Source organism: Anomaloglossus baeobatrachus, chromosome 12, assembly GCF_048569485.1.
Source record: "Anomaloglossus baeobatrachus isolate aAnoBae1 chromosome 12, aAnoBae1.hap1, whole genome shotgun sequence".
NCBI classification, from domain to species: domain Eukaryota; kingdom Metazoa; phylum Chordata; class Amphibia; order Anura; family Aromobatidae; genus Anomaloglossus; species Anomaloglossus baeobatrachus.
Genome location: NC_134364.1, coordinates 144964960 through 145037048, shown reverse-complemented (window position 1 = coordinate 145037048; position 72089 = coordinate 144964960). Strand labels below are relative to the sequence as shown.

The 72089-nt window shown below is 48.4% G+C and overlaps 1 protein-coding gene across 1 annotated transcript in view; it reads left to right on the top strand.

Annotated features, from left to right (window-relative positions):
• The window catches only part of ARHGAP30 (Rho GTPase activating protein 30), a 185571-nt gene extending 183919 nt beyond the window's left edge, over positions 1 to 1652 (top strand). The window contains exon 12 of the mRNA XM_075329994.1: positions 1 to 1652. This exon is cut by the window's left edge and continues 2021 nt beyond it. The gene's annotated coding sequence lies outside the window, so the exon portion shown is untranslated.
• Positions 1653 to 72089: the final 70437 nt, after the last annotated feature.

Here is a 72089-nt window from a genome sequence, read left to right as displayed (position 1 = left end):
AGCATTATAGCGGTATAATGTCACCACATCAGGCATCACTACGTGCGCTCACACCACGTGGAGGAAATGCTCCACCTCCAATATACCATAGTGTATACACAAACTAATGAGAGCTGTACTCCTACATCATATACGTATTATAACGGTATTATGTCACCACATCAGGCATCACTATGTGAGCTCACACCACGTGGAGATAATGCTCCACCTCCAATATACCATAGTGTATACACAAACTAATGAGAGCTGTACTCCTACATCATATAAGTATTATAACGGTATTATGTCACCACATCAGGCATCACTATGTGAGCTCACACCACGTGGAGGAAATGCTCCACCTCCAATATACCATAGTGTATACACAAACTAATGAGAGCTGTACTCCTACATCATATAAGTATTATAACGGTATTATGTCACCACATCAGGCATCACTATGTGAGCTCACACCACGTGGAGGAAATGCTCCACCTCTGATATACTATAGTACACACAAACTAATGAGAACTGTACCCCTACATCATATAAGCATTATAACGGTATTATGTCACCACATCAGGCATCACTACGTGCGCTCACACCACGTGGAGATAATGCTCCACCTCCAATATACCATAGTGTATACACAAACTAATGAGAGCTGTACTCCTACATCATATAAGTATTATAACGGCATAATGTCACCACATCGGGCATCACTATGTGAGCTCACACCACGTGGAGGAAATGCTCCACCTCCAATATACCATAATGTATACACAAACTAATGAGAACTGTACTCCTACATCATATAAGTATTATAACGGCATAATGTCACCACATCAGGCATCACTATGTGAGCTCACACCACGTGGAGATAATGCTCCACCTCCAATATACCATAGTGTATACACAAACTAATGAGAACTGTACTCCTACATCATATAAGTATTATAACGGCATAATGTCACCACATCAGGCATCACTATGTGAGCTCACACCACGTGGAGATAATGCTCCACCTCCAATATACCATAATGTATACACAAACTAATGAGAGCTGTACTCCTACATCATATAAGTATTATAACGGCATAATGTCACCACATCAGGCATCACTATGTGAGCTCACACCACGTGGAGGAAATGTTCCACCTCTTATATACCATAGTACACACAAACTAATGAGAACTGTACTCCTACATCATAGGCCGGTTTCAGACGTCCGTGTTTTATCAGACACCAGTCACACGCATGGTTATGGTCACACGTGTGTCACATGTGTTTGCATACACGTACCGGGTAAAACACGTGCCTCTGCAATTAAAAGATGTTCTATATTTACCTGTATCCAGCGATGCTGCCTCCCACTCCTGACCCCCGCTCATTATTTTCATTGATTATTCACTACCCGAAAATATGGAAGCCGGACGAAGCATCGCGGGGACAGCGCCGGACAGCACAGCCGAGGACAGCACCGCCGGGAACCTCGCCGGAGACAGGTGAGTATAGAGCAGTTTGTGCAGTGACATCCAGTGGGAAATCCGATGACCACCTGGACGTCCCTGCACACACTGCTGGCAGGATACTCACCAGTCACTAGCGATGTCCCTAGCGATGCTGTCCTCAGCAGTGCGGTCTCCAGCGCTGTCACCGCGATGCCCCTGCTCCCAGCTGCTCACTGCAGTGAAGAATCAATGAAAATAATGAGTGGGGGTCAGGAGCGGGAGACAGCAGAGCCGGAGACAGCATCGCTGGTTACAGATAAATATAGAAAATCTTTTTATTTAAAAACCCGTGTTTTCTCTGGTCCGTGTCACACTGATGTCACACGGATCACCTCAGTGACACCCGTGCTGCCAGAGAAAAAAACGGACATGTCTCCGTATGAGCGTGCAATGCCATGAGAGATCACACGGTCCGTGTGAAAACACGGCCGTGTGAGTACACAATAGGGGAACATGGGTACGTGTGGCATCCGTGTTAAAAGCGAATGTCACACGTACCTAAAACACAGACGTTTGAAACCAGCCATATATTGTATTATAACGGTATAATGTCACCACATCGGGCACCACTATGTGAGCTCACAACTCGTGGAGGAAATGCTCCACCTCTGATATACCATAGTGTATACAAACTAATGAGAACTGTACCCCTACTTCATGTAAGTATTATAATGGTATAATGTCACCACATCAGGCAGCACTATGTGGGCTCACACCTCGTGGACGAAATGTTCCACCTCCGATATAACATAGTGTATACAAACTAATGAAAACTGTACCCCTACATCATATAAGTATTATAATGGTATAATATTACCAAAGTTGGAAATTTTGGGGAAATCACAAATGGGATTTCTCAGGGTCACAGAGACTGAGTTCAAATCGATTTGCGCAGATATAAATGAATCAAACAATGAGACGTGTTCACTGCTTGAGCTGAAGTTAGGTTCTGATCCGTGTATGTGATTATACAATACAACATTCGACTTTTGACCTTTGAGCAAGAACAAGGAGTCAAGATCCCACATCCCACATGGTGTGAACCAACTGATTATGAATTCTCTCAGTATGTTATGAACACCTCTTTGCTCATTGTTCATTTTGGCTTCATTATCTTTAACACACTGCGGAATACACATCTAAAGGGTGCTTTTCATGCTGCGACATCGCTAACGACATATCGTCGGGGTCACGGTGTTTGTGACGCACATCCGGCGTTGTTAGCAACATCGCAGCGTGTGACAGCTAGGAGCAATGATCAACGATTGCAAAAACGTCAAAAATCGTTGATCGTTGACAGGTCGCTCCTTTTCATAATATCGTTGCTGCTGCAGGTACGATGTTGTTCGTCGTTCCTGCGGCACCACACATCGCTGTGTGTGACACCGCAGGAACGACGAACATCTCCTTACCTGCATCCACCGGCGATGAGGAAGGAAGGAGGTGGGCGGGATCTTCCGGCCACTCATCTCCGCCCTTCCGCTTCTATTGGACGGCTGCCGTGTGACTTAGAAAGGAGGCGGTTCGCCAGCCAGAGCGACGTCGCAGGGAAGGTAATTCCGTGTGACGGGTGTAAGCGGTGTTGTGCGCCACGGGCAGTGATTTGCCCGTGTCGCACAACCGACGGGGGCGGGTACGCTCGCTAGTGATCTCTCTAGTGAGATCGCAGCGTGTAAAGTGCCCTTTAGAATCATATTATGAAGCTTCTATGCGATTGTCATATAGACACACAGATAATTATGCAACAACATCTATACTTTGATTATTTACACACACAGATAATATTATTACATCTGGACAAACGGCCTATATCCCAGGCCTATCCTCACAGTCCCCCCTTAATAAGATATCTGTCTGTGAATGTTGTCAACCTTAAATTTTAAAATTTTCCTAAGGAATATTTATATGCTATTCTACAGTATATAGGTATGTGCTAGTGACACTTCTGGGCCCCTCCTAACCTCTTTACCTCAGTTCCCACAGTGCAGTTCATGAGTACCATAGTACCCCCTTACATCAGTCTTCTCTGTATGGGCTTGGGGCGTGGATTTTTGACAGTTACCATGGAAGCAACCTGTGTCTGTACTGCAGATATATACGAGACTGAGGGGAAGGTTGCCATAACTATAGTCTCGTTTGTCCCTTTATTACAAATCTGCTTGCTGCAAAGCAAAATACAGTAAAATAGCAATAACAAAAATATCACATGACAAACAGAAACAGTTACTCCATGGATTGGTTACCTTGGGATTTTCCTTCAACTCTTGAGAAAGGAAGTTTAATTCTTTCAGAGCCAGTGTGACTTTACCATTTAGACAAATTTCATTGGAACTTATTTGTGACCCACCCCCCCTTGGGACTCCAATTACATCTATATATATACTAGATGGTGGCCCGATTCTAACGCATCGGGTATTCTAGAATTTATTGTGTAGTTAATATATGATTTTTGACTAATAATGGAAGGGAGACACAATATATTTTTTGTCAAAGATACATTTTATTGTTTAAAAATTGTGAATGTTTAACATGAAGATGTAACTGTATGTAACTAAATATTGCTGGGAACTAATTGCATTAACAGTATACTGTGTGATTTAGCAATATCATTGAAAAATATGTGACCTTAGTTTGTGGAAGATTCTCTTCTTCTGGCTGTTGTGTCTGAGATTCTGCTTCCGGGGTTAGTAAGGCGTTCTTGTGTTGTAGTGTGGCTTCTTCTTGAGGTTGTGTGTGATGTTCGTGCTCGTGTAGTTGTCTGGTCTTCCTTTGTAGCATTGTGTTTCTTGTGACGTTGTTATTGGCTTCTTCCTGCTGCTGGTTTGTTGTGTTGCTGGGTTGCGTTTTTTCTTTTAGCAGCCCTTGTAAGGCCGGAAGGTTAAATGTTGTTTGTCGTAATCTGTGAAAGATACCCACATAGACAGTGGTAGCGAATGATCAAGTAGAGTCAAGTAAAGAAGTCTGGTCAGGTCAATGTCACGGAGTATGTGGCCCCATCCTGTGATTGCCGCCATCCTGGTATGTGCCCCTATCGTGGTATAGGCAGAATTCTTGTGTATGCAGCATCTTGGTCTGTGTCCCATCCTTGTATGGCCCTCATCCTCGTATGTGGGCTGATGCTTTGATGTGGCCCCATGCTGGTATGTGCCTCCATCGTGGTGCAGCCACCATCCTGACATGTGCCCCCATCCTGGTCTGTGTGCGCAATCTGGTGTAGGCAGCCTCCCGGTATAGGCACCATCCAGAATGTTTCCTAAGGTGTCCCTTGTACCTGTCCGACGGCTGCTCGCTCCTGTGCAGCGTCTTCTCCGCTTTTCCACTGTGGCCGGCGGTGAGTTGCAGGCTGTGGCGTTAGGAGATGTGGGTTGGCCTGGAATGTGGGCTGATGCTGTGATGTGGCCCCATGCTGGTATGTGCCTCCATTGGGCTGTAGCCACCATCCTGACATGTGCCCCCATCCTGGTCTGTGTGCACCATCTGGTGTAGGCAGGCAGCATCCTGGTCTGTGTCCCATGTATAGTCTCCATCCTGGTATGGCCCCCATCCTGGTATGTGGGTTGATGCTGTGATGTGGCCCCATCCTGGTATGTGGCCCCATCCTGTGATTGCCGCCATCCTGGTATGTGCCCCCATCGTGGTATAAGTAGGATACTTGTGTATGCAGCATCCTGGTCTGTGGTACATCCGGGTATAGTCTCCATCCTTGTATGGCCCCCATCCTGGTATGTGGGTTGATGCTGGTATGTGGCCCCATCATGGTATAGGCAGGATCCTTTTGTATGCAGCATCCTGGTCTGTGTCCCATCCTGGTATAGTCTCCATCCTTGTATGGCCCCTATCCTGGTATGTGGGTGTCTGTGTAGGGCGGTGTTTGTGTTGCACAGTCTGTTTATATTGTATTGTGTGTGGTGCGGTGCGTATGTGGGGTGATGTGTGTGTGTTGTGGGGGGGTGTTTTGTGCAGTGTATGTGTATTTGTCTGTGTGCCGCAGTGTGTGAGTGGGGGCGTGTGATTGTGGGGCGATGTGTGTGTGCAGGGGGTGTTTGTGTGCGGCTGTGTGTGTGTGTGCACCCGTGTGTGGGTGGTTGTGTGTGTGTGGGGGGCGCGTTTGATATGAGCGGGGTTGTTGTGTTTGTGTGTGTGCGCGGTGGTTTGTGTGTGCCGGTGTGTGCGTGTTTGTGTTGGGCTGTGTGGGAGTTATGGTGTGTGTGTGTGTCTTCTTTTCCCGCTGGCCATGATTGGCTCATGAGGATGAATGCTGGCTACTTAAATGTTAACACTGCAGTGAATGTTAAGTAGCTGCTCATGAATAGTAATGAGCGGCTCATGAATAGTAATGAGCGGCTCCTTAACATTCACAGCAGTGTTAGGGCGCTTTCTCACTTGTGTTTAGCGCAATCCATCGCTATGGAGAATAGCACAGTCCGTTAACGCACTGCGCTATTCTCCATAGACTTGTATTGACGACGCACTGTAACGCAAGTGTCTGCGTTGCATCCGCTGGACGACGCTGAGACGTTATTTTGACGCAGCGTCAGGCGGAGGAAACGCAACATGTAGCGGTTTTTCGGTCGTTTAAATAATGCACCTTGACGGATTCCGCCAGAATCCGTCAAGGTGTCTAATGATTGTCTATGGGGGCGGATTCCGCTGCAATGCACTAAGCGGCGGAATCTGCTTACGGATTCCATCACGTTCTACTGCGCATGCTCAGCATGTCCAGCAGAACGATCTAAATCGTTTAAAATCACTCCTGGTCTCTCTCCCCCCTCTCACCCTTTCTCTCATACTCACCGATCACCGCCACGGCGCTGCACGGCTGTCACACTCCTCTGGCAGCTTCTCCTGCTTTTGAAAATGAAAATGCCAGCCACTCATTATTCCATTTAGTATTCACTGCTTCCCCCGCCCACCGGTGCCTATGATTGGTTTCAGTCAGACACGCCCCCATGCTGAGTGACAGCTGTCTCACTGCAACCAATCACAGCCGCCAGTGGGTGGGTCTATATCGTGCAGTACAATAAATAAATAAATAAATAATTGAAACAAAACGGCATGTGGTGCCCCCTAATTTTGATACCAGCCAAGATAAAGCCACACGGCTGAAGGCTGCTATTCTCAGGATGGGGAGCCCCACATTATGGGGAGCCCCCCAGCCTAAAAATATAAACCAGCAGCCGCCCGGAATTGCCGCATCCATTAGATGCGACAGTCCCTGGGCTCTACCCGGCTCATCCCGAATTGCCCTGGTGCGGTGGCAATCGAGGTAATAAGGAGTTAATGGCAGCCCATAGCTGCCACTAAGTTCTAGGTTAATCATGGCAGGCATCTATGAGACACATTCCATGATTAACCTGTAAGTGAAAGTAAATAAACACATACACCCGAAAAAATCCTTTATTTGGAATAAAAGACAAAAAAACACCCTCTTTCACCACTTTATTAAAATCCCCAAATACCCCTCCAGGTCCGGCGTAATCCACGAGGTCTTGCGACGCATCCAGCTCTGCTACATGAAGCTGACAGGAGCAGCAGTAAAACACCACTGCTCGTTGTGAGCTCCATGCAGCAACTGAAGGGAGTCGCATTGTCAGCGGGGACGTCACTGAGGTAATGCCTGTGTGTGTGCAGTGATGATGGGTGAGGTAGTGCCTGCATGTGTGCGCTGATGATGGGTGCAGTAGTGCCGGGGTGTGTGCGGTGATGAGGGGTGCAGTAGTGCCGGGGTGTGTGCGGTGGTGATGGGTGCAGTAATGCTGGGGTGTGTGCGGTGATGATGGGGGCGGTAGTACCTGCGTGTGTGCGGCGATGATGGGTGCAGTAGTGCCGGGGTGTGTGCGGTGATGATAGGGGCGGTAGTGCTGGGGTGTGTGGTGATGATGGGTGCAGTAGTGCCGGGGTGTGTGCGGTGATGATGGAGGCTGTAGTGGCGGGGTGTGTGCGGTGATGATGGGGGCTGTAGTGCTGAGGTGTGGGCGGTGATGATGGGTGCAGTAGTGCCGGGGTGTGTGAAGTGATGATGAGTGCAGTGCCGAGGTGTGTGTGATGATGATGAGTGCGGTAGTGCCAGGGTGTGTGTAGTGATCATGGGTGCGGTAGTACCGAGGTGTGTGTGATGATGATGGGTGCGGTAGTGTCGGGGTGTGTGCGGTGATGATGAGTGCGGTAGTGCCGGTGTGTGCGATGATGATGAGTACGGTAGTGCAGGTGTGTGCGGTGATGATGGGAGGTTGTGCCTGGGTGTGTGTGGTGATGATGAGTGCGGTAGTGCCGAGGTGTGTGCGGTGATCATGGGTGCGGTAGTGCTGAGGTGTGTGTGATGATGATGGGTGCGGTAGTGCCGGGGTGTGTGCGGTGATGATGAGTGCAGTAGTGCCGGGGTGTGTGTGGTGATGATGGGTGCGGTAGTGCCGGGGTGTATGCGGTAATGATGAGTGCGGTAGTGCCGAGGTATGCACGGTGATGATGAGTGCGGTAGTGTCTGCATGTGCGGTGATGATGGGGGCGGTAGTGCCGGGGTGTGTGTGGTGATGATAGGTGCGGTAGTGCCGGGGTGTGTGGTGATGATGAGTACGGTAGTGCCTGCGTGTGCGGTGATGACGGGGGCGGTAGTGTCGGGGTGTGTGCAGTGATGATGGGTTCTCTCTGTTACAGGGGGACCAACAGATTAGGACCAGGGGGTATATATACCAATCGCCAGTCGGGGCCCACTGTACTCCAGATGGTAATGGAGCTGCTGGCACCCTGTGGGTTAGGCAGAGACTATAGAGCTGGATGGCTAGGAGATAACCCAGGGAACCGGTCACGTGTGTAGTGACACGTCAAACCGGACGACAACCCAGTTAGCATTTCGGTGGAATTGGCGCAACCCCGACCACGTGTGCAGGGAACACGTCAGGCCGGATGATTACCAGGTAGCATTGATCGAGTAGGCCGCTGCAACAGCGCCCTGTCGGACACGTGTGTCAGACACAACAGGCCGAGCGGTCCTTCGATTAGCGTTTCTGATCACTACGCGAATGGCCACGTGTGTGTATAGGACACGTCAAGCCCAGGGATCACACCAGTAGCGTTGACTGGGAAGCCAAGGAGGATAATAGGTTCACACACCCAATCCTGGAACACCCTGTTAACTCCACAGGGGTCCTGGGTACGCTGTCCATGCGCGGAGGAGGCACAACCGGACAGGTGGCACAACAGGTGTGTTGTCTGTGTGCGTAGAGGGCACTCTTCGGATAGGTGACGCAGCAGGTATGCTGTCCGTGTGCGTAGGAGGCACAACCGGACAGGTGACGCAGCAACCGCAGCCCAGTTAACGCCACTGGACTCCTATAGCACAAAAGAAACGGTAGCAAGGAAGCACGGCGCCTGACCCTCCTGTGCTGAGCCACGAATCTTGGCGTGACAGGCACAATTTGCCTAGCCCTACCTACCGCTTCCAACAAAGCTTATGCCACCATGAACTCTAAATGAATATGAGTGAAGACTGTGCACCTCCATGTTGTCTCCAGCCCCTTTTATAACCTAGATCCGCCCCAAACCCAGGGTGGAACCACCAAGGTCCAATAGCAGAGTGCCATATCATCAGCAACGTCACCAGTGGCCTATCCGAAACTGCCACGTCATTGATGACCTCATGGCAGCCACGCCCCAAACACTTCACCAGTCATCGTCTGATGACCAATGGTGAGGTGCCAGATCATAGGGGCGGGCCTCTGTGAGCCAGTCCGGAGTGGCCACGTCATCAGGACACCTGACACCCTCTGTCCTATCAGGGCCTGCCACCTCACGGACATGCTCAGTGAGGTCCTTACCGGACCTAGCCTCTGATGCACTAAGTGCCTGAGCATGCTCAGTAGCCTGAACAACAGACTCAGAAATCAGACTATCTGCCTGAGCATTCTCAGTAGGCACATCCCAGAACTTAGACATAGCACGAAGTCCAAGTACCTGTGCAAACAGGCTGTTAGGGTTAATTGTGGGAGCATGCTCAGTAGCCTGAACTGAGGACTTAATCTCAGAAATTACACAATCAGGCTGAGCATGCTCACTAGGCAAAACACCAGAGTTAGACTCTGGCTGGGGAAAATTGGTGCACGCATGCGCACTAGCCGCCTCTCCACACTTAGACGTGGTGGAAGAAGCAGCCAACTGGACGACCCGAGGCACGGCCAAGAACAGCAGCCGGCGCCTGGGCGCAACAGGAACCGCAGCAGGCTGCTTGCGGCTATGGCGGCGCCGGTCCGTAACACTCTCTCGCGGCTAGAAAACTTAACGCAACGCGTTATTTCAAAGGAATCCGTTTCCTTTATTATCACACTACTTGCAAGGCATCAGTCACATGAGTCACGCAACGCATTGTGACGGATGCCGCACAACGCAAGTGTGAAAGCGCCCTTACTGTGCTGCGTCGGGTGTAGGGAGCTTCCATGGTGGTGTACCTTGTACCTGTGCGCCGGCTGCATCATGGCGTTGTCAGGGTTTTGGCAAGTGGACGTGTCCTAATTAAGCAGTCGTCACTGCTGATTGGGTGTGGGTAGAGTAAGGTGTGGGTGTGTGGGGGGTGTGATGCAGGGCCGCTGCTGATTGGGTGAGGGTGGAGTGAGGGTTGGGTGTGTGTGTGGGGGGTCATCACCCAACCCATCACCCGAAAGGGAGACCTGATGCCTCCCTCAGGGCCAGTAGGGCACACCAGGTGGGCGGAGTCATGCAAAAAGGCACGCCCACCGAGGAGACTACTGTCCTGAGGCAGGAAATACAAACAGATTAAGTTGTAGAGTGACAGTGACAGGAGGTGTGGAGGAGAGAAGCTGTCAGGGACCCGGGTTGGAGCCTGGGATCCCCGTAACGTCAGGCAGGCAGATGGTGGAGGCCGCCTGCAGGAGTACCGGTACAGCAACCGGCGGAACCATAGGGACCGGGCTAGGGTTGGAGCCTGCTGTCCCTGAACCGGGGAGTCAACTGTTTACCGGAGCACCAGAAACCGGGTACTTAGACCCCGTCCTAGCTTAGAAGCCACTGAGTGTAGGCAAATTAACTGATTGCAGTCTGGACCTCACGGGTTCATCCTCTCCCAAAGTCCCGAAAGAAGGCAAAAGCCCACCGATACCGGGTGAGAGCCACCGCCAAGGGCCAAACATCCGACGGGCCAGTGCCTGCGGGCAATCGAGGGCTCCTCCGGCAGCTAAACGCCGGGGAGCGGGTTACCACTGTCCAGGCAGGGGAGCCGAAAACCACAACAAGAGGTGCAAGGGAAAGGGGCCACCATCAGCCTCACAAGGGACACAAGCAGCCGGCTGCGGGACCCGACCATACCCGAACTTTGGTTTACCAGTGACTCTGAGTGTGAATTAATAGTGAGTACACCAGTGCCATCCGGGCCCAACACTGCACCGCAGTACGGCACCCTGCACCCCTACAACATCATCGCACGTCCCACCGGGCCCCGGGTCACACCGCCCCTTCCCACGGAGGGGCTGACATTAAGACTGCGCCTTCAACATCGATCCCGGGAGCCCCCTTCACTCCAGCCGCAGTGGTGGTGCATCCCGTCACCACGACCCATGAGTGGCGTCACGACCCGTACAACGACAACGCGGCCCCCGGCTGCGAACCTCGTCCCACAACACCACCCCACTGCCTCCCCTTAACAGAGTGACCTGGCCCCCGGTCCGGAGGCGCTCGTGCCACCGACAACCCGAGCCCAGATCTCGAGCGGCTCGGCCCGAGCAGCGGAGCGGCCGAACCCCTCTCAGGGTGGTACACATCGACTCTTCTGGCGTCACGAACAGTATTCGGACAGTCCACTTACCTGTGGAAGTGCGCCTTAGAAGTATCCGTCAGCGGCGTCCTGCCGAAAAAGTTGAAGTTCCGCCATCTTGGCGAGAAAGTTTCCCGCTCGAGTCGTCTTCGCTGAGCAGTGAAGGCGCGAAAGTGAAGTCCCGCCCCTGAAGGAGGAGTACGGAAAGAAAAACAAGGGGGAAGCGGCGAGGATAGCGGCATGAAACTAGTGTTGCAGCGTGCAGGGACGCCAGGACTCTGCTGAAACACGTTCCTGGATCCAGCAGCAAGATGTGCCAGGAGCTCCAGGCCAAGGTCCACTCCATGATGGCGGAGTGGACGTCGGACAAGAAGGGTCTGGTCGCAACCGTGCGGGCATTCGAAGTGGAGGTGGTCTCAGAGGAGCGGGTAAGCGACCCACGCCCCTATGTCCCAGAGGGATCGGTCAATACGGCTGAGGGGCCCGGCCTGCTGCCATCCACCACGCCACCTCCCTCACTGCCCCTGCCCGCAGCCACCGCCCCGACCGACCCGTTACCCCTGCCACCGGTAGCGGAGCCCGCAGCGTCTGTGGGAAAGGGCCCAGACCTGGGGCCCCCGGGCCTTACCTTTGTCACCGCCCTGGCACCCGTCTCGGCTTCCATCCCGGCCGCGACGGAGATGACGACGGCCCCGGCAGTCCGGCCAGCTGCAATGGAGGCGATCCTCGATCAGACGCCAGCGCCGCAAATCACGTTAACCGCTCCCAGACACCCAGCCTCGGATGAGGCACGGCGGGGATGTAGCTGCCAAGCGGCAGAGCAGGCCACGTCACAGCGGGGCCCCTCACTGCTGAAGGTGCCGGTCGTAGACGGCACAGAGGGACTCCGGCTGGGCCCGTCCCCCACACCGGCTGACCCGGAGCAGGCAGTCGACACTCCGTACTGGGAGCGGCAGCCACGGCAGCTGTGCCATGAGATTGCTGCTCAAAGAAGAAGGATGCTGATGTGGTAGCGGATCCCGGCTACCATGTTCACAGTCCCCATTGGGACTTATGTTAAATCCCGTTTAACCCCTGTTGCATGAGTGACTGCTCATGGACAAGGCCGTGGACTTGCCGGCCACCCAAAAACTTTTGAGCTTGTAAATATTGCCCTATCTGCCTCTTTTAACATGCCTTCCCGTTCCGTTAGCCTCCGGAGAGGCAGATTGGAGGTAGGACCAGCAGCAGAGCAGGCTGGGGTCCGGTCACTAGCAGGACCGGTGACCATCCTCCGGGGAGCCCTTTGACAACTGCCGGGTGCACCGCACCGTACCAGTTCCCGCCTGGGTGATCTAGCTGTGTTCCTGTTTCCGGACGGGGGAACAGGGGTGCTGCCCATTTCTTAGGGGCAGCATCAAGGCTAGGTTGTTTGGGTGGGAAAGGCGGAAGATCCCGGGAGCCCCCTTCACTCCAGCCGCAGCGGTGGTGCATCCAGTCACCACGACCCGTGGGTGGCGTCACGACCCGTACAACGACAACGCGACCCCCGGCTGCGAACCTCGTCCCACACCACCACCCCACTACCTCCCCTTAACAGAGCGACGTGGCCCCCGGTCCGGAGGCGCTCGTGCCACCGACAACCCAAGCCCGGACCTCGAGCGGCTCTGCCCGAGCAGCGGAGCGGCTGAGCCCCTCTCAGGGCGGTACATATACAGTATATATTAGCAAGACTAATCACAAACTGCACAACTTTATCATTTGATTCTGACAGTTCCTGGGGGCTGAACCCTGCAATGTGGGGGAATTGAGCCAAACAAAATCTCATAAGGGGACAACTTATATTTTACTATCGAAGTTGTTTTTACATGATACAAAGCAATTGGGAGAAGATCTGGCCAGCCCTCAGCTGACTCCTGCATCATTTTAGTCAGTTTTCTCTCAAGGGTGACATTCATCCTTTTCACCTTTGCATTGGATTGAGGATGATACTGGGTATGCAGAGCAACTTGTGATCCAAACTTGTGATCCAACCACAGTCAATAGTTCTTGATAGACAGTTGCTGCAAAGGCAGGTCCTTGGCCGCTTTCTATTACTTTAGGTACTCCGTATCTGCAGGGGTGTACATAGAAATCATGGTGCCCCATAGCAAAAGTCTGAATAGGGCCCCCCACCTGATAAAAAAATACAATAAAATATTAATATAATAAACAGCGCACGTCTGTGGGGACATACAAGTTACTGGAGGGACATATAAGTTACTGGGGGCCGGCATACAAGTTACTAGGAGCGTATATACACATTATGAATTATTCTTTATTCTAGCCAGGCTCTACATCTACCAGTCCAGTAAGTAGACTATTACCGGGGGCGGATCCGTCTGCAGAGCACCAGTCTAGGCAGTGCTGTGCTACAGTTTTGTGACTGTGTGCATTATGTCATTCTGAGTCTCTGCCAGGTGCAGACGCTGTGCTGAGCCGCCTGTGAGCAGTACAACCACCAATGCTGCCACCCGCCCGCCTGCCTCCAAAGCTCCTCTCTCTGGCTGTACGTCAGCCAGGGGCACAAGCAAGTTGAGCCAGAGAGAGGAGCAACAGAGCAGGAGCAGCTTCTGGGACACTGCAGTGTACACATTGCGCCAGCGCTGAGCTGCAGACGATCACAGTCTGACAGCCTGGCTGGGAATCAGGGGCTGGCTGGCAAATTTTGGCCTGGGGGGCAAGCACAAAGCAGTGGCCCCTGATAAGCGGCCTATACTTATTGGTTCTGGTTCATTAAAAAGGTGGTCCAAAACTAAATTCTACTTTACTTCTAAATCTGTTATCCAATCTATTTTCTAATATACGTTAATGAAAAATTCCCTCACTACTCTGCTTTATTGTTTTACTGCTTCCTCTCAGATGACACTTTGTTTGAAAATCCCCAATGCACCCTGGGATACTCAAACGTCATTAAGGGGCAGAGACTCTGGTCAATATGCAGCCTCTGCCCTCTTGCTGAAACAAAGCATCATCAGTGACTTAGATTTTAGGGGCCGCGCTAATCCGTGTTTTACTTTGCATGCACCAGCTGTCAATTCCAGCAGATGCTCAGTAGAATCATGTCACTGTGCACTATTCTTCTCAGTGCACAATGAAAGTGCACTCCTTCGCCAGCTCTGTTCAGAAGTGACGTCACTTGCGGGAATGGCGCTGGTCTCTGCTTGTTCGTTCTTTACCTACCATGTACACTGACAGTGCAGTCTGTTGCAAGCTTGTCACTTGTAATCAGAGCCGGCGAGGGAGTGCACTGCCATTGTGCACTGGGAAGAATTCTGCACAGTTACAAGATTCTACTGAGCATCCGTTGTAACTGACAGCCGGCATATACTCAATAGAGCAGGGACTAGTTCAGCCCCTGAAATGGACGTCACTAATGACAATTAATTTCAGGGAGGGGGCAGAGGCTGCAACAGTGACCGCAGCCTCTGCCCCCTGATCATGACTCATTTAAGCCTCCTAGCATGCACTGGGATTTTCAAACCAAAGCAGCCAAAGTAACAGTGCCTGACGCTTACTGAGCACCGCAGGTCCTGACGCTTGCTGAGCACCGCAGGGCTTGACGCTCGCTGAGCACCACAGCGCCTGCAAACAGTGGAATTGTGGCGCCCCTGACCTGGTCAGGCACCACTGAGTACTGCATCCATGCTGGGTCAGTACAAACAGGTAATCCCTGATGGCCGAGTAAGGTGTGAACACACAGGCACACTTCACCAGGACACTCACACACACATTAGAGGGGACCCCTGGGCAGACCCAGGAGGGAACGGAGCCTCCACATCTCAGTTAGTGTGGTGCTGTAGTGAAGCGGAGAGGGAGTTGTGCAGTGGCAGTCAAAGGAGAAGAAGTGGAGCAGCCGTGTCTGAAGTGTAGGGCGGAGGAGCGGAACACTGTCAGACCCTGCACGTGCAGTGGCTGTTGGCGGAGGAGAGCATTACCACACAGTTGCTCCGAAAGACACCCGAATAGAGCGAGAAGTACGGAGTCGAGTAAGGGAACTCCTGGTGATGAATGCACACACGGGGTACAGGTCCCTAGAGCCAGACATCCATTTAGTGGTCTGCTAAATCCTGTACAGTCATGGCCAAAAGTTTTGAGAATGACACCAAAATTATATTTTCACGTGATCTGTTGCCCTTTGGTTTTTAATTGTGTTTGTCTGATGTTTACATCACATACAGAAATATAATTGCAATCATATTATGAGTACCAAAAGGTTATATTGACAGTTAGAATGAGTTAATGCAGCAAGTCAATATTTGCAGTGTTGACCCTTCTTCTTCAGGACCTCTGCAATTCTCCCTGGCATGCTCTCAATCAACTTCTGGATCAAATCCTGACTGATAGCTGTCCATTCTTGCATAAGCAATGCTTGCATTTTGCCAGAATTTGTTGGTTTTTGTTTGTCCACCCATCTCTTGATGATTGCCCACAAGTTCTCAATGGGATTAAGATCTGGGGAGTTTCCAGGCAATGGACCCAAAATCTCTATGTTTTGTTCCATGAGCCATTTAGTGATCACCTTTGCAAGGTGCTCCATCATGCTGGAAAAGGCATTGTTGGGCGCCAAACTGCTCTTGGACAGTTGGGAGAAGTTGCTCTTGGAGGAAATTCTGGTACCATTCTTTATTTATGGCTGTGTTTTTAGGCAAGACTGTGAGTGAGCCGATTCCCTTGGCTGAGAAGCAACACCACACATGAATCGTTTCAGGATGCTTAACAGTTGGCATGAGACAAGACTGATGGTAGCGCTCACCTCTTCTTCTCCTAATAAGCTGTTTTCCAGATGTCCCAAACAATCGAAAAGGGGATTCATCTGAGAAAATGACTTTACCCCAATCCTCAGTAGTCCACTCCCTGTACCTTTTGCAGAATATCAGTCAGTCCCTGATGTTTTTTTCTGGAGAGAAGTGGCTTCTTTGCTCCCTCCTTGAAACCAGGCCTTGCTCAAGCAGTCTCCGCCTCACAGTGCGTGCAGAAGCCCTCACACCAGCCTGCTGCCATTGCTGAGCTAGCTCGGCACTGCTGGTAGTCCGATCCCGCAGCTGAAACAGTTTTAAGATACGGTCCTGGCGTTTGCTGGTCCTTCTTGGGCGCCCTGGAGCCTTTTTGGCAACAATGGAAGCTCTCTCCTTGAAGTTCTTGATGATGCGATAGATTGTTGACTGAGGTGCAATCTTTGTAGCTGCGATACTCTTCCCTGTTAGGCCATTTTTGTGCCGAGCAATGATGGCTGCACGTGTTTCTTTAGAGATAACTATGGTTAACTGAAGAGAAACAATAATACCAAGCACCAGCCTCCTTTTAAAGTGTCCAGTGGTGTCATTCTTACTTAATCATGACTGATTGATCGCCAGCCCTGTCCTCATCAACACCCACACCTGTGTTAATGGAACAATCACTAAAACAATGTTAGCTGCTCCTTTTAAGGTAGGAATGCAATGATGTTGAAATGTGTTTTGGGGGTTAAAGTTCATTTTCTTAGACAATATTGACTTTGCAAGTAATTGCTGTTAAGCTGATCACTCTTTATGACATTCTGGAGTATATGCAAATTGCCATTAGAAAAACTTAAGCAATAGACTTTGTAAAAATTATTATTTGTAGCATTCTCAAAACTTTTGGCCATGACTGTAGGCAGTGGGACCAGAGATTCCACACCGACCAACACAGAGCCCGAGCATCAACAGCAACGAGGGGGCCCATAAGGAGGATCGAGCCTGGAGCCATCTTGTCCTTGGTCCACGCTGTCAGCAAACGGGTCAGAAAGGGGAGAAAGGCAGCAGCGACTTCCCTGTATGCATCCCGCAGTACTTTAAATCAGGGGTGGTCCGAAACAAAGGTGCAGGGAAGGCGAGTCAGCAGTCACCCTTACATCAGCCTGAAGGATACCTGGTTCCACCTGGTCTATCACAGTGTCGCCCGGGTTGCCTCACTCTGCCGGAAACAGTGAGTAAACAGCTTGAAAGACATTTCTGGACTGTGTGTGAGTTTTTCTGCGACCTGTGGTACTACGTACCTACACACCCAAGCCCCTGGGCCAGCCTCACTCTCGGGAGGCCATAACACCAGGCTGAAAGTACCATCAACCCCAGACGCTCGTTAAACAGCAGTGGCGGTCACCCCTTGACCGCAAAACCGAGAGTGGCGTCACGACTCCTATTGAAGTTAACCTGACATACCTGTTGACAGAAGATTCCCAACACGTGAAGACCCTGCAGCGTCCCTGGAGGTGGAGAGAAGTAATGTCACAGTACACGGATAACATGCAGTGATGTCACAGTACAGGGGTAACATGCAGTGCCACAGTACAGGGGTAACATGCAGTGATGTCACAGTACAGGGGTAACATGCAGTGATGTCACAGTACAGGGGTAACATGCAGTGCTGTCACAGTACAGGGGTAACATGCAGTGCTGTCACAGTACAGGGGTAACATGCAGTGCTGTCACAGTACAGGGTGTAACATGCAGTGCTGTAACAGTACAGGGGTAACATGCAGTGATGTCACAGTACAGGGGTAACATGCAGTGATGTCACAGTACAGGGGTAACATGCAGTGCTGTCACAGTACAGGGGTAACATGCAGTGCTGTCACAGTACAGGGGTAACATGCAGTGCTGTCACAGTACAGGGGTAGCATGCAGTGCTGTCACAGTACAGGGGTAACATGCAGTGCTGTCACAGTACAGGGGTAACATGCAGTGATGTCACAGTACAGGGGTAACATGCAGTGATGTCACAGTACAGGGGTAACATGCAGTGATGTCACAGTACAGGGATAACATGCAGTGCTGTCACAGTACAGGGGTAACATGCAGTGATGTCACAGTACAGGGGTAACATGCAGTGATGTCACAGTACAGGGATAACATGCAGTGCTGTCACAGTACAGGGGTAACATGCAGTGATGTCACAATACAGGGGTAACATGCACTGCTGTCACAGTACAGGGGTAATATGCAGTGCTGTCACAGTACAGGGGTAACATGCAGTGATGTCACAGTACAGGGGCTGTGATGTCACAGTACGGAGCGGTAGTGAACACAGTGATGTCACAGTGCAGGGAGAATACACACAGGGATGTCACAGCACAGGGGTAACATCCAGTGATGTCACAGTATGGAGGTAGTGAACACAGTGATGTCACAGTGCGGGGAGAATTCACACAGGGATGTCACAGCACAGGGCAGTTTCTGTAGTGTTACAGGCAGACATTTGTACATTATAAATGCTCACCTGCTCCTGTGCTGTGAGAGATATTAGTGGCTCCCCTCTCTGCTGCACTTCCTGTGGGTCTGGCTGAGTTCAGATCCTGTCCTGTGCTTTTCTTTCTGGTTCTTCTGCTTTCCGCTTCTCTCTGTGTGCTCTGCTCTCTGTTTGCTGTGCTGATTCTGCTCCTTCTGCCTTGTTGCTCTGTTTTCTCTGCTCTCTGCTCATTATGCTCTCTGCTCCTGCTCTGTGTTTTTCATTTTTAAAGGGGTGGTTCACCCATATTTTTTATTGTCTAGTTCGATATTATTTTGAGAAACAATGTTTCTCTCAAATACCTTGTGTTGGCAATAGTGCCTGTGAGAGGCGCTATTGCAGGCCGCTGATCCCCGTCCAGTGACGTATCCGTCAAATGCTGCCCACGTCACATCCGTGCAGCTGGCTACATTCTTCCAGACTCTGAGCTGTGAGCGGTGTTTCACTGCTGTCACAGCCCATCTGCTCCCCCCTCCCTCCTCCCTCCTACCTCATAGCAAAGCGCATCTCCCGCACCCCCCTCCCTCCTAGCACAGCGCATCTCCTGCTCCCCCCTCCCTTCTCCCTCCTAGCACAGCGCGTCTCCTGCTCCCTCCTCCCTCCTCGCAGAACGCTGCAACCAAGAGACGCGCTGTGCTGTGAGGGAAGAGGGAGGAGGAGCAGGGAGCAGATGGGCTCAGAATGTAGCCGGCTGCACGGATGTGATGTGTGCAGCACTTGACGGGTACGTCACTGGACAGGGATCAGCAGCCTACAATAGCGCCTCTCACAGGCACTATTGCCAACACAAGGTATTTGAGAGAAATATTGTTTCTCAAAATAATATTGATTTAGACAATAAAAAATATGGGTGAACCACCCCTTTAAATCTCCCGCACTGTCCTGAACAAGCTCCGCCCCCTCTCCTGATTGGCTGTCCTCCTCCTGGCATCTCTCACAGAGGCCGCGCGGTGTGCAGTGTCTGCTTATCGATGTTGCAGCAGCCTGCAGCTATTTAGACAATGCGGGCCCCCAGCGGCTATAATCAGCTGCTTGGTGACCTCCCCGGGGCAGCCCGCTGGTGCTGGGAAGTATGAAAGTGAGAAAGCACACACAGCGGGCAGCCGGGGCCGGGCCCCCTTCATGTCAGGGGCCCCATGGCAGTGGCGTGGTCTGCCTCTATTGACGGTACGCCACTGCGTATCTGCATACACCTTCACTGATTAATTTCTTTACTGTTGTTTTGGCCGTCATATTGGTCACTGGAAAGGCTTCAAGCCAACTGGAGAAAACGTCCATTGCTACCAGCCAGTATTCATATTTTCCACACTTGGGCAGCTGAATGTGATCAACTTGAATCCTCTGGAACGGGTACAGGGGCTTTGCTAGATGTTTAGGTGAAACTTCTTCTGCCATTCCTGTGTTACAAGTTTGACAGAGATGGCAGCTCTTGTTGTAGGCAGCAAGCATAGTAGATATGCCTGGGGCATTAAAGAACTTGCGTATCATCTCCAGGCTCTGGTTTTTCCTTCTGTGGGTGGGACCATGTCCCCAAGCACCTATGGCGGCATACATCCTTCTAGGAAGGTAGAGTAGACTGTTGACCTTCCAGATATCACCTTCCAGCTTTGCTCCTTCATTCTTCCATGTCTGCAGTTCTTCTCTTGTGACTAGTCTTTTTTCTGCATTGAGCCGATCCATTGGTGTTCTGCCAACATTTATGCGGTCTCTGGGATCTTCCAGTTCAGCTAAAGAGAGATCTTGTAGAATCTTTTTCCTCTGTGCTCTGGTCGTGACCATAGCCATATGGTATTCAGATTCTTCCACTTTCATCAAAGCGGCTTCTTTAGCTTTCTTGTCAGCATAGGCATTTCCTCTGGCAATTTCTGTGGTCCGGGGTCCATGGGCTTGGACCTTCAAGATAGCAACTTGTCTTGGCCTGGACAGGCCAAACATCAGTCTGCGGACACACTCTTCATTTTTGACTGGAGTTCCTGCTGCAGTGATGAATCCTCTGTTTGCCCATATGACCCCAAAATTGTGAGCGATGCCGTAAGCATATCGAGAGTTTGTGTACACATCCGCTGTAGCGTCTTCGGCGTAGGTACAGGCTTCAGCCAAGGCCACAAGTTCAACTTCTTGGGCGGGCATTCGGGTTGGAAGTGCTGCAGCTTTGATCACTGACAGAGGTGGTTACAGCATAGCCTGTATGAAAGGTACCCTTTTTGTTAGAAAATCTTGAGCCGTCTGTAAAACGTATGTAGTCTGGACTTCAAGCAGGTGTTCAGAGACGTTGTCAGGCATAACAGTTTCTTTCTCCATCTGCTGGAAGCAATCATGATATGCGACTTCATTCTCTTCACTACTATTCCCCTTGAAAGTGGAAGAAGCGTAGCTGGGTTGAGGGTAGTAAATTTGTGAAGAGTCACATTGTCAGGCATCAGGAGTGAACACTGGAGACGCAGGTGACATTAATAAAAGAGGTGCTTTGGTTGAGTTAGCTTGAGTATGGCTGCTATGTCATGGGGTGCAAAGACTTTAGTTTCATGATCCAGGACAATGTCTGCAGTCTTGTCAAGAAGCAACTGTGTAGTGTGTACAGCTCTAAGGCAGGTGGGAGATGCAGTGGCCACAGGGTACAGTCTTGCTGAATAATAGCCAATGGCGCGTTGCCTTGTACCATGCTTCTGGGTAAGAACTCCAGCCTCGTGTCCAACATTCTCTGATACATAGACATTAGTGATGAGCGAGTATTAAAAAGCTCGGGTGCTCGAAGCTCGGGCCGAGCCTCCCAAGATACTCGTGTACTCGGCCCGAGCAACGAGCCCAATGTTATCCTATGGGAGACCCGAGTATTTTTGTGAAATGACCACCGGCAGCATGTAGAAACCCTAAAAATGTCACAAAAGTCTCAGAAGAGTGCTCAAATGACATGGCAACAGCATGGGGAAGACCCCTTGAAGCATTTATCACTCAAAAGTCACAGCTGTGAACAATTTTGTCCGCGTTTCACGCCATTTTTACGGACTCACCAGAAAACCTTCCAAAATGACCCCAAAATGATTTTTCATGGCAGAAATGTTAAGGGCACATACCCAATAGTGAGATAGAGCTGGTGTATGTTACTTTTTGAGATTAATACATGAAAGATTTTACGTGAAAACATTGTGTGGCACTCCGATGTCCCTGAGAAGAGACGTACATGAAGGCCTCTTGAGTCTAATGTGCCCATTTTGAGGAAGTGAGTCTTTGTAGTATTTTCCTTTGCCAGGGCAGTCCAAAATTGTGAGGTTCACCAATGCCCCTGCATAGAGACGTGCATGAGGGCCTGTAAACCTGAAGTGCCCATTGGAAGGAAGTGGGTGTATTATAGTATAGCCCTTTGGCAGGGCAGCCAAAAATTGGGAGGCTCCACGTTGTCCCTGGGTAGAGACGTGCATGAGGGCCTGTAAACCTGAAGTGCCCATTGGAAGGAAGTGGGTCTATTGTAGTATAGCCCTTAGGCAGGGCAGCCAAAAATTGGGAGGCTCCACGTTGTCCCTGGGTAGAGACGTGCATGAGGGCCTCAAAACATTAAGTGTCCATTGTCAGGAAGTGGGTGTATTATAGTATAGCCCTTAGGCAGGGCAGCCAAAAATTGGGAGGCTCCACGTTGTCCCTGGGTAGAGACGTGCATGAGGGCCTCAAAACATTAAGTGTCCATTGTCAGGAAGTGGGTCTATTGTAGTATAGCCCTTAGGCAGGGCAGCCAAAAATTGGGAGGCTCCACGTTGTCCCTGGGTAGAGACGTGCATGAGGGCCTCAAAACATTAAGTGTCCATTGTCAGGAAGTGGGTGTATTATAGTATAGCCCTTAGGCAGGGCAGCCAAAAATTGGGAGGCTCCACGTTGTCCCTGGGTAGAGACGTGCATGAGGGCCTCAAAACATTAAGTGTCCATTGTCAGGAAGTGGGTGTATTATAGTATAGCCCTTAGGCAGGGCAGCCAAAAATTGGGAGGCTCCACGTTGTCCCTGGGTAGAGACGTGCATGAGGGCCTCAAAACATTAAGTGTCCATTGTCAGGAAGTGGGTGTATTATAGTATAGCCCTTAGGCAGGGCAGCCAAAAATTGGGAGGCTCCACGTTGTCCCTGGGTAGAGACGTGCATGAGGGCCTCAAAACATTAAGTGTCCATTGTCAGGAAGTGGGTGTATTATAGTATAGCCCTTAGGCAGGGCAGCCAAAAATTGGGAGGCTCCACGTTGTCCCTGGGTAGAGACGTGCATGAGGGCCTCAAAACATTAAGTGTCCATTGTCAGGAAGTGGGTGTATTATAGTATAGCCCTTAGGCAGGGCAGCCAAAAATTGGGAGGCTCCACGTTGTCCCTGGGTAGAGACGTGCATGAGGGCCTCAAAACATTAAGTGTCCATTGTCAGGAAGTGGGTGTATTATAGTATAGCCCTTAGGCAGGGCAGCCAAAAATTGGGAGGCTCCACGTTGTCCCTGGGTAGAGACGTGCATGAGGGCCTCAAAACATTGTTCCCATTGCAAAGGAGCGGGTCTCCTGTCGTTGTAATGTCCATTCTGCAAAGAATGGGCGAAAAAATTTACCACTGGGGGTATACCTGAAACAAAGGCCTAAGTATTGCAATTTGTAACGGTCATCATCATGGTGGCGCATGAGGAGAAGGAGGAGCAGTCCAGCGATTATCCAAAGTCCAGAAGTGTGTACCCATGGGTGAGTGGAGGTACATGGCAAACTTTAAATTCCGCTCTCATTTGCTGGTGGTGTGGTGAAGTCTGGCCCAATCCAACCCTTGTTCATCTTGATCAGAGTCAGCCTGTCAGCATTTTCAGTTGACAGGCGGGTGCGTTTATCTATAATGATTCCACCTGAGGCACTAAAAACACGCACTGACAAAACGCTAGCAGCAGGGCAGGCCAGGACTTCCAAGGCGTAGAGAGCCAATTCATGCCACGTGTCCAGCTTGGATACCCAATAATTGTAAGGCACAGAGGAATGTCGGAGTACAGTTGTTCGATCTGCAAGGTACTCCTTCAGCATCTGGGCAAACTTAGGATTTCTTGTGGCACTACCCCGCACCTCAGGGGCTGTGGTACGTGAGGGGCTGAGAAAACTGTCCCACATCTTAAAGACTGTTCCCCTACCTCTGGCGGATTGGACTTGTGCCTCTCTCGGCTGTACGCCTCGGTTGTCCACTGATTCCTGACCTATGCCGCTAGCGTTTTGTGAGGGGAATGCTTTGCCTACTTCCGTGACTATGGCCTTCCGGAACTGCTGCATTTTGGTTGACCTCTCCTCCACGGGAATAAGAGACAAAAAGTTCTCCTTGTAGCGTGGGTCTAACAGTGTTACCAACCAGTAATGATTGTCGGCCAAGATGTTCTTAACGCGAGGGTCACGAGACAGGCAGCTTACCATAAAGTCAGCCATGTGCGCCAGACTCTTAACAGCCAGGACTTCAGTAGCCTGACCAACAAGATGACTGAACATGCTGTCCTCCTCCTCCTCCTCCTCCTCATCTACCCTGTCCTCTGGCCAGCCACGCTGAACCGAGGATATGACTGGTGTGCATGTCATATCCTCAATTTGGCCGGAGAGTTGCTCCATGTCTTCATCCTCCTCCTCGTCATAGTCCTCCACTGCACGTTGTGATGAGACGAGGCTGGGCTGTGTGTTATCATCACCCACACCCACTACTGTTTCTTGCTGCAACTCATCGCGCTCCGCCTGCAATGCATCATGTTTGTTTTTCAGCAGAGACCGTTTTAGAAGGCAGAGTAGCGGTATGGTGACGCTAATAATGGCGTCATCACCACTCACCATCTTGGTGGAGTCCTCAAAGTTTTGGAGGATGGTACATAGGTCTGACATCCATCTCCACTCCTCAGGTGTTATGTGTGGAGTTTGACCCATTTCCCGACGGCTTAGGTGATGCAGGTACTCAACAACTGCCCTCTTCTGCTCACATATCCTGACCAACATGTGCAGAGTTGAATTTCAACGCGTGGGGACATCACACATCAGTCTGTGAGCCGGAAGATGCAAACTGCGCTGAAAGCCGGCAAGGCCGGCTGAAGCAGTAGGTGACTTTCGAAAATCTGCAGACAGGCGGCGAACTTTTACCAGCAGATCAGACAGCTCTGGGTATGACTTTAGAAACCGCTGAACCACGAGGTTGAGCACATGGGCCACGCATGGAACATGTGTCAGCTGGCCTCGCCTCAAAGCCGCCACCAGGTTCCGGCCATTGTCACACACGACCTTTCCTGGCTTTAGGTTCAGAGGTGTGAGCCAGTGATCTGCCTGCTGTTTCAGAGCTGTCCACAGCTCTTCTGCATTGTGGGGTTTGTCACCTATGCAGATTAGCTTCAGCACAGCCTGTTGCCGCTTCGCCGAGGCAGTGCTGCAGTGCTTCCAGCTTGTGACTGGTGTGGAGGGTACAGTGGATGAGGATGCGCAGGAGGAGGAGGAGGCTGAAGAGCATGACATTCCGGAGCTGTAGAGTGTGGGTGAAACACTGACTGAGGTAGGGCCTGCAAACCTTGGTGTGGGAAGGACGTGTTCCGTCCCTCGCTCAGACTGGGTCCCAGCTTCCACAATATTAACCCAGTGTGCCGTCAACGAGATGTAGCGGCCTTGCCCACAAGCACTTGTCCACGTGTCTGTGGTTAGGTGGACCTTGGGTGAAACAGGGTTGTTCAGGGCACGTGTGATGTTTTGTGACACGTGGTTATGCAACGCGGGGGACGGCACACCGGGAGAAATAGTGGCGGCTGGGGACCGAGTAACGTGGGACAGCTGCCGCCATCAGGTCACGGAATGCTTCTGTCTCCACCAGCCTAAAAGGCAACATTTCCAGCGCAAGCAGTCGCGAAATGTTAGCATTTAGAACTGTGGCATGTGGGGTGTTGGCAGTGTATTTGCGCCTGCGTTCAAAGGTTTGCTGAATGGATAACTGAACGCTGCGCTGGGACAAGGACGTGCTTGATGATGGTGTTCTTTCTGCGTAGGCAACTGCAGGTGCAGGAGTGGAGGAGGCTTGTTCGCAGGCAGCATGGACAGGGGATTGGCTCGCATGCACAACCAGCGAAGACGTAGCAGTGACATCAGCAAGCACTGCTCCTCGACTCTGTTGTACTTCCCACAAAGTCGGGTGCTTGGCTGACATGTGCCTGATCATGCTGGTGGTGGTCAGGCTGCTAGTTTTGGTACCCCTGCTGATGCTGGCACGGCAGGTGTTGCAAATGGCCTTTTTTGAATCATCTGGATCCAACTTAAAAAACTGCCAGACTCGGGAAGACCTAACATTTGTACAGGCACCTTGTGTCGTCGTGTTGTTCCGGGGAACGGTTGCCTGACTTCTGCCTGGGGCCACCACCCTGCTTCTTACTGCCTGTTGTGATGCTACGCCTCCCTCCCCTGTGCACTGCTGTCCTCGCTCTGCATATCCTCCTGCCAGGTTGGGTCAGTTACTGGATCATCCACCACGTCGTCTTCCTCTTCCGCACCCTGCTCCTCCTCCTGACTTCCTGACAATTGTGTCTCATCATCGTCCACCCCTTGTTGAGACACGTTGCCAACTTCGTGAGAACGTGGCTGCTCAAATATTTGGCCATCTGTACAGACGATCTCCTCATGACCCACTTCAATATGAGCTGGCGAGAGGCCAGAATGTGTGAATGGAAACGTGAACAGCTCTTCCGAGTGTCCAAGTGTGGGATCATTAATGTCCGAGGAGGACGTGTACTCAGCCTGGTGGTAGGAAGGAGGATCAGGTTCAGAAATGTGCGGTGCAGTATCACGGCTACTGACACTTGACCGTGTGGAAGACAGAGTGTTTGTGGTGGTGCCAATCTGACTGGAAGCATTATCTGCTATCCAACTAACAACCTGTTGACACTGGTCTTGGTTCAAGAGCGGTGTACTGCTGCGGTCCCCAAGAATTTGGGACAGGACGTGCGAGCGACTAGATGTGGCCCTTTGTTGTGGCGAAATTAGAGCTTGCCCACGACCTCGGCCTCTGCCTGCACCACCATCACGTCCACTTCCTTGTTCCTTGCCAATGCCCTTGCGCATTTTGCAATGCTGTGCACTGCTGACGTGTATATTCACTACTTGTGCGTTATATCAAAGTTTGTGGAAATTGCACACAAGTGCACCTGTACGCTGCCACCGACAGGCACACACGTGCGGTTTTAAAAACCAAGCACGGACGCAATAAGAACCTAACAGGTTTTTTTGGGGAGCGACAATTACAGACAAGTCAGACACTATCTGGACTGTTTTACACTGTGTACACCAGCCCCAGATATGATGAAGGCTGGTATACGGTCACCACTAGGAATGGCTATATATACCCTGCCTGCCTGCCTGCCTGTATACTGGTACAATAGTCCTGACAAGGACTCTTCTGGTCACTAGCCTGTATTCAGACCTGGCTATACCCTGCCTGTATATAGCAACAATAGTCCTGAGAAGGACTCTGCTACTGTACTCCGACCTGGCTATACCCTGCCTGCCTGTATACAACTAGAATAGTCCTGAGAAGGACTTTTGGTCACACTGTTTGCAGCCCTGCAACTGAAAAAGCTATAAAGGGCCGCAAAGCTTTCCCTGAATCAGCGACACTCTCCCTGCACTGACTGTCTGGATAGCTGTGAGCAGAGCACAGCGCGCCGGCCGGTATAAAGGCTCGGTCACGCTGTGCAGGCCGGCCAATCACTGCAATTCCACAACTAACAGGGCTGTGGCATTGCAGTGGTCTGCCAGCCAATCCCTGCATGAGGGCTGGCTCTCAAAAGAGCGCCAACATGCAGAAATGAAGACCACGAGTACAGCACGAGTATCGCGAGATTACTCGGTCCCCGCCGAGCAGCCCGAGTACAGCGATACTCGTGCGAGTACCGAGTAGTTACAAGCATGCTCGCTCATCACTAATAGACATAGAATGGCTCGGTGTAGTCTGGGATGCCCAAAGCAGGGGCAGAGTCAATCTGGTCTTAAAGCATTTTAAAAGACAGTCTCATGTACTTGAACTGATCTGGATTGTCACATTGATAAAAGGAAGTCCCATGTTTAAGGGGTACTTCACACACATCGAGATCGCTACTGAGATCGCTGCTGAGTCACGTTTTTTGTGACCTCATTAGCGATCTCGCTGCGTGTGACACTGAGCAGCGATCTGGCCCCTGCTGTGAGATCGCTGCTCGTTACACACAGTGCTGGTTCGTTTTTTTATTGTTGCTCTCCCGCTGATAAGCACACATCGCTGTGTGTGACAGCAAGAGAGCAACAATCCTGAATGTGAAGGGAGCAGGAGCCGGCGTCTGACAGCCTGCGGTAAGCTATAACCAAGGTAAACATCGGGTAACCAAGGTTGTTACCCGATATTTACCTATTATTTGCCAGTGCCGGCTCCTGCTCCCTGCACACGCTAAGTTAAGCGGTGTGAGCTGGTAACTAAGGTAAACATCGGGTAACCATACCCGATGTTTACCTTAGTTACCAGTGTCCGCAGCTTCCAGACGCCGGCTCCGTGCAAGCGCAGCGTCGCTTGCACGTCGCTGCTGGCTGGGGGCTGGTCACTGGTCGCTGGTGAGATCTGCCTGTTTGACAGCTCACCAGCGACCATGTAGCGATGCAGCAGCGATCCTGACCAGGTCAGATCGCTGGTCGGATCACTGCTGCATCGCTAAAGTGTGAAGGTACCCTAAGTCCATCATAAAGGGGTTGCATAGTCCTCAGGTATCCATTGTCTGCAGTAAGTAATTAGTCCCAGAAACTTCTGAAGATCTGTGAACGTCGGCCCCGTCACACACAACGAGATCGTTGCTGAGTCACAGTTTCTGTGGCGTAGCAACGATCTTTCCAGCGATCTCGTTATGTGTGACACCTACCAGCGATCAGGCCCCTGCAGTGAGATCGCTAGTCGTTGCCGAATGGCCGGACCATTTTCTTCAAAGGCGATGTCCTTCTGGGCAGGATGCATTGCTGTATTTGACGCCTACCAACGACCTCCTAACAGGGTCCCAACGACCGCAGAGATTGTTAAACAGGTCGCTTATCGTTACTGCGTCGTTGGTAAGGTCTGACAGTGTGACATCTCACCAGCGAGCTCCCAGTGACTTACCAGCGATCCTTATCAGGTCGTATCGTATCGTGGGCCTTTAGAGCGGGAAATTCTACAATCCAATTCTGATAGATGCTTGAGAAGCGACACAGAGAAAACACGGCACTGATCCTCAGTTACAGCACACAGTAATAAGGAATCACATCAGAATTGGCAACAACCCAGAGTAAAAACACATCATATGACTATATGTAAACCAGTAAACCACCCTGTCTCACTAGGAATATTTGACAACAGAGTATGTGGGTTGGGTATAACAGGTATTTCTAACTCTGTGGCAGCATTAATAGCTCTATGATCTTGAACTAGGCAGTATCTTGGGGGATCTCCTGGGACTGATTTCTTTTTGACTGGAAAAAGGGGTGAATTGTAAGGGAATTCACAGGGGGAGACACAGCGTACTAGTGCTCCATTTTATAACAAACTATTAATTTGGCATAGTGAGCATTATGGTATGGAGTGCCCGAAGGAGGCAAGTCTCCTCACACCCTTTTGGGGAATTTGGTTTAATCAGGGTGAGAGTAATATTCCTTCTCCATTATAGTTTATGATGGCTTATAATTTATTCAACTAGTCAATAAATAAATTCACTAGGCACATTTCTGGAGAGGGTCCTACAGGTAGGGGAATAATCTGAAGCACACGAGCACCGTGCTGAACACTTGTAACCAATACTTATAAATATCACATTAGTTACTACTCACAGACTGGCCATGAGACAGGGTAGTCAAACATTCCAGAATCAAATACCAAGAGAGCATGTCAAAAACCAAAGGGAAAAACAAAAGGCTTGTCAGGTCACGTTTCGGGGTCAAAATACCATACAGAAAATCAAAACAAAAATACAAAGTAAATGTTTCGGTCGGAGTGTGTGTAGTGGGCAAACCATTACCACCCACTAGGATGAGAGTGTCATTAGAAAAAGGCAGGGTATTGTCAGGAGATATATCGGATACTGCTGCCTTAGTGTCTACCATGAATTTGAAAGGGGCTTCTGCAATACCCTTAGTTTAATTTATCGGCTGCTGACTTTGGAACTCCTGACTGCACATTGCGATTGTAGGACATGACACTCTCTCTGGAAGTATGGGTGACCTCGGGGAGATCAACATCCAACACCGCGGAGACACCATCCATGTTTTGTATATTTTCCCAGGGTGCCTTGTTCTAGTGTCACTGCGTTGAGAAACACTTGATGGTGTCTCCGCGGTGTTGTATGTTGATCTCCCCGAGGTCAACCATCTTTACCTATGTAGTCTTCTACTAGGCATTGCTTCCACTAGCCAGATTCCTACTCCACACTGATGAGGGGCAAATTCCCCCGAAGCAGCTGTCTGTGGATGGATACCATGTTTTGGTATAGGCGGTTTCCTTGACTGGAGACTGTCCTTCCCGTGGTTGTTCCTTCCCGGTGAAAGACCTGGCTAGTTTCCTGCCAGCGTTGAGAAACATGTGATGATGTCTCCGCGGCATTCTTGTTTTGCATACTCTCTCTGGAAGTGACCGGGCTGGCCACAGCGCTAACAGATCAATTACTGGCTGTGTTAGGGTCGTTAATCATTGCCAAGATGCTGATTGGGTCTATTATTAAACCAGTACAGATTTATAACAGGATCTGGCAATAGTTGAAGATGCTGTGGCTGGAAGAACTTTGGCTGCTGCATCAGGTAGTATTCTTCCTGCCACAGTTAATGTAAAAGTGTATATATGGGGTTTGGGACTTGCTGGAGTATGGGCTGAGGAGGGGGCTACACCTGTTGGTATACACCTATGCTGGGGCGTTCTTTTTGGATTTTGAGGCTGGCTGCTTTGCTAAGCTTTTCTGAACAACCAGGATAACATCTTCGGCAGGCAGATTTATGATCTCGGATCTGAGTGGACATCATCGTGCCCTTAAGGTCTGTTTGCAGACCTTCGATAAGAATAGTAATTGGAAAGATGGCTTGTGACTTATTAGTTACAGTGAACCCGAGATCTACATGAGGTTAATTTACTAATGCTGATGACTGAATGTGATTGAAAGGGACGTGTTTGGGTGGGGGCTTGTCCTTAGCAACCTCAGAGTGTAATTCGAACTCCTGACAGCCACAGAACATAACTTTAATTTCAGAAGCATATATCACAGAAGCTTTAACATCGATGGGGTGGAATGGAAGGTATCATTAGGACGGGTGGCATAGGTCCGGGATCACTGGAGCTGACAGGGAAACCGGAGGGAGCAGAAGGAGGGGGGCAAGCAATCCGGGACTTACATTAGGGAAAGTTGGGGCAAGCTCGTGGCTGTAGCTCGGATGTGGGCGGTGAACTGCACAGTTAGAATAAACATTTCTCCAGAGGGGATGGGAATAGTTACAACCGGCTGGATCATATGGGGATGGTTGCTCAGTTGGGACCAGTTGGGGATATATAGAAGCCGGAGCCGGAGTGGGCAGGGTCATTGTATGGGTAGTGGACAGTGGTTCTACCAGTTGTGGGGTGGGTACAACTGCTAATACCGGGACAGGGATCAGAGGGGCTGATGTGGGCGGTACAGAAGGATCTAAAGGATCTTGGCCAGTGGGCGGGATAGCAACATCCATGAGCAGCTCCGAGACAGGGGGAATAGAATAGGGATCAGGTTGTGGAGTAGCAACAAAACAGCCTGTCCGAGGACCTTCAGATCTGTCCTCAGACTTGGGTAACATATAGTAAAACACAACATCTCCCTCCGAGTCTTCATCCTCTAACTCCACGTATCCCTCGTATAGCAATGTCTGCACTACTCTGACAAACAATTCCGCATCATCCAACAATCTTTTCTATTTCAACTTGCCTTTCTTTGCTTTCAGTGCTGCTGCCCACTGGGACGGCTGTAGCCGACCTTCTTTCGGTAATCCTAACACTTTGAAAATCTCTGAGGCATGAAGCACAGCTTTCTTCCCCTCTCTTTCTGTCACTAATTCCAACACATTCTGTGAATCTTCAGACTTCTTAACTTCCTTTTTTCCCCATCTGAACATCATTGCTATCTTGGTGGTGATCGGATTACACTAATTTATGACTATATGGTGCACGTCATAGTCCGGCCAGCACTGAAACGTTCCACCCTATACTAGTTGCTTCCTCAGCTAAATATCTCCCCAAAAGGTCACAGATCTCCCTTTTAATAGCAAAAAGAAACATGTTCCAGCTCACTGCTCTGGTGTGTAAATCTGAGGAGAAGACCAGCTGATCCTGCACGGAAATCCCAGGCACAAGGGGATAATAGCAGATACAAAGTAACGAAAATCCAGCGGATCACAGGCAGATGAATTAAAAACTTTCCTTTATTTTCATCACTTTAAAAATGGATAGACAGCATCCACAAGGCACAGTTCATCCAACGCGTTTCGACATAACGCAGTGTCGTATGTTCTTATTCATGGATAAGAACATACGACACTGCGTTATGTCGAAACGCGTTGGATGAACTGTGCCTTGTGGATGCTGTCTATCCATTTTTAAAGTGATGAAAATAAAGGAAAGTTTTTAATTCATCTGCCTGTGATCCGCTGGATTTTCGTTACTTTGTATCCCTTTTAATAGGTCACTGATCTTCCAAACAGGTCAGAGATCTTCCTAACAATGGGTCACTGATCTCCCCAACAGCTCACAGATCTTCCTAACAATAGGTCACTGATCTTCCAAAACAGGTCACAGATCTTCCTAACAATAGGTCACTGATCTTCCAAAACAGGTCACTGATCTCCCCAACAGGTCTCAGATCTTCCTAACAATAGGTCACTGATCTTCCAAAACAGGTCACAGATCTTCCAAACAATAGGTCATCGATCTTCCAAAACAGGTCACAGATCTTCCTAACAGCAGAAATATATCAATATATTATCCTAATCCCTATCTTTGATCACTGCTGTGCTCCCCGCACCTTTAATTACAGACCGGGTCAGTCTAAATAGCTATATCCAGCCACCACCTTTTTGCCTAACATCCATCCTCTGAATCCCATGTGACACTATAGATCCACACCTCAGAGTTGGGATCGTGCTAATGGGCCCCAGCGGGCACCACCCCTGAGTCACAATCGGGTACCTTTAACACCGATAAGGATACACAGCCCATCACCCCCTCCTCTCAAAGAACAACCACATCGGTAGTGAATACACAGTATGTAACACTTACCGGGGTTGGAAGGTGATCGGCCTGGTTGGAGCAGAGGGAGATCTCAGTCCGTGATGTCCAAAATATCGGTTTGTCAAGGAACGGCGGTGCTTCCTTTTAGGGGCCCCACAAATGGGCACCAGCTATCAAGGTTGGAAATTTTGGGGAAATCATAAATGGGATTTTTTTAGGGTCACAGAGACGGAGTTCAAATTGATCTGCATAGATATAAATGAATCAGACAATGAGACGTGTTCACTGCTTGAGCTGAAGCTAGCTTCTGACCCATGTATTAACATTAGAAGTCCAAGAAATTTCGAGCTCCCCCCTGAAGTCCCGAAAGAGGGTCAAATGACCCTTAGTCCAAACTGAATAGAAATAACTAGAAACTAAATGGCTAAACTCAATGGAAAACAACAACCTCCTGTGGTGCGACAGTAATGGCCTTAATTACAGACTAAAAGACAGTGATTATAGGATGTTAGCTAAAATCATTCAGGTCATTCGACCCGTCTTTGGGTTCCAAAGGTAGAAATGTTAAATGACCCCTCTCTGGGACTTCTAGTGTTAAAGAATCTTGTGATTATACAATACAACATTCGACTTTGACCCTGGAGCAAGAACAAGGAGTCAACATCCCACATCCCACATGGTGTGAGCCAACTGATTATGAATTTTCTCAGTATGTTATGAATACCTCTTTGTTCATTTTGGCTTCATTATCTTTGTTAACACACTGCGGAATACACAACTTAGAATCATATTATGAAGCTTCTATGCGATTGTCATATAGACACAAATAATTATGCAACGACATCTATACTTTGATTATTTACACACACAGATAATCTTATTACATCTGGACAAACGGCCTATAGCCCAGGCCTACCCTCACAATGTCACCAGATCAGGCAGCACTATGTGGGCTCACACCTAGTGGAGGAAATGCTCCACCTCCGATATAACATAGTGTATACAAACTAATGAGAACTGTGCCCCTACATCATATACAGTGCCTACAAGTAGTATTCAACCCCCTTCAGATTTAGCAGGTTTACACATTCGGAATTAACTTGGTATTGTGACATTTGGACTGTAGATCAGCCTGGAAGTGTGAAATGCACTGCAGCAAAAAAGAATGTTATTTCTTTTTTTATTTTTTTTTTTTTTAAATTGTGAAACGTTTATTCAGAGGGTCATTTATTATTCAACCCCTCAAACCACAAGAATTCTGTTTGGTTCCCCTAAAGTATTAAGAAGTAGTTCAGGCACAAAGAACAATGAGCTTCACATGTTTGGATTAATTATCTCTTTTTCCAGCCTTTTCTGACTAATTAAGACCCTCCCCAAACTTGTGAACAGCACTCATACTTGGTCAACATGGGAAAGACAAAGGAGCATTCAAAGGCCATCAGAGATAAGATCGTGGAGGGTCACAAGGCTGGCAAGGGGTACAAAACCCCTTCCAAGGAGTTGGGCCTACCTGTCTCCACTTTTGGGAGCATCATCCGGAAGTGGAAGGCTTATGGAACTACTGTTAGCCTTCCACGGCCTGGACAGCCTTTGAAAGTTTCCACCCGTGCCGAGGCCAGGCTTGTCCGAAGAGTCAAGGCTAACCCAAGGACAACAAGGAAGGAGCTCCGGGAAGATCTCATGGCAGTGGGGACATTGGTTTCAGTCAATACCATAAATAACGTACTCCACCGCAATGGTCTCCGTTCCAGACGAGCCCGTAAGGTACCTTTACTTTCAAAGCGTCATGTCAAGGCTCGTCTACAGTTTTCTCATGATCATTTGGAGGACTCTGAGACAGACTGGTTCAAGGTTCTCTGGTCTGATGAGACCAAGATCGAGATCTTTGGTGCCAACCACACACGTGACGTTTGGAGACTGGATGGCACTGAATACAACCCCAAGAATACCATCCCTACAGTCAAGCATGGTGGTGGCAGCATCATGCTGTGGGGCTGTTTCTCAGCCAAGGGGCCTGGCCATCTGGTCCGCATCCATGGGAAGATGAATAGCACGACCTACCTGGAGATTTTGGCCAAGAACCTCCGCTCCTCCATCAAGGATCTTAAGATGGGTCGTCATTTCATCTTCCAACAAGACAACGACCCAAAGCACACAGCCAAGAAAACCAAGGCCTGGTTCAAGAGGGAAAAAATCAAGGTGTTGCAGTGGCCTAGTCAGTCTCCTGACCTTAACCCAATTGAAAACTTGTGGAAGGAGCTCAAGATTAAAGTTCACATGAGACACCCAAAGAACCTAGATAACTTGGAGAAGATCTGCATGGAGGAGTGGGCCAAGATAACTCCAGAGACCTGTGCCGGCCTGATCAGGTCTTATAAAAGACGATTATTAGCTGTAATTGCAAACAAGGGTTATTCCACAAAATATTAAACCTAGGGGTTGAATAATAATTGACCCACACTTTTATGTTGAAAATTTATTAAAATTTAACTGAGCAACATAACTTGTTGGTTTGTAAGATTTATGCATCTGTTAATAAATCCTGCTCTTGTTTGAAGTTTGCAGGCTCTAACTTATTTGCATCTTATCAAACCTGCTAAATCTGAAGGGGGTTGAATACTACTTGTAGGCACTGTAAGTATTATAACGGCATAATGTCACCACATCAGGCAGCACTATGTGAGCTCACACCTTGTGGAGGAAATGCTCCACCTCTAATATACCATAGTGTATACACAAACTAATGAGAACTTTACCCCTACATCATATAAGTATTATAACGGTATGATGGCAGCACTATGTGAGCTCACACCACATGGAGGATATGTTCCACCTCCGATATACCATAGTGTATACACAAATTAATGAGAACTGTACCCTTACATCATATAAGTATTATAACGGTATAATGTCATCACATCAGGCAGCAGTATGTGAGCTCACATCTCGTGGAGGAAATACTCCACCTCTGATATACCATATTGTATACACAAACTAATGAGAACTGTACCCCTACATCACATAAGTGTATTAACGGTATAATGGCACCACATCAGGCAGCACTATAGGGTACTTTACACGCTGCGATATCGTTAGTGAACTATCGTCGGGGTCACGGTATTTGTGACGCACATCCAGCGTCATTAACGATATCGCAGTGTGTGACAAGTACGAGCGACCCTAAACGATCGCAAAAGCGGTCAAAATCGTTTGCCGCGGAGAGGTCGTCCTGAAACCAAAAATCGTTCTCTGCTTATTAGTGATGTTGTTCGTCGTTCCTGCGGCAGCACACATCGCTGTGTGTGACACCGCAGGAGCGACGAACATCTCCTTACCTGCCTCCACCGGCAATGCGATAGGAAGGAGGTGGGCGGGATGTTACGTCCTGCTCATCTCTGCCCCTCCACTTTTATTGGACGCCTGCCGTGTGACCTGGCTGTGTTTCGCCGCACGAACCCCCCCTTAGAAAGGAGGCGGTTCGCCGGCCAGAGTGATGTCGCAGGGCAGGTAAGTCCGTGTGACGGGTGTAAGCGAGGTTGTGCGCCACAGGCAGCGATTTGCTCGTGTCATACAACCGACGGGGGCGAGTACGATCGCTTGCGATCTTGCTAGCGAGATCGCAGTATGTAAAGTACCCTTGAGTGAGCTCACACCTTATGAAGGAAATACTCCACCTCTGATATACCATAGTGTATACAGAAACTAATGAGAACTGTACCCCTACATGATATAAATATTATAACGGTATAATGGCACCACATCAGGCAGCACTATGTGATCTCACACCTCGTGGAGGAAATGCTCCACCTCCGATATAACATATTATAAACCCAATTTGTGTATATCAGCTCACCGTGTATAAGCTCACTCCTGGTTTCTCCCTGGAGCACGGACAGGCGCTGCCACAGCCCAATATTGCAAGAGAAGAAAGAAGAAAAATCCAGCTCTTCAGGCGAGGAAAGCCACGGTCTTTATTTTAGCATGCAGAAACAACGGATAGCATGACCAGCACAACACATTTCAGGTGAAACAATCACCCTTAATCATGATGCTGGGAAGGCGGCGCTACAAGATTTATATACAATTACTGATTGACAGCACAGGTGTTTAAATTACTTGAGCACCAGACATACATGTTATAAAGGTATTGCTTTCATAAAAATTATTTTTTATAATACAGATAAATAATCAATTTCTTTAAATTACTGGACCGGGTTTAAATGTATATTCAATATATATATATATGGTTACAACAAATTAATATATATATTTTTTAAATATTTTTTCATTTCTAATTTTCATTTCTATTTGTATTAAATTTTATAAAATTGGAACCAAGAATAAATATTCTCAAATTAAATATCATTTTATATACATATACAATTGATTAATTATATTTTTCTGAGAATATTTCTAAATACAGATAAACCTCGAGTTCAAAACATTAACAATGACATACAAAGCCATGCACAACCTGTCTCCCCCCTACATCTGTGACCTAGTCTCCCGATACCTACCCGCACGCAACCTCAGATCCTCACAAGATCTCCTTCTCTGCTCCTCTCTTATCTCCTCTTCCCACAATCGCGTACAAGATTTCTCCTGTGCATCCCCCATACTCTGGAATGCTCTACCTCAGCACATCAGTCTCTCACCTACCGTGGAAAGCTTCAAGAGGAACCTCAAGACCCACCTCTTCCACCAAGCCTACAACCTACAATAGCCCTCAGTCCAGTAGACCACTGCGCAACCAGCTCTGTCCTCACCTATTGTACTGTAACGGGGTGCCGGGGATGCCTTGGGGCTTGTAGTCGTGGCCCCCTTTTCTCTCAGGCCAACCCCCGGCTCCGCCGTCACTACTGGGACAGGGGATTGTTCTGTGGGGCAGAGTGTGGTGGAAAAGAGCATACTTTCAGCCGCAGGAAGACTCTTCAGGCAGGGATCAGATAAACCAGACGACATGTTTATTGCACAGAGTTTCACAGACAGCTCAATGCACGGATTTTGTAGCGCACGGTCACAATTCCTGTCCGGGGAAATCTTTCCTTGTTGTCTCCTCTAGTGGGGATGTGCCCGGCTACTCCACTTCACCTAGGCTCCCACTCCGGCTATCACAGACTGGACCCACACCAATTCTGCTTCACCCTTGAGGACACTTCTTCCCTTCTTTCTTTCTTTCTTTCTGCCCACTCAGCTCCACACTCTGCCCCTGGCTGTTCCTTCTCCCCCGTCCCGGAATCAACTGACTTCAACACACACACACTTCTCTCTCTAAGCTGCCGGCTCCTCCTCTCTCCTGCCCTGTTTCTATGGGGACAGCCGTCCCACCCGGGCTCTAGGGGAAAACCCACTGCACAGTAAAAACATGTTTATTAATAACATCAACAGTAACTACCCCAGAGTGAGGTATCTTCAGGGGGAAACTGCACCTCCTTGTAAGGGGTCTGCCCACCCCTTACATTCCTCCCCTCTTTAAGCCTAAGCCTCCCGGCAAGGCTCGAACCTGTAAAACACAATTTAGCAGCAAGGCAAACTTTGGATAAAACTTTAAAACCTTCATAAACAAAGTCAACCACTGAGCGCCCAAGTTCTGCGCCCGGAGTCCCTCCTGGGAGCTCCCGGTCTTTGTATGCAGTGTGCCCGGAGGCCTTCAGCAGGCACACCCGGTCTTTGCTGGTCTTCTGCCCGGAGGCTTTCACAGCACTCCCGGTCTTTGTAGATAGGAGGACAAACAATAAAGTCTTCCTTAACATCACGGAGGGAGCCCCTGGCTCAGTCCAGCATCAGGCTCCTTCCGGGCTCGGTAACTTAAACATGGTTGCAAACTGTGGAACTTTTCCGGCTCTTTAACAACACCGGTCTTCAACACGAACATGTCCATCACCTCCGGACGTTACGGGTCACTCGGGATGGTAAGCGCGCTGCCATTCGGCCCGCTGAGCCCTCACATAATCGGAAAGGGACTGACCTGGCAAGCGGCGCAGCCTCCGGAACGGTTCGTAGTTGACTGGTGGTTCTGGCGCCTCTGTCTCCGGTTTTGCCTCTTCAACCCCCGACGGGGGTGACGGGGTCGCTGAACGGGACGGACGGGGACTACCCACGACGATCACCGGGTGTGTGACCATACTCTGGTGGATCGCTAACACCGCCGGTGTCCCCTTTTCTGGGTCAGCACTCAGTCCTGTCATGACTTCTGGCGACACCGCCAGCGTGTTTCTCGGCCGGGAAATCTCAGCCAGCACCGGTCTCTGCTGTGTACGTCTCCGGTACTGACACTCTTCCCATCCGATCTCTTGCAGACCTTCCTGTAATGGCGCCGGGGACGGTGGAGATGCTGGGGAAGGTGGAGGCGGGCCTTCTTTTCCCGCTCTTGCATAGACTCCACCCCCAGTCTCGCACATCAAATCGACCCAGCATAAGCGACTCTTCTTTTTTTCTGCACTGCCACCCTCTCCACATGTTTTCAGTAACATCTTAGGGCCAGCACCTCCCCTCTTTGGACGGCGTACTCTGTACTTCTTTTTCTTCGTCGGCCAACTCAGGGTCTTTCGTTTGGCGCTAATTCTTTGCGCGTTCGCTGTACTCGTGAAGACGGCGACTATCTTACCGCCGTCTTGTGCCTGGTCCAACGCCTTAGGCACCACTTGGTCTCCATCTTCTTGGATCGGGACCCCCTGCAGATAATCCGTATCCTGCCGACTACGCCACTTGTAACGGGGTGCCGGGGGTGCCTCGGGGCTTGTAGTTGTGGCCCCCTTTTCTCTCAGGCCAACCCCCGGCTCCGCCGTCACTACTGGGACAGGGGATTGTTCTGTGGGGCAGAGTGTGGTGGAAAAGAGCATACTTTCAGCCGCAGGAAGACTCTTCAGGCAGGGATCAGATAAACCAGACGACATGTTTATTGCACAGAGTTTCACAGACAGCTCAATGCATGGATTTTGTAGCGCACGGTCACAATTCCTGTCCGGGGAAATCTTTCCTTGTTGTCTCCTCTAGTGGGGATGTGCCCGGCTACTCCACTTCACCTAGGCTCCCACTCCGGCTATCACAGACTGGACCCACACCAATTCTGCTTCTGTAATACTATTGTATGTTTTGAGGATTTCGATAGCGTTAGGGCAATGACAGCCAGAGACGAGTTTGTGGTACAAGATGTTTATGATATGTAACCACGGTAAATACACAACGGAAATACACAGTATAACAAACACATGAAAATACCTTTCCGAAACGGAGCGAAGGGAATTCCCGGGGCCACGCACCGGACTCCCCCAGGGAGACCACCAGAGCGAACCCCTATACAGGGACTGTCCGGCAATCAACCCCGGAAGGCCTAAATGCGCCGCAGCCGGGACACAAGGGGCAAGCGGTAAAGTCCAGAAGTGTCCGTACGGGATGAAAGTCCAGAATGGTTATGAACCGGAAGAAACCGGGCAGACGTACTGACCAAAGACGGCAGACGGAGTCCGGGCACAGTTTGAAGAAACCGGGTATGGTCCAGAGTCGGTCGGTAGATTTTCAGGAGGATCCAAAGGTAATCAAGTAGCAGCAGCAGCAAAGCAGGAGCACACAGCAAGCAGTATACTCAGGCACTGGACTAGGCTTAGAGGCGGCCTTTTAAGCAGCTGGACAGGAAGTAGGGCAACAGAACATAAAACTCCATGTTAACCGAGGGCAAGCTCTTTCCAAAGAGGACTGGAAAACCCGGAAACCTGACAGCTTCACCCTTGAGGACACTTCTTCCCTTCTTTCTTTCTTTCTTTCTTTCTGCCCACTCAGCTCCACACTCTGCCCCTGGCTGCTCCTTCTCCCCGTCCCGGAATCAACTGACTTCAACACACACACACTTCTCTCTCTAAGCTGCCGGCTCCTCCTCTCTCCTGCCCTGTTTCTATGGGGACAGCCGTCCCACCCGGGCTCTAGGGGAAAACCCACTGCACAGTAAAAACATGTTTATTAATAACATCAACAGTAACTACCCCAGAGTGAGGTATCTTCAGGGGGAAACTGCACCTCCTTGTAAGGGGTCTGCCCACCCCTTACAGTACCATCACCCATTCCTTGTAGACTGTGAGCCCTCGAGGGCAGGGTCCTCTCTCCTCCTATACCAGTCTGTTTTGTACTGTTAATGATTGTTGTACGTATACCCTCTTTCACTTGTAAAGCGCCATGGAATAAATGGCGCTATAATAATAATAAATAATAATAAACCTAATTCATTCATTTTTGTACAAAATTCCCTGTTAAAGTGAATTTATGTATGTTCAAAAGGCCAATTTTAATGATTTTAAATTGTGTCAACATTTTATTTCGGTTTTTAGTTGTCTGTGTTAGGCTATGTGCGCACAGTGCGTTTTTCGCAGCGTTTTTGTTCAGAAAACTGCATGACTTTGCTTCCCCAGCAAAGTCTGAGTTTTCATTTTCGCTCTCTGCACACAGTGTTTTTTTTAGCTGCTTTTTTGTGGTGCCCACAAAAATGCAGCATGTCAATTATTTTTGCGTTTTTCACTGCGTTTTCACCCATTGAATTCAATGAGATGTTTAAAAACGCAATGAAAAACGTAAATTGCAAATATAGCTGCGTTTTAGTGCATTTCTATAGCCCGCTTTACACGCTGCAATGTATCTTACAATGTGTCGGCGGGGTCACGTCGTAAGTGACGCACATCCGGCATCGTAAGGTACATTGCAGTGTGTAATGTGGCACCCTGGACTAGCCAGGTCATCACAGGTAACACTCACAAACCCCCACCCCCACTAGACAGTAACATTAGCCAAACACAAAACCCTTGTTGCCTCCCTCCAGGGTCTGATGTCCACACCAGGTGGGGCGGAGGCAAGCGGTTGGCCCCACCCACCAAGGAGTTCACAGGCCTGGAGGCGGGAAAAGTGACAGTTTAGTCCAGGAGGTTGAAGTGAGAGGAGTAAAGTGGAGAGTGTCTGGGTTTGTGGCCCAGGCACTGACAACAAGGTTGGCAGACGGTGGTGGCCGTCTGCAGGAGTGGTGAATCAACGTGGAACCGTAGGACCAGGGTCGGGCGTTGGCCCGCCGGTACCGACCGGGGAGCGAAGTGAAGCCAGCACATGCAGGAGGGCCATCGGACCCCGACTAGGCTTGTAGTCGCCATTAACAGTCAAATCCGAGTGTGACAAGAACCCCAGGGGTTTCCTAACAGCCAAAGACCCATCAGAAGGCAACCGCCCACACCGTGAGGGTATACAGCTACCGCCTAAGGCTAGAGACCCAAGGGCCAGCGCCTGCGGGCAAACGGGCTCCTCCGGGATCCATACACCGGGGAGTGGACTACCGTTGGGGATCCATCATAGTCAAACAAGTACACAAAGGTGCAGGGAAAGACAGCCGCCATCACCTGTCCGGGGGGAGACACGTCCATGCAGCCGTTTGATTTACCGAGGACTTTGTGCATCTCTTACTGAGTGAGTACACCCGTGCCATCCGGCACCACGCCGCGCTGTCCCTGCAACCCTGCACCTCACCAACCCTGCCTCCCCGTCACACCACCGGGCCCCGGGACCACCGACCCCTACCCACGGAGGGGGAAAACAACATCCCAGCTGCTCCCTACCATCGCTCCCGGGATCCCCGTCACCAGCAGTGGTGGTGCCCATCTTCACCACAACCCGTGGGTGGCGTCACGGACTAAATCTCCCAAACTAACCACCCTTTTCACTCACGGGCGAGGAGCACCGCTCGAGTCCCCGGATCCGGCCCACCGCTCGAGCAACCGAGCAGCAGCCGCAGCAGCGCCGGACCCGAGCATTAGCGAGCGCAAGGCAGCGGCGTACCTCCCCGCCCGCGACATAACAGCTACGTGTGATTGCGATTGAACGGTAAAACGTTCATCGCACGCACATCGTTCATTACTCATGAATTGAACGTCAGATTGTTCATCGTACCCGGGATAGCACACATCGCAGTGTGTGACACCCTGGGAACGATGAACAGATCTTACCTGCGTCCTGCGGCTCCCGGCCGGTAATGCGGAAAAAAGTAGGTGGGCGGGATGTTTACGTCCCGCTCAGCTCTGCCCCTCTGCTTCTATTGGTCGGCTGCCGCGTGACGTCGATGTGACGCCGAACGTCCCTCCCACTCCAGGAAATGGACGTTCGCCGCCCACAGCAAGGTCATTTGGACGGGTAAGTACGTGTGACGGGGGTTAATCGTTTGTGCGGCACATTCAACAAAATTGAACGTGCCGCACATAACGATGGGGGCGGTTACGATCGCATACGATATCGTATGCAGAATCGTAACATGTAAAGCAGGTTTAAGACTAAAAATGCAGCTATAAACGCAAGGAGTGGGCAGTACAGTGACGTGTACAGGAAGAAGATTCCTTGTGTTGGTAAACGCAGAAGCGTGAATACTCCCGGTACCGCCACCACTGCTTCCACCTCCCGTCCTGCGCCATGTCCGGACGGGAGGTGGAAGCAGCTGCGAAATCAAAAGTGAACAGTAGAAAAAAAATGTCATACTCATCTGTCTGCAGACTCTCAGTACATGTCCGCTCCCAGCTCCTCTTCCCGGTACCGTCACCCCTGCTCCGGCTGTATGCAGACTCCCGGGACACGTCCGATAGCTGCAGGACCTGCCGCTGATCAGCTGATGCAGTCACCTGATGGCATCAGCTGATAGTATATACCGCCCGACCGGCTTAAACTATCAGCTATTGCCGTCAGGAGACCGCATCAGATGATTACCGCCGGGTCCTGCAACGATCAGATGGGAGTCAGCACAGACATGTGTAGTTTTGTTTTTTGCACTGATGCATCAGCTGATTGTATAAACTGCGTTTATACAATCAGCCGATGTGTGATGTGATTCACGTCCTTGAACCTGACACATCATCTTATCGGTATGCCTTCCAGCAAATTGATCAGATGATCTTGGATCCGGATTGGACAGCGTGGGACCCTTGACCCAGGATTACTGCGGGGGGGGTTCTTTATTTCAATAAAGATGGAGTCACTAATTGTGTTGTGTTTTATTTCTAATACAAATATTTTTCTGTGTGTTGTGTTTTTTTTTATCTTTACTAGAAATTCATGATGGCCATGTCTAATATTAGTGTGACACCAGGGATTTAGGGCTTAGGGCCAGCTGATAATACACAGCTATCCCTAACCTCATTATTACCCAGCGAGCCACCCGGCATCAGGGCAGCTGGGAGAGTTGGATACAGCGCCAGAAGATGGCACTTCTATGAAAGCGCCATTTTCTGGGGCGACTGCAGACTGCAATTTGCAGCAGGGGTGATTCCAATCCCCAGCTGCCTAGTTGTACCTGGCTGGACACAAAAATTGGGCGAAGCACATGGCATTTTTTTTTTTAATTATTTCATGAAATTCGTGAAATAATTAAAAAAAAAGTGCTTCCCTATATTTTTGGTTCCCAGCCGGGTACAAATAGGCAGCTGGGGGATGGGGGCAGCCCGTACTTGCCTGCTGTACCTGGCTACCATACAAAAATATGGCGAGGCCCACGTCATTTTTTTAAGGGCAAAAAACTCCTGCATACTGTCCTGGATGTAGGATACTGAGCCTTGTAGTTCTTCAGCTGCTGTCTGCTCTCCTGTATACACTAGTGGATGGAGTATGCTGAGCCTAGTAGTTCTGCTTCCCCTGTCTCTCCCTCCAGCATACAGTCCTGGAAGGAAGATGCTGAGCCTTGTAGTTCTGCAGCTGCTGTCTGCTCTCCTGCATACACTAGTGGATGGAGTATGCTGAGCCTTGTAGTTCTGCAGCTGTCTGCTTTCCTGCATATACTAGTGGATGGAGTATGCTGAGCCTTGTAGTTCTGCAGCTGTCTGTTCTCCTGCATACACTAGTGGAGAATGAAGAACATATTGAAAAAGGAAAGGACATCAGTCTTTTTTTTTTTCTTCACCATGTTTATTGGCATTGTTCCCTGGAAAAAAAACGCATAAAAACGCAGTGAACAAAAACGCAGCAAAACGCAGCCATAAACGCACCAAAACGTGGTAAAAACGCATGCAGTTTTTTACAAGTTTTTTTGCCGCGGGTGCGTTTTTGTGCGTTTTTTGCGGCAAAAAACGCACAAAAATGCAGCGTCAAAAAAACGCAGTGTGTGAACTAAAGGCCCAGTCACACTAAACAACTTACCAGCGATCCCAACAACGATAGAACCTGATAGGGATCGCTGGTAAGTTGCTCTCTACCCGATGTGTACTGTGGCTAGGAGTGCAGGGAACAGGGAGCCGGCACTGACAGCGTGAGAGCGGCGGACGCTGGTAACGAAGGTAAATATTGGGTAACCAAGGTAAGGGCTTCTTGGTTACCCGATGTTTACCGTGGTTACCAGCGTCCACAGAAGCCAGCTCCTGCTGCCTGCACATTCAGTTGTTGCTCTGTCGCTGTCACACACAGCGATCTGTGCTTCACAGCGAGAGAGCAACAACTAAAAAATGGTCCAGGACATTCAGCAACAACCAGCGACCTCACAGCAGGGGCCAGGTTGTTGCTGGATGTCACACACAGCGACATCACTAGCAACATCGCTGCTATGTCACAAAAGTTGTTTCTTAGTAGCAATGTTGCTAGCGATGTTGCTTCGTGTGATGTGGCCTTTACCCTTAAACTGCCATTTAAAATATATCCCTTGCTTCTATTGTACTCAGTGTGGCAACACAATTATGCATTTTAGTTAAGACTCAGTAAGATAGTGGCCAGCTAGATCGGCACTTAAAGATAAGTCCACAAGCTGTGAATAGAACAGTTTAATCCGCAATGAGGCCTAACATGTGCTCCATATGAAGCTGCACATACTGCAAGCAATGAGAGTCAAGCCCATGAACTTTTAACCCCTTAACGACCCATGACGTACTGGGTACGCCATGGATCATGTGCGGTTAATCCCCACCCCCTGCCGTGGGCAGGTCGCGGTGATCCGCGCACATATCAGCTATTTCAACAGCTGACATGTGTGCCTGCTAGTCACGGGTGGAATCACTTCCACCCATGACTATTAACCCCTTACATCTCGCTGCCAAAATCTGGCAGCGAGATGTATATGCGCGCCGCCATTATTCAGACTTACCCCGCCCCCATTGGAAGTCAAGTGACATGATCACGTGACTTCCGGTGGTTGCCATGGTAGCACAGGGTCATGTAATGACGTCTGTAGCTAACATGAGTCCTTTACTCTCAATGCCGGAATATAGCCGGCATTGAAAGTAAAGCAGCATATCTGCAGATCTTAGCTCTGTAGCTGTGATCTGGAGATATGGCAGAGCGATCAGATTGCTGATCGCTAGAGCCCCCTGGGGCTTTAATTTCAAAAATTAAAAAAAAAATAAAAAAACCTAAAAGTTCAAATCACCCCCCTTTCACCCCATTGAAAATTAAAGGGTTAAAAAAATAAAAAATATACACATATTTGGTATCGCCGCATTAAGAACTGCCCGATCTATCAAAATATAAAATCAATTAATCTGATCAGTAAACGGGGTAGTGGCAAAAAAATTCCAAACATCAAAATTACGTTTTTTGGTTGCCGCGAGCGAGGTGCTGAACTGAAGTAAAGTGCTGAATTTAAGATAAGTGCATAGTTTCAACACAATTACATAGTGGTGATAACTGTAATTGTTGAATTTCATTAGGGAATTGTGTGTCTGTTTGTGATTCTGTGAAAAGGGAAAAAAAAAAAAAAAAAGTTAGTCTTGTGATTTAATTAGTAGGATTAGTCACACCTGTTTCTAGAAGCTTCTAGCAGCTTCTGATAGTCATTGTACATCTATATAAACCACCCAGCACAAGCGAGGTGCTGAGTGAGCGAGGTGCTGAACTGAAGTACAGTGCTGAATTTAAGATAAGTGCATAGTTTCAACACAATTACATAGTTTGACACAAGAACATAGTTTGAATTTATCCTTATACGTTTCCCATTGGGTTTTTTTTCGGTTTTTTTCTCTTTGTATTTCTACTTTACTGTTTATCCCCATTTGATAGGTGCTCCATGGACAATGCTACCAGGTGTGTATCTTGTCAGATGTATGCATGCCTTGAGCAGCCGTTCGAGGGTGAATATGTCTGCACTCGATGCAAGCATGTTGCGTATTTGGAAGCCAAGGTAACTGATCTAAATAAGCAGCTTGCAACACTAAGGGGCATTGCAAACCTGGAGAGGAGTTTAGAGCTCACTGAGCTTTCTCTGGCTGGGGCCAGTGATAAGGAGGAGGGTGGAAGTGGGGAAGATCAGGACCCAGAGGTAGGTAGCAAGGTAACAGTTAGAAGAAGAGGTAGGGGGAAAAGTGTCAGGGAGCCTAGTCCTGACCTGGCACAACCTAGTAAATATGCCTGTTTGGCTGATATTAAGAATGAAGGGCCTGGACTAGGGTCACTACAGCAGGATGTTGCTCCTAGCAACCAGGAAAGCAACTGCTGTAGGAAGGAGGGAAATAGGAGTGCAGCAAAGCCCAGACAGATGTTGGTGGTAGGGGACTCTATAATTAGGCGGACAGACAGGGTCATCTGTCGCCGAGACCGTGAATGCCGAACAGTGTGTTGTCTGCCGGGTGCTCGGGTTCGGCATATTGTGGATCGGATAGACAGATTGCTGGGTGGGGCTGGGGAAAACCCAGCGGTCATGGTGCACGTTGGTACTAATGACAGAGTTAGAGGCAGGTGGAAGGTCCTTAAAAATGATTACAGGGAACTAGGAGAGAAGCTGAAGTCCAGGACCTCCAAGGTGGTGTTTTCAGAAATACTACCGGTGCCACGAGCGTCACTAGAAAGACAGCGGGAGCTTAGGGAGATAAATATGTGGCTTAGAAATTGGTGCAGGAAGGAAGGGTTCGGGTTCATGGAGAACTGGGCCGACTTCTCAGTCGGCTACAGGCTCTACGGTAGGGACGGGCTGCACCTCAATGGGGAAGGTGCAGCTGTGCTGGGTGAGAAAATGGTCAGACGGATGGAGGAGCTTTTAAACTAGGATCGGGGGGGAGGGAGGGTAGTGGAGCAAATAAGGGGATAGATAGAGCAGATAGAGACAGGGAGACGGTAGGGGTCAATGAAGGATTAGGGGGGGATGGGACATACAAGGAACGTAGGGAGGCTAGGAGTAATAAAGGTGTTAATAGGATTAAATGTCTACTGGCAAATGCAAGAAGTCTTGCAAACAAAATGAATGAATTGGAGACTCTTATGTCAACCATGGATTATGATGTGGTGGGCATTACGGAAACCTGGCTGGATGAAAGCCATGACTGGGTGACAAACATACAGGGTTATAGTACATTTAGGAAGGACAGGAAAGGCCAAAAAGGTGGTGGGGTGTGTATATTTATTAAATCTAACCTAAAACCTGTGTTGTATGATGACATTGAGGGGAACAGCAACAATGTAGAGTCAGTATGGGTAAATGTACATGGGGAGGGGAATAATGGAAAAATGCTAATTGGAGTTTGCTATAAGCCTCCTAACATACCTGAACAAATAGAGGGTGAAATGCTGGAACAAATTGAAAAGGCAGCTAATAATAATAATCGGGTTCTTATTATGGGGGATTTCAACTATCCAGACATTCAGTGGGACATAGAATCTTCTGGTTCTGCTAAAAGCTGTAAGTTCTTATCTACCATTCAAGATCATTTCCTCTCTCAGATGGTAGGTGAACCGACCAGGGGAGATAATTTGCTAGATCTGGTCCTGTCAAATAGACCGGATACAATTTCAGATCTACAGGTCCGGGAGCACTTGGGCACCAGCGATCATAATATGGTAAGCTTCAACATAATATTCAATAGAACATTTCAAAGGGGGAATGCTAAAACCTGGAATTTTAGGAAAGCTGATTTCAACAAATTAAGGGAAGAGCTTAAATGTGTAGATTGGGACAAAGTCATGGTAACTGGGGATACCGAACATAAATGGGGTAAGTTTAAGGATATACTACTAGAGTCCTGTAAAAAACGTATACGCTCTGGTAATAAAATGTCCAAGAATAAAAAGAAACCACTATGGATAAATAAGACTGTACAAAGTATAATAAAACAAAAACAAAGGGCTTTTAAAATCTTAAAGGCTGAGAATACAGAAATAGCATTGCAGGAGTATAAAGATATCAATAGGAAATGTAAAAAAGAAATCAAACAAGCAAAATTAGCTACTGAAACAAAAATCGCCAATGACATTAAAATAAATCCCAAAATCTTTTCTAAATACATTAATGCCAAAAGGAAAACAAAGGATAGTATCGGCCCCTTAAAATATAATAACAAGTTAGTTATAGAGGACAAACAAAAGACTGAGATATTAAATAGGCATTTCTCATCTGTATTCACCAAGGAACTGACTGTACCAGGGATCATTCAACAACTGAAAAATCAAAGTCCACCACCCGATATAATTAATTTAACACAAGATGAAGTACGCCTACGTCTGAGTAAATTAAACATTGACAAATCCCCAGGGCCAGATGGCATTCATCCACGAATATTGAGGGAATTGAGCTCCGTAATCGACAGACCGCTGTATCTCATCTTTTTAGACTCACTTGTAACAGGGTTGGTGCCTCAGGATTGGAGGATTGCTGATGTGGTACCGATATTTAAGAAAGGTAAGAGGGTAGATCCAGGCAACTACCGTCCAGTAAGCCTGACATCAGTAGTATGCAAAGTTTTTGAGGGCATTTTAAGGGATGACATGCAAAAATATATTGCAGAAAATAATATGATAACTGACAAACAGCATGGATTCATGAAAGATAAGTCGTGTCTAACCAACCTGTTGGGGTTCTATGAGGGGGTAAGTGCAAACCTGGATATTGGTAATGCAGCTGATGGGATTTATTTGGACTTTGCAAAGGCATTTGATACTGTACCACATAATAGCCTTATACTAAAGCTCCAGAAGCAAGGACTAGGGGACACAATATGCAACTGGGTAAGGAATTGGCTAAAAGATAGGAAACAAAGAGTAGTCATAAATGGTACATTCTCTAAATGGGCCATAGTCAGCAGTGGGGTGCCGCAGGGATCTGTGCTTGGACCGATTCTTTTTACTCTCTTTATTAATGACCTTGTGGATGGGATTGATAGTACAGTGTCAGTCTTTGCCGATGACACCAAACTATGTAGGATATTAAAAACTGACCTGGATAGTACAATATTACAAAAAGATCTGGATAAGATGTCAGAATGGGCAGATACTTGGCAAATGAGATTTAATGTTGATAAATGTAAAGTAATGCACCTAGGACGGAGTAATCCTATAGCTGCGTATACATTAAATGGAAGTAAACTCGGGACTACAGAACAGGAGAAGGACTTGGGTATTCTCATTACAAATAAGCTGAGCAGCAGCACTCAATGTCAGGCAGCAGCTGCTAAAGCAAACAAGATTTTAGGGTGTATAAAAAGAGAGATTAGATCCCGTGATCCCAACGTATTGTTACCCCTCTATAAATCACTTGTAAGGCCACATCTGGAATACGGGATCCAGTTTTGGGCTCCACATTTTAAAAAGGACATTCAGAAGTTAGAGTCAGTTCAAAGGCGGGCAACTAGACTATTACAAGGAATGGAGGCCTCCCATATGATGACAGGTTGAAAAAGTTAGATATGTTTAGCTTAGAAAAAAGACGTCTCAGAGGAGATCTCATTTATATGTATAAATACATGTGTGGTCAATATAAAGGACTGGCACATTACTTATTTCTTCCAAAGACAGTACTAAGGACCAGGGGGCACTCACTGCGAGTGGAAGAAAAGCGATTCCGACACCTAAATAGGAAAGGGTTCTTTACAGTTAGAGCGGTCAGACTGTGGAATACACTACCACAAGAGGTAGTAATGGCAGATACTATAACAGCTTTTAAAAAAGGGCTGGATGATTTCCTCAGTACACAAAACATTGTTGGTTATAAATGACTTAGTGACTAAATGTAGAACTGGTGGAGGAAGGTTGAACTAGATGGACCTAGGTCTTTTTTCAACCTAAGTAACTATGTAACTATGTAACGCAATTTAGGCGATCAAAGCGTAGCATCTGCGTAAAAATGGTACAATTAGAAACGTCAGCTTGAGATGCAAAAAATAAGTCATCACTGAGCCATAGATCCCAAAAAATGAGAACGCTATGTGTTTCGGAAAATGGTGCAAAATGTTCGCCACTTTTATTGGACAAACTTCTGATTTTTTTTAACCCTTTAGATACAAGTAAACCTATACATGTTTGGTGTCTACAAACTCGCACCGACCTGAGGCATCAGACCCACACATCAGTTTTAGCATACAGTGAACATGGTGAATAATATATCCCAAAAACTATTGTGCAATCACACTTTTTTTGCAATTTTTCCCGCACTTGGAATTTTTTTGCCGTTTTCCAGTACACTGTATGGTAAAACGTATGGTTCTATTTAAAACTACAACTCATCCCACAAAAAACAAGCCCTTATATGGCAAGATTGACAGAAAAATAAAAATGTTACGGCTCTCGGAAGAAAGAGAGGGAAAAAAAACCCGGAAAAATGCAAAATGCCCGGGGGCTGAAGGGGTTAAGGGCAAAATCACATGCTGCAGATAGTAACTTCCCAAGTCGGCACCCAGGGATAGATTCACATGCTGTGGATGAAACAACCGGACTCTCAGCATGGCGGCACAAGTGCACCGTATAAGGGCTGCTTCTCACTTGCGAGTTTCTCGCAGTAGAGCAATGCAAGAAAATCTCGCATTGGAATTGGACACGTTAGTGAATGATTCAGCTCTCATCTGCGATTTTTTTCTCAGTCCAAATCGTGAAATAAATAAATAAATAATTTTAAAAAATGGCGTGCGATCCCCCCCCAATTTTAATACCAGCCAGATACAGCCATACGGCTGAAGGCTGGTATTTTCAGGAAGGGGAGCCCCACGTTATGGGGAGCCCCCCAGCCTAACAATATCAGTCAGCAGCCGCCCAGAATTGCCACATACATTATATGCGACAGTTCTGGGACTGTACCTGGCTCTTCCCGATTTGCCCTGGTGCGTTGGCAAATCGGGGTAATAAGGAGTTAATGGCAGCCCATAGCTGCCACTAAATCCTAGATTAATCATGTCAGGCGTCTCCCCGAGATACCTTCCATGATTAATCTGTAAGTTACAGTAAATAAACACACACACACGAAAAAATCCTTAATTAGAAATTAGAAAAACCTGGGCGTGTCACATCGCAAATGCGATTGTACAACTAATTGCAACATGTAAAGCTGGCTTTAGAGTCGCACACCCTGCAGGTAATGTGAATCAAGTTCATAGTTTCAACTTTTTTTTTCCTTTTTTCTGCCCCTGTGCAGAAATGAAGAATGTGTTGCTGACACTCTGAGTCAATTACAGCAAAATTAATGATTGGCAGTTAATTTATATATTGCGGAAGAATTAAATAAACTGCAATATAACAGCATGGAAAAGCTAATTTATTGTACATTTTTTAATCATAAATCATGAGGTCTCTGCGGAGATTCAGACCATAAGGAAATGTAGTTCCCAGTCTAAATATTCACCAGACCTCTCTTTGGCGCAGAATTTTTTCTATATTACCTCCGCTATGTGATCTGTGTATTTTTTCTATGCTGTATACCTACAAAGTGTCAATTTTTCCATTATGTTTATTAATAAAATGTTTTGATAACTGTGAAATACCTCTAGATGATTTTTTATGTGTTATGTTATACAAATGTTCCTTTATGCATTTAAGTAATTCCCGTTTAGTACTGCCAATGTATTTTAATTTACAAGTTGTGCATTTTGCCAAATAAACTATATACGTGCTTCTACAATTTCTAAAAGTTTTGATTGCATAACTGGTACTATCATCATTTTTACCAAAAGATATGTTTTTTTGGGGGGTTTACAATGTTTCCTTGCGCATTGGTAAAATCTCTTTAGGGATAACCAGTTAGTGCCTATGAGATTCGATTTTTTTATTGTTAATTTCACTTGAGGATAGTTTATCACCCAGGGAAGTTGCTGTCCTAGCAACCACTCTACAATTATTGTCTAGAATCTTTCTCAAAGTTATGTCTTCTTATAATATGTTCAAATTGAGATAAAAAATCTTACGTATATCTTTGAATTGGTTACTGTATTGTAATGCCAAAGTAATGGATGGATTTATGGGAATATTTGAATTGGGAACTTTAGATAGGCTATCTTCAGATTTTGCAATTTTTTGTGCTCTGCTGAGCATCCAATTTTTATATCTTCTATCTTTGAGTCTTGAATTTATTGTGTCCATTTCAGTATGAAGGGTTATTTTTGAATAGCAGTTTCTACATGCCCGTTGGGTTTTCCCCCACCGGTATGGCCTTAATAGTATGCATGGGATAATGACTTGCTGCATGCAATATTGTGTTTCTTGATAAGTTTTTTCTATGGGTGCATGTTTCGAGGTTTCCATTACTTTTGCCCGTCAGCCGCAAATCCAGAAATTCCACAGCATGTTGCTGAAACTCCACCTTAAATTTTAAGTTGAGGGGATTGTTGTTTAAATAAGAAGTGAGGTCTGATACAGGAGGTCCACCACCCACCCACAGAAGGAGGACGTCATCGATGAATCTCCCGTACCAGACCACACACTCCACAAATGGATTAATGTCACTGTAGATATACATTTCTTCCAACCAACTCATGACAAGATTTGCGACTGATGGGGAGTATTTAGCACCCATGGATACTCCGGGTTTTTTAATTAAAATTTAAAAATTTTGAATCAAATAAGAAGTAATTGTTAGCCATCAAAAACTTCATGGCTTCTAGTATGAACTAGAGCTGATCGAACGTCCGATAATCCGGGGCCGGCAGATCACTAACAGATTTAAAAAAGAATCCGATCCGCTCCGGAATCTGGTGCCCATATAAGTCAATGGGGACCGGAATCTGGAGGGTAAAAACGTTTGTGGAGGGGCTAGGGGGTTAGGAGCGAGCGCGGCATACTCACCGAGGCGCTGTCATGGTGGCACACTCCTTCCGGGTCACGCTGTTACCTTCCGGAGCCGATAATTCAATATTCAATGTTTTCCCCGCCCACCGGGGACGCTTCGCGTCGGTTGCAGCTAGACATGCCCCCACCCTGAGTGGCAGCGTGTCAGCTAACTGCAACCAATCACAGGCGCCAGGACAGCCGGTGGGCGGGGAAAGCAGCACAGTCTGTCGGTCAGTTCACGATGGTAAAAATAAACACTCGGCAGCAGAGGTATAGCACATGGCTGCAGCCCCAGCCATCGCACTGTATCTGTGCTGTGTATCCAGTGCCCGGAGTCACACGTGCGAGGCTGCCGGGTGCTGCCATGGCAGACTCGTGTGAGACCCTCGCACATGTGACTCTGGTGAATGTAAAAAAAAAAAAAAAAAAACGACGTGCGGTGCCCCCCTAATCTTCACATCCAGCCATGATAACGCCAGCCGGGGGCTGGTACATCCTCAGCCCGCAGCCGTTCGGTATGTCGCATCTGGTGTGCGATACCGGCTCTTCCCGCTGGCGTGATGTGGTACCAGTCGGGGTAATAGCAGGGGTTAATAGCGGCACATAGCTGCTACTAAACCCTAGGTTTGTGTGATGGCACAGGCGTCTGTCAGATACCTGCATCACACAAACCTGTAAGTGACAGTAAATAAACACAAACACAGAGAACAATCCTTTATTTGGAATAAAGTACAAAACATTCCTCCTTCACCTCTTTATTAACCCCCAAATACTCTGCAGCTCCGACGTAATCCACAGGAGAAGTCCCACGCCGCTTCAGCTCTGATACATCTGAATATCACAGAGAGCGGCACGACCGATCGCTCTCAGTGAGCTCCAGAGAATGAATGAGCTGCGCATTGAGCGGTGACGTCACTCAGGTCATTTGCGGTCACAGCTGGAGGTTCCCACGGTCCTTCATCTGTGATTGCAGGTAACCTGACCTCAGGTGGAGGTCACTGAGTTCACAGACCTGCATCTCCTAGCAGAAAAAGCGCATTTTGTTTGGCTAAGAGATGCAGATTTTGTGCTGAAATTTTTATACCATATTCCTGCATCCAATCTACAACTCCTGGCAAAAAATCACGGTGTTTTGACGCAATTTTTATGCTGCGGTTTTTGCCGCGGTTATTTTTCCGCGATTTTTGCCGCGTTTTGTTTGCCAGGAGGTGCACATTTGGTGCTGAAATCGTCTGCACCAGCTTTCAGCACCAAATTTCCACCTGTGGCAATTTTTTTTTATTTTGTTTTTATTTTTGGGGCCAAGGGATGCAAATTTGATGCTGTGATTTTTACACCATATTTCTGCATCCAATCTACACCTCCTGGCAAAAAATCGCGGTGTTTTGACGCCTGTCTGAACATGAGCGTGCATGTACCTAGAAACACATGCACGCTCCTGTCAGTTGTGTGTGCGGGTGCTGCGATGTCACACTTGTGGGAGTCTCTCGCTGTGACTGCTGCCTAAGATAAACCGCATGCGTTTTTTTTGTTTTTTTTTAATTTAAATAAATAATTTAAAAAAAAAACGACGTGCGGTCCCCCCCCAATTTTCATTCCCAGCCATGATAACACCGGCCGGGGGCTGGTATATCCTCAGCCCGAAGCTGCCCGGTATAGCCGCATCTGTTAGATGTGGCCATTCCGTTGCGATATCGGCTCATCTTGATTGCCCTGGTGCGGTGGCAATCAAGGTAATAGCAGGGGTTAATAACAGCGCATGGCTACTATTAAACCCCAGGTTTGTGATCGCACAGGCGTCTGTGAGATACCCGCATAACAAACCTGTAAATTACAGTAAATAAACAAGACACACAGAAATCCTTTATTTGGAATAAAGTAGAAATGCAGCCTCCTCCTTCACCACTTTATTATCCCACAACAGCCCTCCGGCTTAATCCACACGAGATCCAGCGGCGACACATCCAGCTCTGCTACATGTCAGAGCGAGCAGCCATAGAGCACGGCTGCCCTCTCTGAGTGCAGCCTAGCAGCCTATTACTGAGCTGCGATGACTGCACGGCAGAGCTGTCACAGGCTGGGGGCGCGTCAGCCAGGAACCAATCACAGCTGAGAGGACGGCCGGTGGGCGGGGAAAGCATGGAAAGCTGTGAGACTGCGTACATAGCACAGGAAGTGAAAGCGCGACCCGGAAGCAAGTGTGCCGCCATGACAGAGTCTGGTAAGTATGAAACGCTCATTTATTTATTGTTTTTTAACATTTTTATTAATTGCTGATTCCGGATCGTGCAGCTGGAATCCCGCGCCCGGGTCCGGCCCGGGGACAGCACTGAAACCGCGCGGATCCGGATGTTTACTGTCCGGGTCCGCTCAACACTAGTATGAACACGATTTTTTCCCTATTAAAGTTGGAATATTTTGTTAAGTGATGATGAACTGCCATTAGTGCTACTTGCTGTGGTATTGAAGTATATAAAGAAATTACATCTGCTGTTATTCAGCCATAATCTTTTTGCCATTTGAAGTTTCTGACCCAATTTAAAACACTAATGGTGTCCCTAAGGTATCCTGGGACTCGCCCTTCGAGCCAATGCCTGACACAATGGGGTGCATGGGAGGTGGATTTTCCCCTTTGTGGGTTTTAGGTAACCCATATAAAATGAGTATTTTGGGGGTATCGATTTTAAAATACGCTGCATGTTTTTTTGCAATAACAACCAAGGGGGGCCCCTTCATCTACCAATTTATGGATTTTTTTATTTATAGAAAGGGTGGGATCTGTGGCAACAGAAATATAGGTATGTTTGTCTGATAGCAAAAGATATAGCCAATTAATATAGTCAACCCTATTCATTATCACCACTGATCCCCCCCTTATCAGATTTTTTGATCGCAATGTTACAATTGTTCTCCAATTGACGGAGTGCCTCCCTTTGTTGAGCATTCAAATTATTTAAATTAGTGTTCTTACCAGAGCTATGCAGTAATTTTAAATCTCTCTCGATATTTTTTTTGGAAATTGAATATGGCTTCACATCTCTCATTTATTAGATACAAATCCGGATTAGGGACATGAGCTACAGTATTGCAATTTATGGGAGGTTCTAATTTATGTTGGTCATTTAAATCCTCCAATGTTAGTAAAGCAAATTGCTCTCTAAAATCAAGATTTTCATACACATTTTCATGCTCAACCCTGTCAGTGTTTAATTGTGTGTCAACCTCTTTACAAAAGTTTTTTTTTACATTACGAACAAATTTGTTTATGTCACACAGTGTACCAAAGAAATCAAAATTGTTCGTTGGAGCAAAATTTAAACCTAATGTAAGAAGTGCTCTCTGTGCTTCTGATACATTGTATGAAGACAAATTAATGACATCAAAGTTTACATTTGAATCTAAGTCCTCTTTGGACGTAGGGCATAACCTTTTGGATTTACCTACCTCCTCTTCTACATTTCTTTTGGAATTTCTCCGTTTTTTGTAGTAGTTTTTTGAAAGTTGAGTTGTCGGCTCAGCAGATGATTCATCAGTGGTATACCCCATGGAAGTATCCAGGTCAGAGGAACCAAATGAGACTTTAGATTTCATTTTGGGAGTTTTAAGTATAAAACTCGGGGTTTTCCATCTATTTGCATTTTCCCATCTGCCCCATTCATAGACGTGGTTAGATGAATAGTCATGTAAGTCTCTATTCAACTTGTGTTTTTTCATATCCATGATATTTGATTAAATTTTGTCCACAGATTTGTATGCGATTAACAATTTCTAGATAGTTTTCCTCAGAAACAGTAGATTTCAATGTAGACTTTGCTTCATCTAGATTTGTTTGAGTCTCCTTAATAGCAATTTCTTTGTGTTCAATTAGACCGATAAGTTCCAAAGAACATAAGGATAATATTTCATTCTCAAGATTTTCAGAGTAAATTGTATTGGGGACTTTTTTTTCAGACGTAAACTCCTTGGGATAATAGATCTCTCAGCATAATTTTTAGGGTGGGTACATTCCACCAAATTTTATTTTCTTTCTCTGCTAATTTTTGCAGTGTCTTTACAGATTCGCCACTTGATGTAGAAAAGCAGATAAATCCATATCTGTAACACCAAAAAGTAACTTTGCTTTATCCAAGCGTTGACTACAGCCAATCATTTAAGTTGTTGAATGAATACAATGAGTTAAAGGCTGCTTTACAAGCAGCGACATCGCTAGCGATGTCGCTCATGAAAGAACTCGTCCCCATCGTTTGTGTGTCACGGGCAAATCGCTGCCCGTGGCGTACAAAATCGCTAGGCCCCGTCACATGGACTTACCTTCCCAGCGACGTCGCTGCGGCCGGCCAACCGCCTCTTTTCTAAGGGGGCAGTTTGTGCGGCGTTACAGCGACGTCACACGGCAGGCGTCCAATAGAAGCGGAGGGGCAGAGCAGCTGCATTATCGACACACCCACCTCGTTGACGGAGGATGCAGGTATGGTGTTGTTCGTTGTTCCCGGGGTGTCACACGTAGTGATGTGTGCTGCCTCAGGAACGACGAACAACCTACGTCCACAACGACCAATGAGATTTTGAAAATGAACGACGTGTCAACGATCAATGATTTGGTGAGTATTTTTGATCGTTAACACTCGCTCAGAGCTGTTACACGCAACGTCGTCGCTAACAACGCCGGATGTGCGTCACGAATTCCGTGACCCCGACGACATATTGTTAGATATGTTGTTGCAAGTCCAGAAGAACAAACAACGTTGTCTGCTTAATAGATACGGAGAGCAAAACCACGGGAGTCCCGAAAGGCAGAAATATAAATCTAATTTGTGTGTATCAGCTCACCGTGTATAAGCTCACTCCTGGCTTCTCCCTGGAGCACGGACAGGCGCTGCCACAGCCCAATATTGCAAGAGAAGAAAAAACCACGGTCTTTATTTTAGCATGCAGAAACAACGGATAGCATGACCAGCACAACGCATTTCAGGTGAAAACAATCACCCTTAAAGGGGTTGTCCGACATAACAAAAATGTTTGAGTGTAAGCTAATCTGTGCTGTATTGTCATATTAAACACCCTACATTGTTATTTTTTGTTTTCTAACTTTTGTTCCTCTTGAATTCACCCTTTATTCTCTGCAGCTTCTTGTTTACATTCAGCTCCAGCAAACTGACCACTTCCTGTGCAAAACCTCCCAGTCACAGCTGCACCGCCCACCCCAGTGTCCAGCCCCACCCTCTGCCCGGCCTCAGTGTCCAGCCTCACCCCCTGCCCGCCCCCTGCACACACATTCCCTGTCAGTATATTCTGCCCCAGCACCTGACCTGTTATCACTACAGCATTGCAAATAACAGCCCCACATCAGGCTCTGCACCCCACACCACATCGGGCTCTGCACCGCACACCACATCAGGCTCTGCACCCCACACCACATCGGGCTCTGCACCGCACACCACATCGGGCTCTGCACCGCACACCACATCAGGCTCTGCACCCCACACCACATCGGGCTCTGCACCGCACACCACATCGGGCTCTGCACCGCACACCACATCAGGCTCTGCACCCCACACCACATCGGGCTCTGCACCGCACACCACATCAGGCTCTGCACCCCACACCACATCGGGCTCTGCACCGCACACCACATCGGGCTCTGCACCCCACACCACATCGGGCTCTGCACCACACACCACATCGGGCTCTGCACCGCACACCACATCAGGCTCTGCACCACACACCACATCGGGCTCTGCACCGCACACCACATCAGGCTCTGCACCCCACACCACATCGGGCTCTGCACCGCACACCACATCGGGCTCTGCACCGCACACCACATCAGGCTCTGCACCCCACACCACATCGGGCTCTGCACCGCACACCACATCAGGCTCTGCACCCCACACCACATCGGGCTCTGCACCCCACACCACATCGGGCTCTGCACCGCACACCACATCAGGCTCTGCACCCCACACCACATCGGGCTCTGCACCCCACACCACATCGGGCTCTGCACCCCACACCACATCGGGCTCTGCACCGCACACCACATCGGGCTCTGCACCCCACACCACATCGGGCTCTGCACCGCACACCACATCGGGCTCTGCACCCCACACCACATCGGGCTCTGCACCGCACACCACATCGGGCTCTGCACCGCACACCACATCGGGCTCTGCACCGCACACCACATCGGGCTCTGCACCGCACACCACATCGGGCTCTGCACCACACACCACATCGGGCTCTGCACCGCACACCACATCAGGCTCTGCACCACACACCACATCGGGCTCTGCACCGCACACCACATCAGGCTCTGCACCCCACACCACATCGGGCTCTGCACCGCACACCACATCGGGCTCTGCACCGCACACCACATCAGGCTCTGCACCCCACACCACATCGGGCTCTGCACCGCACACCACATCAGGCTCTGCACCCCACACCACATCGGGCTCTGCACCCCACACCACATCGGGCTCTGCACCGCACACCACATCAGGCTCTGCACCCCACACCACATCGGGCTCTGCACCCCACACCACATCGGGCTCTGCACCCCACACCACATCGGGCTCTGCACCGCACACCACATCGGGCTCTGCACCCCACACCACATCGGGCTCTGCACCGCACACCACATCGGGCTCTGCACCCCACACCACATCGGGCTCTGCACCGCACACCACATCGGGCTCTGCACCGCACACCACATCGGGCTCTGCACCGCACACCACATCGGGCTCTGCACCGCACACCACATCGGGCTCTGCACCCCACACCACATCGGGCTCTGCACCGCACACCACATCGGGCTCTGCACCCCACACCACATCGGGCTCTGCACCGCACACCACATCGGGCTCTGCACCGCACACCACATCGGGCTCTGCACCCCACACCACATCGGGCTCTGCACCGCACACCACATCGGGCTCTGCACCACACACCACATCGGGCTCTGCACCGCACACCACATCGGGCTCTGCACCGCACACCACATCGGGCTCTGCACCACACACCACATCGGGCTCTGCACCCCACACCACATCGGGCTCTGCACCGCACACCACATCGGGCTCTGCACCACACACCACATCGGGCTCTGCACCACACACCACATCGGGCTCTGCACCACACACCACATCGGGCTCTGCACCGCACACCACATCGGGCTCTGCACCACACACCACATCGGGCTCTGCACCACACACCACATCGGGCTCTGCACCACACACCACATCGGGCTCTGCACCGCACACCACATCGGGCTCTGCACCCCACACCACATCGGGCTCTGCACCGCACACCACATCGGGCTCTGCACCGCACACCACATCGGGCTCTGCACCACACACCACATCGGGCTCTGCACCGCACACCACATCGGGCTCTGCACCACACACCACATCGGGCTCTGCACCCCACACCACATCGGGCTCTGCACCGCACACCACATCGGGCTCTGCACCACACACCACATCGGGCTCTGCACCACACACCACATCGGGCTCTGCACCACACACCACATCGGGCTCTGCACCACACACCACATCGGGCTCTGCACCGCACACCACATCGGGCTCTGCACCACACACCACATCGGGCTCTGCACCCCACACCACATCGGGCTCTGCACCGCACACCACATCGGGCTCTGCACCACACACCACATCGGGCTCTGCACCACACACCACATCGGGCTCTGCACCACACACCACATCGGGCTCTGCACCACACACCACATCGGGCTCTGCACCACACACCACATCGGGCTCTGCACCACACACCACATCGGGCTCTGCACCACACACCACATCGGGCTCTGCACCACACACCACATCGGGCTCTGCACCACACACCACATCGGGCTCTGCACCACACACCACATCGGGCTCTGCACCACACACCACATCGGGCTCTGCACCGCACACCACATCGGGCTCTGCACCCCACACCACATCGGGCTCTGCACCGCACACCACATCGGGCTCTGCACCACACACCACATCGGGCTCTGCACCACACACCACATCGGGCTCTGCACCGCACACCACATCGGGCTCTGCACCACACACCACATCAGGCTCTGCACCCCACACCACATCGGGCTCTGCACCACACACCACATCGGGCTCTGCACCACACACCACATCGGGCTCTGCACCACACACCACATCGGGCTCTGCACCGCACACCACATCGGGCTCTGCACCACACACCACATCGGGCTCTGCACCGCACACCACATCGGGCTCTGCACCACACACCACATCGGGCTCTGCACCCCACACCACATCGGGCTCTGCACCGCACACCACATCGGGCTCTGCACCACACACCACATCAGGCTCTGCATCCCACACCACATCGGGCTCTGCACTGCATACACACACATCAGGCTGTGCACCGCACACACACACATCAGGCTGTGCACCGCACACACACACATCAGGCTGTGCACCGCACACACACATCAGGCTGTGCACCGCACACACACACACATCAGGCTGTGCACCGCACACACACACACATCAGGCTGTGCACCGCATACACACACACATACATACACACACACACACATCGGGCTGTGTACCGCATACACACACACACACACACACATACACCCACACCTAGAGTTATATAATATACATTATCCCCCTCATGCACTCTCTTCTCTCCCACTGCACTGTCTCCTCTGCCCCCAGCACTCCCCTGTCTCTCACCCCCATGAAGTCTCGTTTCTGCCCCCCTGCTGTGTCAGCCATGATCTCTTCTCTAGCCCCCCACTCTGTCAGCCGTGCACGCTCTTCTCTGTCCCCCCCCCCCCCCTGGTCGCTCGCTCTTCTCACTCGTGCAGCATGCTGTCTCTTCTCCGTGCTGTGATGATTGCAGTGTCCCATACAGAGCTCAGTGCTGTTGTTCGCTGGTGTCAGGTGACATCCCTGCTTCTGACTGTATTCAGAAGCGAGGAGCACGGGAGGCTGCAGTCATCAGAGACAGTGCACGGGGGAGGGGGGTCACAGTTGCCCGGGCACCATACAACATAATGAGCTGAGGACACTGTTGGGCAAACAGCTCTCACAGTGTCCTAGACAGAGAGGGCAGCCCTGTGTTTGTCTAGCACATACAGTGCAGAGATAGCAGCGCACAGGGAGGGGGGCGGGGCTCATCGCACTGTACCCACCCAGCAGGGCGGCAACATGCAGTGGTAGATTTGCATGTCAACATGGGCCTGCCCATGTTGACATGACATGACCGGAAGTAGCAAAATCACAGCAGGAGTAGTCACATGACCGCTCTGAGCCTGGGGAGAGGGGCTGACAGCAGGGCAGGTAAGTGGTCTCTATCTACTTACCTGCCCCAATGTAGCCCAATAGTGTAAATAATAAAAAAAGCAAAATAAGCCGGATAACCCCTTTAATCATGATGCTGGGAAGGCGGCACTACAAGATTTATATACAATTACTGATTTATCTGTATTACAAAAAAATAATTTTTATAAAAGCAATACCTTGCCATCAATCCCATTTTACAAAATCAAGGGAAAAACCCATATAATATGCAAATGTCCACCATAGCAACATGTAAAAAACTGAGAAAAAAAGGGTGGACTTAGGAAATTAAAAATGATACATTTTATTGGTAACAAGTTTAAAAGGTAAACATGATTATGACACAATAAAAAGCATAGAAAAATGGACCGGCTATGTAAACATACACAACAGACAAACATGCAGAGTAATGGCAAAATCCTGATAGTTTACATATATGTATAAGGGTGATAACACACTCCTGTTAGAAATATATATGAAAAGAAACAATACAAAATGGCAAAATCCTAATGAATCACATATATATGTAGAGGCTGAGTTGCCTGTTAAAGGTTGTCAGCTTTGGAGCCATGTAAGGAGAGCAGCAGTCGGCCCCCTGCAGGGCAAAGTAGAATTGAGCTGGCTAATGCATAAATGTAAAGACAATAAAGACGTTCTGTTATCAAGTTAATTATCATACAAACCGGCTCAAAGAAGTAAACCTGAAGGGGGGGACTGGCGGAGGCCACCCAACGCGCATTTCACGTGTCTTAGGGTACCTTCACACTTAGCGATGCAGCAGCGATCCGACCAGCGATCTGACCTGGTCAGGATCGCTGCTGCATCGCTACATGGTCGCTGGTGAGCTGTCAAACAGGCAGATCTCACCAGCGACCAGTGAACAGCCCCCAGCCAGCAGCGACGTGCAAGCGACGCTGCGCTTGCACGGAGCCGCCGTCTGGAAGCTGCGGAGACTGGTAACTAAGGTAAACATCGGGTATGGTTACCCGATGTTTACATTAGTTACCAGTGTGAGCAGGGAGCCGCGCACACTGAGCGCTGGCTCCTTGCTCTCCTAGCTACAGTACACATCGGGTTAATTAACCCGATGTGTAATGCAGCTACATGTGCAGAGAGCAGGGAGCCGCGCACACTGCTTAGCGCTGGCTCCTTGCTCTCCTAGCTGCTGTACACATCGGGTTAATTAACCCGATGTGTACAGCAGCTACATGTGCAGAGAGCCGGAGCCGGCAGCACAGGCAGCGTGAGAGCTGCGGAGGCTGGTAACTAAGGTAAATATCGGGTAACCACCTTGGTTACCCGATGTTTATCTTGGATACAGCTTACCTCAGCTGTCAGACGCCGGCTCCTGCTCTCTGCTCGCTTCATTTGTCGCTCTCTTGCTGTCACACACGGCGATCTGTGTGTCACAGCAGGAGAGCGGCTTTGAAGAAAACGAACCAGGGCTGTGTGTAACGAGCAGCGATCTCGCAGCAGGGGCCAGATCGCTGCTCAGTGTCACACACAGCGAGATCGCTAATGAGGTCACTGCTGCGTCACAAAAAGCGTGACTCAGTAGCGATCTCGGCAGCGAGCTCGCTGTGTGTGAAGCACCCCTTAGTGCTCGCTTTATCAAGGGGGATGCTCTCTAATGAATTGTAAAGGCCTTTTAAACTAGGTGACATAAGTCACATGTTCCAAAAGGACCAATCACAGTGGGGATTGCTGGCACATGCGCACCACGCCATGAAGCCGTCCATTACATCCACGGCGTCATGAAGCCGCGTGTACACCCGGCAACCAGGACGCATCACCAAGGTTACCAGGCATGCGCGCTAGCACATGATGACGCCAGGGAAGCAAAGGAGGGACGTTCACAGCGGTGTGTACATGCGCACTCCCACTGAAGTGAAGGCACCATGTAATAGTGGTAGAAACAGCCCAATAAATAGCACAATAATAGTTTCAATGATGCCATGTCCAGAGTAGCTTGGGAGGAACAAGATCTTCAAATCCCACTGTAGGTACATAATATGGAAGATTTTCTTGTTGTGGTGCAGAGGATGTATAGAAAATGCATCAAAAAAAGGGGGGATGCTGCCAATACAGAAAATAAGAAAAATCAGTAAACATATATATTAAATATTCAATGCTCCTATATATAGCATCATCAATTGTTTATAATCCATAGTGTAAGGTATGCAAAAATATTTAAATTAAAAAATGTTTGATGTCAAGGGCCAGAAAACAGAGACTACACAGGGAAACAAATCACAAGAAAAGATTACAAAAAAGGAGCGAAACTTAAAGTTTCATTCAGTCCATTTGGTACCTGGGTACCCAGGGTAACTATCCAATATGCCTCCCTTAGGGCAAGGATTTTTTTTAAGATTACCACCTCTAATACCTCCTTTAATTAAATCAATGCCTCTTATTTTAAGGGACTTTGCGTCACAATTATGGTGGTCCCTAAAGTGACGGGGTAAAGTTTTCAAGGTCGTGAACTCCCTGGTTGTTTTAGCTGCGCCGATATCCTCCACATGTTCTCGAACTCGTACTTTGAGTCTCTGGATGTTAATCCAATGTAAATCTTAGGACAATCACATGTGGCGTAATACACCACATGTGTACTTTTACATGTAATGTAATCCTTAATGGAGAAAACACGTGTATCATCTGCTGTATTGAATGAATTGGAATGCAGGATATTGGCGCAGGCCAGGCATTGACCACAAGGGTAGCAACCCTGCAGGGGACTCCTGGGACCAAATGGATTGATAATTTTAGGTATATAGTGACTCTGGGTCTACAAATCTTCCACATTTTTTCTCCTTCTCGAAGTCATTAAGGGTCTATCTGACAAGTGGGGCTGTAAAGAAGGTTCCATTTTAAGGATTGGCCAATGTCTGCTCAAAATAGCTCTAATTGTGGACCATTCGTGATTGAACGTAGATATGAATCTGATATTCACATCTGGCTTTTTCTGAGTGGGAGGTTTCAATAAATTATTTCTAGGCGTCCGTTTGGCACGTCTATACCCATCCTTTACACTTCACCTACTGTACCCTCTTTGTAAACATCTTGTTTCTAAGTCACGGGCTTGAACCTCGAATCTCTCATTGGTGGAACAGATCCGTCTCATCCTCAAAAATTGACCAACTGGGACAGCTTTAATGGTTGAATATTGGTGAGATGAGGAGGCATGTAAAAGGGAGTTGACAGATGTTGTTTTTCGAAATACATCTGTCTGAATTGCTCCCTGTGGATCGACTATCATTTAAACATCTAAGAAGTCAATTTGTTGTTTGTCATATTTATATGTAAGTCTAATATTTAAATCATTATGATTGAGGGATGACATGAATTCCTTGAGCTGGTCAACTGGGCCCTGCCACAAAATAAAAATGTGATCCATAAACCTTGTCCAGCACTGGATATTGGACACCGCCTGTGGGCCCCCGTCACCAAACCCCACTCCCTGAAACCCAGGAAGAGGTTTTCGTACGAGGGCGCAAAGGCCGCACCTATAGCAGTACCACAACATTGAAGGTAATAATTGTCCTTAAAAACAAAAAATTTGTGGCGCAGGACGAAGTCAAGCACCTCAAGGATCAGGTCACAAAAATGGCTGTCCGGGTTGGTACCTCTGAGGAAGAAATGGACCGCCTGCAGACCATGAGAGTGATCTATGCAGGTATAGAGAGATTCGATGTCTGCCGTGACTAGAATTGTATCTTGGTCCACAAAGATCCCATCAACTCTCCTCAGGACGTCCGTGGTGTCCCTGATATACGAGGGAAGTGTCTCCACCAAAGGTTTAAGGTAATAGTCTATGAACTTGCACACAGGTTCACATAGACCTCCAATTCCTAAGACTATAGGCTGTCCTGGAGGGTTAAGGGGATCTTTGTGGATTTGTGGCAAAATGTAAAGGTTGGGGATCTTAGGATATATAACTGTTAAGCCTTCCATCACCTTCTTGGTGATGAGACCCTCCTCAAAGGCCTTGATGAGAATTTCCTGTAATTGGTGAGAAAAAGCTGGAAGGGGGCAGAAATGTAATTTAGAATAGGTTTTAGTGTCCCTTAATTGTCTATACACTTCATTTTCATATAATGTTTTTGGCCAGATCACTATGTTTCCCCCCTTGTCTGCATTTTTAAAAATAGTGTATAGACAATTAAGGGACACTAAAACCTATTCTAATTTACATTTCTGCCCCCTTCCAGCTTTTTCTCATCAATTACAGGAAATTCTCATCAAGGCCTTTGAGGAGGGTCTCATCACCAAGAAGGTGATGGAAGGCTTAACAGTTATATATCCTAAGATCCCCACCCTTTACATTTTGCCGAAGATCCACAAAGATCCCCTTAACACCCAGGACGTCCTATAGTCTCAGGAATTGGAGGTCTATGTGAACAGTTAACAGTTATATATCCTGACAGATGTATTTTGAAAAACAACATCTGTCAACTCCCTATTACATGCCTCCTCATCTCACCAATATTCAACCATTAAAGCTGTCTCGGTTGGTCAATTTTTGAGGATGAGACGGATCTGTTCCACCAATGAGAGATTCGAGGTTCAAGCCCGTGACTTAGAAACAAGATGTTTACAAAAAGGGTACAGTAGGCGAAGTGTAAAGGATGGGTAAGGTATAGACGTGCCTAGGAATAACGGATGCCTAGGAATAATTTATTAAAACCTCCCCCTCAGAAAAAGCCGGACGAGAATATCAGATTCATATCTACAGTACGTTCAATCACGAATGGTCCACAATTAGAGCTAGTTTGAGCAGACATTGGCCGATCCTTAAAATGGAACCTTCTTTACAGCCCCACTTGTCAGATACATAAGGATAAGGCTGCACATCAAAGTTAGATAATAGTATAATGCTATAAGCATACTGAAAAACATTGAAGCATACAATGAAAAATGACACTTGCTAACTTGAAAGTGTGAATAATGAAATGCATACCTGTCATGAATATTAAGAAAAGGGAGATATTTAGCAATCGCATTGATCAATGTAACTGAGCCCCAAAACCTCGTCAAGGTATATCTCTATATTGGGGTCCCTAGCTCTATGACCCTAACTGTGTGTCATCTCATTGCAATTAAAAACTGCTGTGTGTGGAGAGGGGTAACCAAGGACTTTCTTATATAGGAGATGGAAAAAAACATGGCTGAAAGGGGCGGAGCTGTGTTCACATTCAGAAAAAAAACTTCATAATACTAAATAGGATAACTGAAGTGAGCACTAATATATATTCTGAGTGCAAGCCAAAAATATACATAGTACATAAAGATAAGGCTGCACATCAAAGTTAGATAATAGTATAATGCTATAAGCATACTGAAAAACATTGAAGCATACAATGAAAAATGCCACTTGCTAACTTGAAAGTGTGAATAATGAAATGCATACCTGCCATGAATATTAGGAAAAAGTAGATATTTAGCAATCGCATTGATCAATGTAACTGAGCCCCAAAACCTCGTCAAGGTATATCTCTATATTGGGGTCCCTAGCTCTATGACCCTAACTGTGTGTCATCTCATTGCAATTAAAAACTGCTGTGTGTGGAGAGGGGTAACCAAGGACTTTCTTATATAGGAGATGGAAAAAAAACACTCCTTTTTCCTAATATTCATGGCACGTATGCATTTCATTATTCACACTTTCAAGTTAGCAAGTGGCATTTTTCATTGTATGCTTCAATGACGCCGTGGATGTAATGGACGGCTTCATGGCATTGTGCGCATGCGCCTGCAATCCCCACTGTGATTGGTCTTTTTGGAACATGTGACGTATGTCACCTAGTTTAAAAGGCCTTTACAATTCAGCTAGCATCCCCCTTGATAAAGCAAGCACTAAGACACGTGAAATGCGCGTTGGGTGGCCTCCGCCAGTCCCCCCCCTTCAGGTTTACTTCTTTGAGCCGGTTTGTATGACTAACTTGATAATGGAACGTCTTTATTGCCTTTACATTTATGCATTAGCCAGCTCAATTCTACTTTGCCCTGCAGGGGGCCGACTGCTGCTCTCCTTACATGGCTCCTAAGCTGACAACCTTTAACAGGCAACTCAGCCTCTACATATATATGTCTCGTGTAATGCGCAGGACCATATAAGAACACCACCTTGCAGCATGGGAGCGGTTCTGACATTTCTCAGGTAGATGGTGTTCTTATATGGTCGTGCACATTACACGAGACCTTATGGTACGTATATAAATTATAAATATAGTGTAGGGACCCCCCTATAGAGATTTGCCGTGACAGGGCAGTGGGGCTCAAATCATTGATCAATTATTCGCAAAAAATTTCATTGAATTGTTACAGTGGGAATGAATTTGTGAATATTACACTTTTTACTTTCTCATTGTTGCATGCCACTCATAAGCAGTGCTGGCTCCCCTCCTTTTTTGCGTTCAGCTGGTCGGTGGTTGACCGCCACCTTGCCGTGCACGCCCAGTGTGGTTTGCAAATTCCTTCTGTTGCCATCAAAATTTATGTTGGTGCCTGTTCACATACAGCTACCGCCCCCTGTTCAATAGGCACTATTACTTAAGCACCACCTGCCTGGGGCTGTTCCGCCTTTCATCCATGTTTTCTGGTCTGGCACTGTGGGGGCCAGTTCTGACATTGTGCTGGTGTGTGTGGTTCTGCCACACACACTGGCACCTGAGCTGCCCTTTTACTCGCAGTTGTCAGTCCTTGCAGCATGGGAGCGGTTCTGACACTTCTCAGGTAGGTGGTGTTCTTATATGGTCCTGCGCATTACACGAGACCTTATGGTACGTATATAAATTATAAATATAGTGTAGGGACCCCCCTATTATTATTATTATTATTATTATTATTTATTATTATAGCGCCATTTATTCCATGGCACTTTACCAGTGAGAGAGGGTATACGTACAACAATCAGTAACAGTACAAGACAGACTGGTATAGGAGGAGAGAGGACCCTGCCCGCGAGGGCTCACAGCCTACAAGGAATGGGTGATGGTACAATAGGTGAGGACAGAGCTGGTTGCGCAGTTGTCTACTGGACTGAGGGTTATTTTAGGTTGTAGGCTTGTTGGAAAAGGTGGGTCTTGAGGTTCCTCTTGAAGTTTTCCACGGACGTGGAGAGTCTGATGTGCTGATAGAGACTTGCCGTGACGGGTCAGGGGGGCTCAAATCATTGATCAATTATTTGCAAAAAATCTCATTGAATTGTTACAGTAGGAATGAATTTGTGAATATTACACTTTTTACTTTCTCATTGTTGCATGTCACTCATAAGCAGTGCTGGCTCCCGTCCTTTTTTGCATTTCGGAACAGTGATAGGGTAAAAAGGGGTGTACTGTTGTGGCGCCCTGGACAAGCCAGGTCGTCACAGGTACTGCAACAACACACCCCACACCCCGGCTAGGCACATCAAGGTCAGACAAACATCCTTGTTGCCTCCCTTCAGGGGCTGATGTCCACACCAAGGGGTGGAGCCAGGTGGTTGGCCCCACCCACCAAGGAGTTCACAGTCCTGGAGGCGGGAAAAGGGGAGAGTTGAAGTGGAGAGTTGAAGTGGAGAGTTTGAGGGTTGAGGAGTGAGGTGGTAGCGGAGCAGACTGACGGTGTCCGGGTGCGTGGCCCGGGCATATACAGCAAGGTTGGCAGACGGTGGTGACCGTCTGCAGGAGGGGCTGATTGACGTGAACCGTAAGGACCGGGGACAGGCGGTCGCCCGCCGGTACCGGATCGGGGAGCAAAGAGAAGCCAGCACCATTCGGCAGGGCCTACGGACCCCGACCAGGGTTGGAGTCGCCGTAAAACCGGTCAAATCCGTTAGCGAAGGGAACCTCCGGGGTTTCCCAGCAGTCAAGACCCGATTGAAGGCAACCGCTCAAACCGTGAAGGGAAATACAGTCACCGCCAAGGCTATGTCAAGGTGTTATGGACAAGATTATGAACTATTATGAGTATATGAGAGTTATATGGAGATATCCATAAAGAACAGGATTTAAGATGGTGTTTGAACTGCACCACACATATATCTCTTGGCATAAGACTCAGACAGACAGAGTCTTGTGACAAGTGAATCATGCTGACATTGCTTAATATAAATGAGGAACCAAGCACATTACAGTAAATTGTATATCACAGAATAAGCTGTTCTATTTTATCCAATAGGAGACGTGTTACGTATTCTTGGCACCTAGCCAAGAATTCCCTTTAAATGTTTGTCCAACTTCCGGAATAAATCAGTCTTACTTTCAATTCATATCCGAGTACGTGTCTCTGGTGTGGGTGAAAGAGAGTGGCATGCATGCTACCACAAGTGACTCATAATTTGGACTGCAGACAGTTTAAGAGGGATGCATGACTAGATTGCATCAAAGTAAATTTATGGCCAACATTAACAGATGGCACCCAACGAACCTTAGGACGGAGCTCTGGATGGCGGACGGCAGTGCTGACAAGAAATGGAGTTGCGCACTCCAAATGCAGGTGAGAACATTTGTATAATCTCACCTTGCAACCTTATGCGTGTACTTGCATTTCGAAAGGGGGGTTGGGCTGTCCCAGTCTAGACACCTAATGACTGCCATCTCGCATGAGATAAGCCGTCCTAAGAGATCCCACACCAAGGTGGTCAGGTTCACCTTAAGCTGTCTGTATAAATGTAATACTAAATCACATGAAATGTAATGTGGTTTGAGGTTTTTGTCTGCTTCTGGGAGAAAGCAGAAGTTCTAAGTTTCATTTTTCTCTGAGTAAAAGGTAGAGGAAAATGAGGAAGTTGTCATATACGCTGGATATATATATTTATATATATATATATATATATATATATGGACATATATATGGTTATATCTGCAGGTGAGACCAGCCACCTGGATGGTATATATACAGTTAGGTCCAGAAATATTTGGACAGTGACACAAGTTTTGTTATTTTAGCTGTTACAAAAACATGTTCAGAAATACAATTATATATATAATATGGGCTGAAAGTGCACACTCCCAGCTGCAATATGAGAGTTTTCACATCCAAATCGGAGAAAGGGTTTAGGAATCATAGCTCTGTAATGCATAGCCTCC